The following is a 72089-nucleotide window of genomic DNA, read 5'->3' as shown; positions in this document are numbered from 1 at the left end:
GTACAGCAGACATCAACAAAACAGTGATAGACATTGAATCCCATCCAGAAATTGTTGTAAACAATGAAATATATTGCTGAATATCACATTTCACAACTGTCAGTGGCGACAAACTTTCCACAAACATTTACAACACTCATTGATTTCCACAGCTACTAGACAGCACCTCCTTCCACTCTGTCTCATGTAAGGACATCACCACCCTCTCACAGTTTCTTCAATTATGCCTCCTGTAACGGTGCAACACTATATTAAGCACTTGGTATTTTTCTCTCTTCATTACCCATTGAACGTGTGTATGACATGATTTGACCGGATATGGGGGGGACCTTATTGAAACTTACAGAATAGTGAAAGGCCTGGATAGAGTGAATGTGGAGAGGATGTTTCCACGTGGAAGTTTAGGACCAGACGGCACAGCCTCAGAATAAAAGGATGTACCTTTAGAAAGGAGTTAAGGAGGAATTTCATTAGCCAGATGGTGGTGAATCTGTGGTATTCAGATGGCTGTGGCAGCAGTCATTGGATATTTTTTAAAGGGAAGATTGACACGTTCATGAATAGTGAGGGTGTCAAAGGTTATGGGGAGAAGGTCAGAAAATGGGGTTGAGAGGGAAAGATAGATCAGCCATGATTGAATGGTGTAGTAGATCCGACGGGTCGAATGACGTAATTCTGCTCCTGTGACATGAACTTAGAACACACAATGTTTTTCACCGTATCTCAGTCCCAGCAATAATATACCAAACCAATCTGCTCTCAAGCCTCCCACTCGTGGATATCTGAAATGTCCTTTTACAGGAAATGTGGCTTTTCCTTCCAATGTGGTCGGTCGCCTCTTTTGTATTTCCTCTGTTTCCAGGTTACTTGAAGTTAGAGAAATCAATATTCATACCCATTTTTCTAACCAAGTAACCCTTGCATCCCCTCTCTCTCCATCCCTCCCCCACCCGTCATACCAGCTTCAAAGAGGGAGACGGTTGCCCTGCCAGCAGCGTGTTCATCATTTCTACTTTATTTTTATTTTTTTAGTGTGTCTAAATGTGTGTTTTAATCTCTCTTGGTGTGTCTTGTGTGGGGGGCGGTGAGGGGGGTAAGGGGAACCGCTTTTGGTCACCACCTCCACGGAGAGACGACTTTTTCCATGTCGCCTTCCTCGCGGCCTAACACCATGGATTGGTGCAGCCTTTCCCGCAGTCGGGCCCGGAGTTTCAGCAGCGGACGCAGCATGGACTTTTCATCGCGGAGCGGGCGAGCCCTTGCTGGGGTCGCCAGAAGGGAGTGCTCCGATCGCTGGCGCCCAGACTGTTACAGCCTGAAGCCGTGGTCTGCGGAGCTTCTAGCCATGGGCGCAGCGTCCGGAACCTGGGACCCCTCGCTAAGGATCGCTGGAGAAGAGCTCCGACCACCAGCCCGTGGCTGATAACAACCTGAAGCCACATTCTGCGGAGCTTCTAGCCACAGGCGTAGCGTGGACTTACCATCCGGAGCGGGATCACTCGCCGGGGATCCCCGGAGAAGAGCTCCGACCGCTGGCCTGCAGCCTACAACATCCTGAAGCCATGGTCTTTGGTAGGAAACGCTGATTTGGGACTTACCGTCCCGACGAGAGGGCCTGTACATCTGGCCGCCTGCAGCGGCGACTGCGGAGGTTTATGGCCCCGACCATGGGGGAACAATAGAGGAAGACTGACTGTACTTTGTGCCTCCACCACAGTGATGAATGCTATTATGGATGTTTGTGTTAAATTTTTTACTGAATAGTGTGTGTTCTTTTTTGATTGCACAGCTGCTGGCAAGTTCATTTCACTGCACTTTATTGTGTATGTGATGAATACATCTGATTGATTGCGTCTCATTGTCTGTACTTGTTTTCATCTAGCACACAGCTAACAATGGTTTGTTTTCTTTAACTTTATTACTTTTTTGCGAATCTTTCATTAATTTGTTCGATATCTCTCCAAATCATCTATATCTCACGTTTCCCTTTCCCCTGACTCTCAGTCTGAAGAAGGGTCTAAAGAATGATACAAAAGTGGGTGGATTTGCAGATAGTGAGGTTGGTTGTGAAAGATTGCAGCAGGATCTTGATCGATTGGCCAGGTGGGCTGAGGAAGGGTTCATGATATTTAATACAGAGAAATGTAAGGTGGTGCATTTTGGGATGTCTAACAAGGGCAGGACCTACATAGTGAATGGTAGGGCTCCAGGGAGTGTTGTAGAGCAGAGGGATCCAGGAGTGTAGGTGCATGGCTCCTTGAAGGTGGAGTCGCAGGTAGATAAGGTGGTCAAAATGGCTTTTGACACATTGGCCTTCATCTGTCAGAGTAATGAGTAAAGAAGTTAGGAGGTTATGTTGCAGTTGTATAAGACGTTGGTGAGACCGCATGTAAAGTATTGTATTCAGTTCTGGGCACCATGTTACATGAAAGATATTGTCAAGCATGAAAGAGTTAAGAGAAGATTTACGAGGATGTTGCCAGGGTTAGAGTGCCTGAGCTATCGGGAGAGGTTGAGTAGGCTAGGTCTCTATTTCTCGGAGTGCAGGAGGATGAGGGGTGATCTTATAGAGGTGTATAAGATCATGAGAGGAATAGCTCGGGTAGATGCATAGAATCTCTTGACCAGAGTAAGGGAATCGAGGACAAGAGGACATAGGTACGATGAATGGGAAAAGATTTAATAGGAATCTGAGGGGTAACTTTATCACACCGAGGTTGGTGGGTGTATGGAATAAGTTGCCAGAGGAGGTAGTTGAGACTGGGACTATCCCAACATTTAAGAAACAGTTAGACAGATACAAGACAAACAAGGTTAGGTTAGGTAAGGGGGAAGTGCAGTGAGACCTGGGCGTCCTTGTACACCGGTCACTGACAGTTGGCATGCAGGTGCAGCAGGCAGTGAAGAAAGCTAATGGAATGTTGGCCTTCATAACAAGGGGATTTCAGTATAGGAGTAGAGAGGTTCTTCTGCAGTTGTCTAGGGCTCTGGTGAGACCACATCTGGAGTATTGTGTACAGTTTTGAGGAATTTGAGGAAGGACATCCTTGTGATTGAGGCAATGCAGCGTAGGTTCACGAGATTGATCCCTGGGATGGCAGGACTGTGATATGAGGAAAGATTGAAAAGACTAGGCTTCTATTCACTGGAGTTTTGAAGGACGAGTTGGGATCTTATAGAAACATATAAGATCATAAAAGGACTGGACAGGCTAGTTGCAGGAAAAATGTTCCCAATGTTGGGCGAGTCCAGAACTAGGGGCCACAGCCTTAGAATAAAGGGGAAGCCATTTAAGACTGAGGTGGAAAAAAAACCTTTTCACCCAGAGAGTTGTGAATTTGTGGAATTCCCTGCCACAGAGGGCAGTGGAGGCCAAGACACTGGATGGATTTAAGAAAGAGTTAGATAGAGCTCTAGGGGCTCGTGGAATCAAGGGATATGGGGAGAAGACAGGCACGGGTTATTGATTGGGAACGATCAACCATTCCATTGTAGCTCTGGCTGTATGTTTAGGGTCGTTGTCCTGCTGGAAGGTGAACCTCTGCCCCTTTTACAGACTCGAACAGGTTTTCTTCCAAGATTGCCCTGTATTTGGCTCCATCCATCTTCCCATCAACTCTGACCAGCTTCCCTGTCCCTGCTGAAGAAAAGCATCCCCACAGCATGATGCTGTCACCACCATGTTTCACAGTGGGAATGTTGTGTTCAGGGTGATGTGCAGTGTTAGTTTTCCGCCATACATAGCGTTTTGCATTTAGGTCAAAAACTTCAATTTTGGTCTCATCTGACCAGAGCACCTTCCTCCACATGTTTGCTGTGTCCCCCACATGGCTTGTGGCAAACTGCAAACGGGACTCCTTATGGCTTTTTTTCAACAATGGCTTTCTTCTTGCCACTCTTCCATAAAGGCCCGATTTGTGGAGTGCACGACTAATAGTTGTCCTGTGGACAGATTCTCCCACCTGAGCTGTGGATCTCTGCAGCTCCTCTAGAGTTACCATGGGCCTCTTGGCTGCTTCTCTGATCAATGCTCTCCTTGCCCGGCCTGTCAGTTTAGGTAGACGGCCATGTCTTGGTAGGTTTGCAGTTGTGCCATACTCTTTCCATTTTCAGATGATGGATTGAACAGTGCTCCGTGAGATGTTCAAAGCTTGGGATATTTTTTTATAACCTAACCCTGCTTTAAACTTATCCACAACTTTATCCCTGACCTGTCTGGTGTGTTCCTTGGGCTTCATGATGCTGTTTGTTCACTAATGTTCTCTAACAAACCTCTGAGGCCTTCACAGAACAGCTTTATTTATACTGAGATTAGATTACACACAAGTGGACTCTATTTACTAATTAGGTGACTTCTGAAGGCAATTGGTTACACTGGATTTTATTTAGGGGTATCAGAGTAAAGGGGACTGAATACTTTTGCACGCCACACTTTTCAGTTGTTTATTTGTAAAAAAATTTGAAAACCATGTATCATTTTCCTTCCACTTCACAATTATGCGCCACTTTGTGTTGGTCTATCACATAAAATCCCAATAAAATACGTTTACGTTTGTGGTTGTAATGTGACAAAATGTGGAAAAGTTCAAGGGTTATGAATACTTTTGCAAGCCACTGTATACATACTCACACACACACACACACACACACACACACACACACACACACACACACACACACACACACACACACACACATATAGATATATATATATATACATACATGCACACAACAAATAAACAATAATAGTGCAATAATGACAATAATAGTCTATTGGAGTTCAGAACTTATTTGGAGATTGTAGTGTTTAATAGCCTGATGGCTGTAGGGAAGATGCTGTTCCTGAACCTGGATGTTACAGTTTTCAGGCTCCTAAACCTTCTTCCCGATAGCAGTAGTGAAATGGTATGGCAGCAGGGTTTATCGATCACAGACTCATAACTCCTTTCATTTTGTTTCTGTATTGTAACCACATTTGCTGTTCTTTTTCTATCAAACTGTTTATGATTCATTCCATATGATTTATGAAAGCTATTGTTGCCAGCTTTTGTTAAATATTCCTTTTTTAGATATTTTTCGAACTGAAACTTCTCCTCTCAGGAATATTCTTAAATCAAATCCTCTTCTCTTAGAAGATAATGCATTTTGATTAATTGGCCCATAACAGGAAATGCACAGGTCCTGTAGACTAGAGAGCATGGATCCCTGAAGGTGGTGTAAAAGAAGTATTGTTCAGGACGTCATATTACAGCCATGTTACAACTGGAAAACATTGGTGCGGATGCACTTGGAATATTGTGTGTATTTCTGGTCACAATGTTATAGGAAAGATGTGATTAAGTTAGAGAAGGTGTAGAAAAGTTCCACAAGGATGTTACTGGGGCTGTTGGGCTTGTGTTGAAAGAAGAAACGGATAGGCTGGGACTGTTTTCCCTGGTGCAATGGAAACTGAGAAGTGACCTTCTGGAGATTTATAACATTGTGAGGGGTTTAGATAAGGTGAATGGTCACAATGTGTAGGAAAGAACTGCAGATGCTGGTTTATACAGGCGAGACCACACGCAGGCTCGGCGATCGTTTCGCTGAATACCTCCGCTCAGTCCGCCTTAACCTACCTGATCACCCAGTTGCTAAGTACTTTAACTCCCCCTCCCATTCCCAATCTGACCATTCTGTCCTGGGCCTCCTCCATTGTCAGAGTGAGGCCCAGTGCAAATTGGAGGAACAGCTTGGGTAGCTTACACCCCAACGGTGTGAACATTGATTTATCTAACTTCAAATAAGCCTTGCTTTCCCTCTCTGTCTATCCCCTCCTCCTTCACAGTTCTCCCACCAGTCTTACTGTCTCCGCCTACATTTTATCTCTGTCCCACCCACTCCCCTGACATCAGTCTGAAGAAGGGTCTCCCATTCCTGAATTCCCGAAACGTCACCCATTCCTCTCTAGAGATGCTCCCTGTCCTGCTGAGTTACTCCAGCATTTTGTGTCTAGCTAGGTGAATGGTCCCAGGATAGGGAAGACTCAGATTAGAGGATGTAGGTTTAAGGTGAAAGGGGAAAGATTTAAAGGGATAAGTTTTCATACAAAGGGTGGTGGGTATATGAAAGTAGCTGCCAGGGGAAGTGGGAATGGTGGGTAAAATTACAATTTAAAAAAAAAAACATTTGGACAGATAAATGGTAGGGAAGGTTTGGTGGGATATGGACCAATGTAGGCAAATTGGACTAGCTCAGGAAGGCACCTTGGTTGACATCAAATGAGTTGGGTCAAAGGGCCTGATTCCATTCCATCAATCAATATACATAAAACTCTTATCTTGGATATGGTTGTATTTATTTATGTGTGGATTTGTGTGTTTTTCTGTGATTCAAATCTCCTCAAAAACACGACGCGCTAACGGTGAAATTTTTACATATTCCGATAGAGATTTACCTCATGATCTCGAAAATTGACTCATCTGAAAATTTGATTCATTATTTTATTAAAATTGTTCACTAATCTAAGATTTTTTTAAAGCTAACGAGCTGATGACGTCACAATGTCTCTGCTCCTCGCGTCCAGCTGCGCAGAGTTTTCAACGCGCAGCCTGCTGGGCACTGTTTTTCACGAGCTGCGAGTTACGTTAACCCCCCCCCCCAAAACCCGCAGTCGACTCGCACTCGGCCGTTTGTCACGCGGGTGGATGGGCTTCCCCTGGCGGAAGCCACGATCCCTGAGGCACACAGTTAGTTAGTCCTACTGTGTGAAACAACCTTCCACCATTACCCTCTGCTTCCTTCCATGAAGCCAATTCTCTATCCAGTCGGCTAGCTCTCCTTGGATCCCTAGAATCATAATGCATGGAAACAGGTCCTTCAGCCCAACTTGCCTATGACGACCAACATGCCCCATTTACACTAGTCCCTGCCTGCATTTGGCCCATATCTCTCTAGTTCTTTACTATCCATGCACTTGCCTAAATGTCCTTTAAATGTTGTTACAATAGCTGCCTTAACTATTTCCTCTGGCAGCTTATTCTATATACCCACCACTCTCAGTTTCACAAAGTTGCTTCTCAGGTTCCTAATAAATCTTTCCACTCTCACCTTAAATCTATGTCTTTAGGTTCTTCATTCACCTACTCCGGGTAAAAAACTCTATGCAAATACGCTATCCATTCCCCGTGATCTTATGCACCTTTGTACGATTACCCCTTATCCTCCTATGCTCCCAAGGATTACAGTCTTAGCCAGCCCAACCTTTCCCTATAGCTCAGGCTCTGAAGTCCTGGCAACAACCTCATAAATCATCTCTGCACTCTTTCTAACTTAACCACATCTTTCTTATACCAAGATGACAAAAACTGAGCACAATACTCCAAATGCAGCCTCACCAACGTCTTGTACAACAGCAACATAACATCCCAACTTCTATACTCAATATCTTGACTGATGAAGGTCAATGGCTCGATAGCCTTCTTGGCCACTCTTATCTATTCAAGGAACTGGGTACCTGCACTCCAAGATCCCATTATGACCACCAGGGGGGCGCCGGGGAGATGGCAGCCCTGCCGGCAGTCAGTTCTTTTGTACATCTTTTTGTTATTTTTTGCGTTTGTTAAAAGTTTGTTTTAATGTACTTCGGTTTGTTTTATGTGGGGGGAGGGGGGAGGGGATCGGGGGAAACTTTTTTTCAAGTTCCTACCTTGCCGGAGATGTGATCAATTTCGGTTCACATTCTCCGGGCTCTGCGGCCTACCATCCCTGGAGCTGGAGGCCTCCTCGGACTGTCGTGAGCCCCACTGCGGGGCGCGGACATAACATCGGAGCTGATCCCTTGCCTGGGATCGCTCTCACCGCGGCCTACGGACCTACCATCACGGGCTCGCAGTTTCGGGAGAGGCTAGTCGGGAGTTCCAACGCCGCAAAAGGTTCGACCAACCCCAACGCGACATTCGATCGCCCGGCGCGGGTGAGCTGACAACTCACCGATGCAGGAGCTGAACGCCTCGACACGGAGGACACGAACGCCACCAGCTACGGGAGTCAAGACCGTCCCGTCAACGGAGGGCTCGAGGCCCCCGACCGAGGAAGAACAAAAGAAAGGACTTGAACTTTATTTCGCCTTCCATCACAGTGAGGAATGTGTAGAAGTCACTGTGGTGGATGTTCATGTTAAAATGTGTTTTTGAATCTGTTGCTTTTAATTGTATGACTGACCTGGCCAGTGAAATTCCTCGTATGTTGCAAAACATACTTGGCGAATAAATTCTGATTCTGATTTGTTGTACAACACTCCATAGCACTACTCTGTGAAGGTCCATTCTCTGTGAAGCTCCTGCAATAGCTTGACTTCCCAAAATGCAACACCCTCCACTTACTTTCATTAAACTCAATTTCCCATTCATAGAAACATAGAAATTAGGTGCAGGAGTAGGCCATTCGGCCCTTCGAGCCTGCACCGCCATTCAATATGATCATGGCTGATCATCCAACTCAGTATCCCGTACCTGCCTTCTCTCCATACCCCCTGATCCCCTTAGCCACAAGGGCCACATGTGGGCATTCCTGAGGTACATTCCTCAGCCCACTTGCCCAACAGATTAAGATCCTGCTGTATTTTTTGATAACCTTCTTCACTGTCTATGCTACCCACTATAGTGTCATCTGCAAACTTAGTAATCATGTCTTCTACACTCTCAACCAAGTTGTTTGTATATCACTGGACAAACCATCGGTAATGTCATCTCGGACTACTGCCATGACATTTTCCTTAATCAATAAAGTAACACCCCCTCCTCTTATATCCTCACCTCACCTGTGCTTCTCCTGTAGAACCAGTACCCTGGAACATTAAACTGTCAGTCCTGTCCCTCACATAGCAAGGTTTCTGTTTTGGCTCCAACATTCCAGTCGCACGTACCCTGAGCTCATCTGCCTTACCTCAGGCCTGAATTCTTGCCCCTGCCACGTATTCATCTTTCATATCTTCTGTGTCTTCCCTCACTAGCACATTACCGGGAGTAATCCAGAGATCACTTCCCCGGAAAACCTGCTTTTTAAAACATCAGTCTGAAGAAGGGTTTTGACCCAAAACGTTGCCTATTTCCTTCGCTCCATAGTTGCTGCCTCACCCGCTGAGTTTCTCCAGCAGTTTTGTCTACCCTGCTTTTTAATATGTTGCCAACCTCCCTGTTTTCATTTTAAAGGACTTTATCCCTTTTCCTTCCCATGTCATTTGTCCGAACATACACAACGACTTTTGGCGGCTCACCCTCCCCCTTCAGAATGTCATGCAGCTGCTTTAAGACATACTGGACCCTATCACCAGAGAAGCAGCATACAATCCTGGAATTTCAATTGCTGCCACAGAATCTCCCGTCTTTCCCCCTTAATCCTCTTACCACTATGGCTCTGCCTGATATTATCCTTCCCCCTGTGCCTTCGAACCAGGCTCAGTGGCATAGCCCTGACTGCATTACTGCCCACTCCTGGTGGGTGGGTCATTCTCCCCAGCAGTATCCAAAAGCATGTCCCCCTTTTGAAGGGGAATGGCCACAGCGGTGCTCATTGATTTGTGTCAAATTTCAGCACGTAGTTTATGTGCCTCTATCATAAAATATGGACTTTGATCATTACAATGTTTGCGAGCTTGAGGTATTGCGTCTTATGTCAACGTGATCTGGTTGACACATACCTATTGCAAGTCCACACCTTGGCCAACTTGTATTAAAATGTTTCATTTAAAAATAGTAATTTGTGGTTTGCTAAAATTGTTCACTTTGTTTCTTTCTCGCAGACTCTTGAATATAATTGTCTTGCACTCTCTGCTGTGATGATATGGACTACTTTTACTATGGGCTTTATATACCTTTTTCTGAAACTTGTGGGCGTTTTAAAGCCAAAAATGACAAGGTAGGAATATGGTTATTTTTTAATTTCATACTCCTTATTGCAAGAATGCTCTAATGATACAAAGTGTGTGGGGCGGCTCTGTGGCTGCAAGTTCTAGATTATTCTTATTAGAATTTATTTTTCATTTGAGGGTAAAATCCATTTCATCTATTGTGTTTTGGATGCTGAAACTCGAAACAGGTAAGATGTTGCTGAACTCGAAAGAGTGCAGAGCAGATTTTCGAGGATGTTGCCAGGACTAGAGGGCCTGAGCTATCGGGTTAAGGTTGGGCAGGCTAGGACCTTATTTCTTGGAGTGCAGAATAAAAAGGGATGATTATTTACCTATGTATAAGGTCATGAGGAGAAAGTATAGGGTCAATGCACAGATTATTTTAGGGGAATCAAGAACCAGAGGACATAGGTTGACGGTGAGAGGGGAAAGATTTAAAAGGAACGTGAACAATGGTGGGTAGCTGGAACGAGATGCCAAAGGAGGTAAATGAGGTAGGTAGAACAACATTTAAAAGACATTTGGACAGGTACGTGGATAGGAAAGGTTTAGAGCGGTATGGGCTAATCGTGGGCAATTAGTACTTCTGTGGCTGGGGCATTTTTGTTGGCATGGGCAAGTTGGGCTGAAGTCCTGGCATTATCCTAGTAAATCATCTCTGCACTCTTTCCAGCTTAACAATATACTTCCTAAAGTAGATTAAGCAAAACTGAACACGATACTCCAAATCCGGACTCACCAACATCTTATGCAACTGTAACACAACATCCCAACTTCGATACTCAATACCGTGACTGATGATGGCCAACATGCCAGTGTGCCAAAAACCTTCTTTACCACCCTATCTACTTGTAATGTCACTTGAAAGGAACCATGTACGTATGTTCAAGAAACTAACTCTTTATGTTTCAAGGAACTGTGAAGGACCTGCCTAGTTTGATTTCCTTAAATGCAGCACCTCACACATATTTGCATTAAACTCCATTAACCATTCCTCAGCCCACTTGCCCAGCTGATCAAGATCCTACTTAATTTTTGACAACCATCTTCACTTTCTACGATACCATCTGCAGTGTCATCTGCAAACTTACTAATCATGCATTCTCCATTCTCATCCAAATATTTTAAACCATAAACAACAATAAGCCCAAAACCGTTCCCTGAGCCACACCACTAATCACAGTCCTACAGTGCGAAAAACAACCATCCACCATTAACCACTGCTTCCTTCCACGTATCTAATTCTCTATCCAGTCGTATAACTCTTCTTAGATCCCATGCAATCTAACTTTCCCGAGCAGACCACCCTGTGGACCCTTAAAGGCCTTACTGAAGCCTGGATACACAATGTCTATTCCTTTTTGGTTACATTAAAAAAAAAAACTCAGATATTTAAAAAATCAGATTCGTAAGACACGATCTCTCACGTACAACACCCTGCTGACTATCCCTAATCAGCTCTTGTCTATCCAAATGCAGAGATATCTTAACACTCAGAATCCTCTCCATTACTTACCAACCATAGATGGTAGGCTCACTTGTCTATAGTTCCCAGGCCTGTCCTTGCAGATCCTTTTTATGTATAGTTACAATATTAACCATTCAGTCTTCTGGCACCTCATCCGTGTCTAATGATGATTCATATATCTCAGCCAGGCTGTCTGCAATTTTTTCTCTAGTTTCCCAAAGTGCCCTCAGATATATCTGATCATGCCTGGGAGATTTATCCACCTTCATACATCAAATATATATTTCACCATTTCCCAGACATTTCAAAAATAATTTCACTGACCAAGGATTTGTGAGTTCATTGTGATTTATTGTTATTTGTGAGATAACTAAATGGAAAATGATTCTGAGCATCACACACTAACATCCTATAACAAATCCATTTTTACCCACACATTATTGAATTCCTGGCTGCAAACTGCAATAAGCAGCGAGTAGCAGATAAAAAATGTCACATTTTTTTCACGTGGGAAAAACTCACATCAAGACCACTGTGATAATCTGTGTATTTAAGCTACTTAGATATATCTATCCATTCAGCCAATTTCCTAAAGGGGCTCGGCAATTTGAATTTTAACCTTGATCTGCATCCTCCACTGAAAGAATACCATTTTCTTTGGCCAAAACATATTCTGGGGCACATTGTGATTCTTTGAAAGCATTATCTCCATAGTGTATTATAGATCCAGGGCTCATATAGAGCTGGACCAGCTCTCTGTCAATTCAGTTGCATATGAAATGCAGATATATTTTTGACTCTTAAAAGAGTTGGTCAAGACAAAAATAACCCAAAAATGAAGCCAAAACAAAATCAAGGAAGAAATGATCAGATTGTGCTTTTGGTAAAGGGAACAAATCTCCTGCAGATTGTTCGAAATTATTTTCTGGGGAAGTTAATTTTGTTATGATTTTCTTAATTTTTGATACCGCCTCGCTGTGCAGATTTGACACTGCAGGCAAGTTAACACAGTGAATAGTGGGAATTGTTTATTTCATTATTCCAGAAATGTAAATTCTGGATGGCCACATGTCATCTTTGTAGTTTTTGATGATTTTCACATGATTAGGGCCGAAGCAAAGGCAAAATATTAAAAATGTGAAAACCGAAAATGATTTAAAAATGGAGTAGCTGAGTGGGTCTGACAACAGCTCTGTGAACATGGACAGGTGACATTTCAGCTTGGGACCCTTCATCAGACGTTGACCATTCCTCAGCCCACTTGCCTAACTCATCAGATCCTGCTGTAAATGTTGATTATGAACTCCACTAACGAAATACCATCCACTTTAGTATCATCTGCAAACATACTATTGATGCCTTGTACATCCTCATGCAAATCGTTGATATAAATTATAAACAACAAGGGAGGCAACACCGATCCCCGAGGCACAGCATGAGTCACAGACATCCAGTCCGAAAAGCAATCTGCCATCAGCACCCTCTGCTTCCTTCCATGAATCCAGTTTTCTATCCAGTCGGATAGCTCTCCTGGGATCCTATGCGATCCAAATTTTTGGAATTAAAATAAATAATTTTCCTACCACTGACGTATGACTGGCTAGCCTATATTTTGAATTGAATTGAACGATACGGTGTGGAAAAATGCCCTTCGGCCCAATGAGCTTATAGCGACCATCGATCACACGTTCACATTAGTTCTATGTTATGTCATTTTTGCATCCAATCCCCACATACAAGGGGCAATTTACAGACCAACCAATCCGTACGTCTTTGGGTGTGGGAGGAACCGGGGCACCAAGAGGAAATCCACCGAATGCAGGAAAGACATGCAAACTCCACATAGACAGCACTGTTAGTCAGGATCAAACCCTAATCTCTGGCATTGTGAGACTTATCTCTACTGCCACTTTTGAAATAGAGCATTTCTTTATTCTGCTGCTCTGGATAAAATACTTTATTTACCCTGTCTATTCCTCTCATGATCTTAGACACCTCTATAATGTCACCTAATCTTCTTGCCCTGCAAGGAATAAAGTTCCAGCCTGCATCAACCTCTCCCTATATCCAAGGCCCTCACGTCCTCTGGTCTACAACACTTCCAGAGCCTGCCATTCACTGTGAAGGTCTTGCCCTGGTTTGACTTCACAAAATGCAACATCTCACACTTATCTCCATTAAACTCCATTAATCATTCCTCAGCCTACTTGCCCAACTGATCAAGATCCTGCTGTAATCTTTGTTAACCATCTTTGTTACCTTTGGTACCATCCACTTTGGTGTCATCTACAAACTCACACATCATGCATTCTACATTCTCATCCAAATCATTGATATAAACCACAAACAACAATGGGTCAAGCACCGATCCCTGAGGCACACCACCAATCCCCAAAACAACCTTCCTGCATCACCCTCTGCTTCCATCCATGAACCCATTCCCTATTCAGTTGCCTAGATCTCGTTGGATCCCATGTGATCTTACCTTCCAGAGCAGCCAAGCATGTGGAACTTAATCAAATGCCTTTCTGAAGTCCATATAGACAACGATTCTGTCGATTTGTAAATCATGATCTCCCATTTACAAAACTTTACTGACTATTCCTAATCAGCCCCAGTCTGTCCAAATGCATATACATCATATCCATCAGAATACTCTCAAATAACTTTCGTACCTGAGTTTTAGGTACACTGGTCTATATTTCGCAGGCTTTTCCTTGCAGCCCTTCTTAAATAAAGGAACAACATTAGCCACCCACCATAGATAGACTCAAAATGCTGGAGTAACTCAGCAGTACAGGCAGCATCTCTGGATAGAAGGAATGGGTGCTGTTTCGGGTCGAGACATAGCCTGCGGAACCTCGCCCTTGTCTAATGTTGATTCATTAATGTTGACAGCCAGGCCATCTGCAATTTCTTCTCTAGCTTTCCACAGTGTCCTCGGATATATCTGATCAGGCCCGGGAGATTTATCGACCTTCATACTTCTTTGGATATTCAACTGTAATATGAACTGTCCTCAAGACATTTCCATTAAGTGTCCCAAGATCACCAGTCTTCATGACTTTCTTCACGGTAAAAACAAAGGAGAAATAGTCATTCAGGATCTTGCCCATCTCCTGTGGTTCCCCACAGAAATTATCACTTTGATGTCTATGGGCCCCTATTCTCTCTCTAGTTACCTTTTTGCCCTTAATGTACATAAAATATCTTTGGATGTTCCTAATATTATCTGCCAGAGCTATCTCCTGACCCCTTTCTACCCACCTGACTACCTTCCTAAATATGCTCCTCAGTTGCAGAAACTCATCAAGGGGTACTCTTTAAAAGCATCCCATTTTCCAAATGTTCCTTTGCCAGCAAACAACCTACTCCATTCAACTTGAGCAAGTTCCAATCTAATACCATCAGAGTTGGCCTTGCCCGAGTTCAAAATCTTACCTTGAGGGCCTGCCATGTCTTTATCCATAACTGCTTTAAAGCTAATAGCAGAGTGGTTTGCAGGTCCCAAAGGCTCTCACAAGGACACTTCAGACACTTGCCCATCCCAATTTCCTAAGAGTAGATCAAGCTTTGCCATCTCTCTTGTAGGGCCCTCTACATATTGCCTAAGGGCACTTTTGTGAACACATTTGACAAATTCCACCCCATTTAAACCCTTGGCAGTATGACAGTCACAGTCCATAATGGGAAAGTTGAAATACCCCACAATAACAATCTCCGTAGTTTTGCAGCTGCCTACTATCTTCTGACATATTTGCTTTTCAAATTTTCATAGATTGTTTGGGGGCCTATAGTACATTCCCAACAAGGTGATCATCCCCTTTTTATTTCACAGTTCTACTCATGTAGCTTTATTGGACAAACCATTATCTCGGACTACTGCGTGACATTTTTCTTCATTAATAAAGCACCACCACTTCCTCCCGTAGCATCGTTACCCTGGAACATTAAGATGCCAGTCCTTTCCCTCTCTCAACCAGGTTTCTGTAATGTTTACAATGTCCCAGTTTCACATACCTACCCATTCACGCCTCTCAATAAGTGTAATTCAATCCAACACTTCTTCCTCTCTCTCTGCCATGCTCCTGTCCTTGAACCTTCTTTAACCACCTTCCATACTGACTTCCAGCCTCTCTCTTAGATCAATCTTGCATTGGATCCCGCCCAGCTGCCATTCTAGTTTAAACCTACCCATGTAGAACTAGCAAACCTGCCTGCCAGGATATTAGTTCCCCTCAATTCAGGTGCAACCCATCCTCTTGTACAGGTCACCTCTGACCCAGAGATCCCAGTGGTCCAAAAGTCTGAATCCTGCACCCCGCACCAACACTTCAGCTGCAAATTGACCTATCCTATCTTCTTGTTCCTCGCCACACTAGCACATGGCTCCAGGAGTAATCCAGAGATCCCTATCCTGGAGTCTGGATTTGCCAGACCATTTGTATAACTGCCTATTATCATTTTACAGGACTCCATCCCTTTTCCTACCTATCTAATTTCTGCCAACATGCACAGACTTAAGCCCCTGTCCCAATGTACGAGGTAATTCATGAGTTCTCCCGAGTTTTCCCCTGATTCAAACTCGGAGTATGTCCGTTGCGGGTCCGTAGGAGTTCGTGGATGTCTCAAAGCGGCTCGTAATGCTAACGGTAGGTGCTTGGGTCATCCGGTAAACTCGTGACGTTTTTTCATCCCTGCGAAAAATGTCCACGAGTAAAAAAATACTCGTGATGAAAAAAATTGTCACTTTTTATACCTACCGTTAGCATTACGAGCCGCTACGAGACATCCACGAACTCCTACGGACCCGCTACGGACATTCTCCGAGTTCGAATCGGGGAAAACTCGGGAGAACTCGTGAATTACGTCGTACAGTGGGACAGGGGCTTTACGGCTGCTCCCCCTCACCCTTGAGAATGTCATGCAGCTGCTCTGAGAAGTCCTTGACCCTCGGAGCCGGGCTCAGTGGCACAGCCCTGATTGCCTCTGCTGCTCACACCTGACAGGTCATTTCTCCCAACAGTATCTAAAAGGTTACAACTGTTTTGAAGGGGAATGGCCGCAGGGGCACTTGCACTCTCTGTCTATTCCCTTTCCTCATATCTCAGCCATCTACTGTCTTCCTGTACCTTAGAAGCAACCATCTCACTATAACTGCGAAGCTGTGTATCCCTGGAGGAGTTTCGGGAACTAAGGAGCAAAGTAAAAAAGGAAATCAGAAGGGCAAAAAGGGGTCAGGAGATACCTATGGCAGATAGCATTAAGGGCAATCGCAAGAGATTTTATGAATACATTAGGGGGACACGGGTAACTAGAAAGAGAGTGGGACCCCTCAGGAATCAAAGTGGTCAATTCCATGTGGAGTCACAGGAGATGAGCAAGGTCCTCAATGAGTATTTCCCCTTTGTAGTTACCGAGTAGAATGACAGAAGGACAGAGGAACTTGGGGCAGTCAATGGAAGTGTTTTGAGAGCAGTCAGTGTTACGGTCCAAGAGGTGCTGAAGGTACTACCGTGTATGAAGGTTCAAAATTTCCAGGGCCTGATCAGATATATCCGAGGACATCGTGGGAAACCAGAGAGGAAATTGCAGGAGCCCTGGGTGAAATTTACGAGTCGTCTTTAAATACAGGAGAGATGCCGAAAGACTGGAGGGTGACAAATGTTGTGCCTCTATTCACGAAGGGCTGCAGGAAAAATGCTGGGAACTATAGATACACAGATAATAAGTGCAGGAGTAGTCCATTCGGCCCTTCGAACCAGCACCGCCATTCAATGTGATCATGCCTGATCATCCACAATCAGTACCCCGTTCCTGCCTTCTCCCCATAACCCCTGATTCCGCTAGCCCTAAGAGCTCTATCTAACTCTCTTTTGAATGCATCCAGTGAATCGGCCTCCACTGCTTTCTGAGGCAGAGAATTCCACAAATTCACAACTTTCTGTGTGAAATTTTTTTCCTCATCTCAGTTCTAAATGGCCTACCCATTGTTAAATGGACTACCCCTTGTGAATATATAGACCAGTGAGCTTAACATCTGTAGTTGGAGAGTTACGAGAAAGTATTCTGAGGGATAGGTTATACAGTCATTTAAATAGACAAGGGTCAGCATGGGTTTGTACGTAGGAGATCGTGTCTCACAAATCTGATTGAGTTTTTTGAAGACGTGACCTAAAAAGTCAATGAGGGCGGAGCTGTAGATGTTGTGTACATGGACTTCAGCAAAGCATTTACAAGGTTACGCATGGTAGGCTGCTCTGGAAGGTTAAATCACATGGGACCCAGGGAGAGATAGCTGAATGGATAGAAAATTAGCTTAATGGTAGGAAGCAGAGGGTGATGGTGGAAATGATAGAAAAGGGGGTGGTTTTGCAGATGGTGAAGATGATTAATGAAAAATTGCAGCAGGATCTTAATCGACTGACCAGGTGGGCTGAGGAATGGTTGATGGAATACAGGGAAATGTGAAGTGTTGCATTTTGGGAAGTCTAACGTGGGCAGGGCCTACACTGTGAATGGTAGGGCCCTGGGGAGTGTTGTAGAGCAGAGGGATCTAGGAGCACAGATGCATGGTTCCTTGAAAGTTGAGTCACATTGGCCTTCATCAGTCAAAGTAATGAGTAAAGAAGTTGGGAGCATATTGCAGTTATATAAGACGTTGGTGAGGCCATATTTCGAATATTGTTTAAGAAGGAACTGCAGATGCTGGAAAATCGAAGGTAGACAAAAATGCTGGAGAAACTCAGTGGGTGAGGCAGCATCTATGGAGCGAAGGAAATAGGCAAAGTTTCGGGTCGAAACCCTTCTTCAGACTGATGTGAGGGTGGGGTGGGGGCGGTAGGAAGAAAGGAAGAGGTGAAGCCAGAGGGCTGAGGGAGAGCTGAGATGGGGAGGAGAAAGTAAGAGAAGTCAATGTTCATACCGCTGGGGTGCAAACTGCCCAAGCGAAATATGAGGTGCTGCTCCTCCAATTTACGGTGGTCCTCACTCTGGCCATGGAGGAGGCCCAGGACAGAAAGGTCGGATTCGGAATGGGAGGGGGTGGGGGAGTTGAAGTGCTGAGCCACCGGGAGATCAGGTTGGTTATTGCAAACTGAGCGGAGGTGTTCGGCGAAGTGATCGGCAAGTCTACGCTTGGTCTCACCGATGTAGAGCAACTAACATCTAGAGCAGCGGATGCAATAGATGAGATTGGAGGAGGTGCAGGTGAACCTCTGCCCCAAAGGTTGAGCCAAAGCATCACTTTATCCTCCACAACATCACTTGAGCCTCCTAAGCCAAAGCACCGTACTTTACTCTCCCCCATACTGTAGCTCTTCAACCACTACACAGCCTCTCTCCCAACACGTGCTCCACTACGCCTTGCCACTCTACCAAATGGGCCAATATGGGAATGCCTGGCATTTCTTTTTTTCTGCAGGGGATCTAGGAGTGCACAGATGCATGGTTCCTTGACTCCTGAGTCACATTGGCCTTCATCAGTGAAAGTAATGAGTAAAGAAGTTGGGAGCATATTGCAGTTATATAAGACGTTAGGTGAGGCCATATTTCGAATATTGTTTAAGAAGGAACTGCAGATGCTGGAAAATCGAAGGTAGACAAAAGCTGGAGAAACTCAGTGGGTGAGGCAGCATCTATCTATGGAGCGAAGGAAATAGGCAAAGTTTCGGGTCGAAACCCTTCTTCAGACTGATGTGAGGGTGGGGTGGGGGCGGTAGGAAGAAAGGAAGAGGTGAAGCCAGAGGGCTGAGGGAGAGCTGAGATGGGGAGGAGAAAGTAAGAGAAGTCAATGTTCATACCGCTGGGGTGCAAACTGCCCAAGCGAAATATGAGGTGCTGCTCCTCCAATTTACGGTGGTCCTCACTCTGGCCATGGAGGAGGCCCAGGACAGAAAGGTCGGATTCGGAATGGGAGGGGGTGGGGGAGTTGAAGTGCTGAGCCACCGGGAGATCAGGTTGGTTATTGCAAACTGAGCGGAGGTGTTCGGCGAAGTGATCGGCAAGTCTACGCTTGGTCTCACCGATGTAGAGCAACTAACATCTAGAGCAGCGGATGCAATAGATGAGATTGGAGGAGGTGCAGGTGAACCTCTGCCCCAAAGGTTGAGCCAAAGCCTCACATTTACCCTCAACACATCACTTGAGCCTCCTAAGCCAAAGCACCGTACTTACTCTCCACACACTGTAGCTCTTCACCACTACACAGCCTCTCTCCCAACACAGCGCTCCCGCTACGCCTTGCCAACTCTACCAAATGGGCCAATATCTTCACCAATTTCTTTTTTCTGTCACCGACATATTCCAGAATAACAGTGTACCTCACTCCTTCACATCCTCTCTAGTAAAATATTCATTTAAAAACTCCCTCATATCTCCTGACTACACACCTATAGGTGAAACGTGGCCTGGTGGGACAAGTGTAGATTGGTCGGCATGGTTAGGTTGGCCGAAGAGCCTGTTTTCACGCTGTTTGGCTCTTATGCTTTATACCCCTGATGTTCATGACCACGATTACAATACTTTTGTTGTAAAGGAAATAACAACGATTTATGTTAATATATCGCCTTTAGGCAAAGTATTGATAATAGAACTAGTTTTGACATAGACCCATAAATGGGGATATAAGTGATAGTTTGTACTGATGATCTTGAAAGAAGAGGAAGAGCTTTGAGAGGGAAACACAAGGGAATCTGAAAACCCAACCAATGGCCATAGCTGTGTAGGATTAATTTACTGGATTGGTATTCTAGAGATTTCTATTAATGATATAGGGACATGAGGCAAAGTCGCTCAATGGGAATTCAAGACATTAAACTCAGTGATTATGTTGAAAAATTAGTGTCTGTTATGGTGGTTTTGAATTTGCTTACTTCATCTGATTCACCTAAGCTTTTCAGAGAAATGAATCTGTTCCCCTTATCCCGTCTGGCAACCGTGTTGCATCTGGCCCATAACAATGTTCACATAGAAAAGGCCTGCAAATCAACCATGTGCAACAAAATACTGTATTTAAATACAATGCCCTATATTTAAATATGCCAACTCTAGCTGGCTGGGTCATCCTGCCCTGAATTGGTACGCACAATATTATCTCTGTACTTCTGCAGATTTTGCTGCCTTCCATGTCGGCAAACATAGAAAAATAGGTGCAGGAGTCCCGCCATCCCAGGAATTAACCTGGTGAACCTACGCTGCACTCCCTCATTAGCAATAATGCCCTTCCTCAAATTAGGAGAACAAAATTGCACACAATACTCCAGGTGCGGTCTCACCAGGGCACTGTACAACTGAAGTGGGACCTCCTTGCTCCTATATTCAAATCCTCTCGTAATGAAGGTCAACATGCCATTAGCTTTCTTCACTGCCTGCCGTGCCTGCATGCTTACTTTCAGTGCCTGATGTACAAGCACAGCCAGGTCTCGTTGCACCTCCCCTTTTCCTAATCTGACACCATTCAGGTAATAATCTCCCTTCCTGTTCTTGCCATCAAAATGGATAACCTCACATTTATCCACATTATACTGCATCTGCCCACTCACCCAACCTATCCAAGTCATCCTGCAGCCTCATAGCATCTGCCTGCGACTCGACCTTCAAAGAACCATGCACATGTACTCCTAGATCCCTCTGCTTTACAACACTACCCAGAGGCCTACCATTTACTGTGTAGGCCCTGCCCTTGTTCGACATCCCAAAATGCCAACACCTCACACTTCTCTGTATTAAATTTCATCAACCATTCCTCCGCATTTAGAATATTGCTTAAGTAAACACTCCTGAACACTTTTGAGGAATTGCCCCCCATCTAAACCCTTCACACTATGATTTTCTCAGTCTATATTGGGAAAGTTAAAATTCCCTACTACAATAACCTTATTTGGCCTGCAGCTGTCTGCAATCTCCTGGCATATTTGTTCTTCTAATTCCCGTTGACTATTCGGGGGTCTGTAGAACCCCCGACAAGGTGACCATTTTTTGTTCCACCCATATAGTCTCACTTGATGAACCGTCCGTAATGTTACCTCTGATCACTGCCTTTAAATAAATCCTCTTTAACCAACAATGCAACCTCCCCTCCTCTTTCTCCCTCACCCCTGCCTCTCCCGAAACTCCTGTACCCCGGAACGTTGAGCCCACTCTTAACCAGGTTTCAGTCATGGCTACAACGTCCCAGTCGCTCGTACCAATCCATGCCCTAAGCTCATCTGCTTTACCCATCAGGCCATTAGCATTAAAATACGTGCAGTTTAAACCAACCCTCCTTCCTCACTGTGCTTTTCACATGCCTATTCTGTCCACTAACCTTTTCCACCCCACCCTCCATACCAACTTCTAGCCTCTCACCTGCCTCTGTCCTGCACGAGATTCCACCCCCTGTTAAAGGTAACTTTGGGGAACTTAAAGATGAAAGGCTATGGCGTCACTGATCAATGGTAAATTGTTTCAAAGGTGTAAAATCCACATGTAACCCTTGTGTCATGGAAATATAAAAATGTTTGGGGTGTTGCGATTCATTGACACACTTTGGGTTCTCTCAGAGTGTTTTTTCTGTGCATACCGATAAGGCCTTGAATAAGCCAACATGTTTCAGAAACTCACCACTGCTCTACTAGATGTTCTTTATGTCTTTTCCGATCGGAGTTGTAAATTAAGAGGGCAACTAGGCCACACGTGAAAGCCGGTTTCAGGATACAGGTTGAACACAAAATTCCCTCCAACATCCTCCATACTAATCAAGATGCTGTCTAAACTAATGCCATTTGCTTGTGTTTGTTCCCCTCAACCTTCCCTATCTATGCACCTGTCCAAATGTTTTTGAATGTTGTAATTGTACTGCCTCTTGTCACCTCCTATGTCAGGTCTTTCCACATATCCACTACCCTCTGTGTGAAAAACTGGCCCGTTCGATCCCCTCTCCTCTCACACCTTAAACTTATGCCGTTTGGTTTTAGATTGCCCTACCCTGGGAAAAGACCGTGAATATATACCCTCTTACCCTCAATTAATAACCTCTAAAAGATCACCCCTCGGCTTCCTTCACATCAAGGTAAACGGTCCCAGACTCTACCATCTCTCCTTATAACTTGGGTCTTACAGTCCAGGCAAGATCCTTCTGATTTTTTCTGCATTCTCCAACTTGATGACATCCTCCCTATAGCGTTGCAACCAAAACTGTACACAGTCAAATTTATAAGACATGATTCTTCCTAGAATGCACACTTATCTACTACTTTAATCAATAACGCTTTTAGTTCAGTATCAGTTTATTTCTAAGTTTGCTTCACCATTGTTAAAACTTGTACAAATGTTTCTATAATTAACAAAGGCTTGGAAGGCCAGCTGTTTGAATTACTAGTGAGCATTCTTTACAATCTATTCTACATCTCTTTATACCTACTTACTGTCAGCTTCATTACTTTGAGAGGATGTAATTATTGAGTTCGAGGAAGAGCATCTGGTGAGAGACATACATGCCAAATGACAACAAAGGCAAAACCTGAACCATGGGTCTCTGTCCTCTGGTGACTTCATCAATGGGGAATGATTTGACACCTGTGGACTGATTTTACTTGTGATAAATGGTGTACTGGCACTTCTAAAAAGTTAAACATCATTACTTTGTTTCCCAGCAATGTGACACTTATGTTTATCTACTGGCACCTTTTTGTCTACAAAAAACGACTGCCTGTGGAACATTTGAAAAATATTAAAGCATTTTCATATGAAGTTGTAAAGAACTGAGACACGTCAGTGGGAAAATGTATACACATTTACATCTGTATTGTATTTTGCAGGGTTTGACAAATACAAGCATGAAACTTCTTCCTCTGGAAATGTCTGAAGCATCAACAAACAAGATGAAAAAGAAATAACTTTGATGAAAGAGAATATTTAGTCCATGACTTTTTATACTTGTAAATCTGCAATTTTATGCTCTGATTTCTAACTAGTCGCAGCGCCCTTTAAGTGGGTGAATTTTCATGATATTGCAGTAAGAGGGCTGATTTTCTCTAAATTTTTGTTGTTTTTCAATATAATGACCAAAAAAACATTTGAATTGCCACATTTCTTATCATTAAAAAGGCATGACGCGATGTTATGATTTCTGTAGTTATTCTTTGAACAATTTGCAGGAGGCTTCAGAACGACACCTGTAATAATTTATTCTAATACGTATATGATTATTATTCAGTGCATTTTGACAGATCCAAGGATATCACCGAATATTACCATTCTCTAACAAACATTTTAAACTTTTCTAAAAGCCATAATTGTAGAATGTGTGTACATTGAAAGTGATCCTAGATCATTTTAGTTGGAATCTCATTGTTTGTTTTATGACTATTTTCCTACCTGTTGTGGTTTTGTTTTAAAAAATTGTAAAAGTGCAGTCCTACATAGCTGTCAAAGTGTACAGAGCAGGGAAAGAGTAATACTTAGTCATTATATGAGCTGCCAATCCAACTAGCTAGCAACTAGCAAGAAGCATGTGTTGGTGTAGCACTCATCCAGGCAATGGAGAATAGTCTATCACACGTATCTTGCAATAGTGGAAGAGCTTTAGGAAGTTAGAACATAGAACAGTAATGCATAGAAAAGGTTGCTGGCCCACAATGTCTGTGCCAATTGAAAACGAATCTCCTCCACCTGCATGCGATCCATATCCTTCTGTTCTCTGCATATCATGCACCCATCTAGAAGCCTCTTCAATGCCGCCATTCTATCTGTCTCCACCACGTTCCCTGGCAATGGGTTGCAGTCACCCAGTAATCCCTGTCTATAAAACTTGCCCTGCACATATCTTTTAAAGTTTACTCCTCTCCGTATAAAGCTGCGTCCTTTAGTCTTTGACATTTACACCCTGTGAAAAAAGTTCTGACAGTCTACCCTATACAGTATATGGTGGCTATACAACTATCAGGACCTCTACAACTATCAACCTCTGACATTCCAGTGAAAACAATCCAAGTTTGTCCAACCTCTCCTTATAGCTAGTACCCTCAAATCCAGGCAGCTTTCTGGTAACTTCAACTACCCCACCTTCAAAGCCATGACATCCTTCCTATAATGGAGGAATTGCACACATACTTCAAATGCAACCTAATCAAACGCCTATAAAGCTGGACGATGACTTCCTGACTTTTTCTTAATGCCCCAATTGATAAAGGTAAGCATACACTTTCTTTACCACTCTTATCTACTTGTGTTGCCACTTTCAGGGGACTATGGACTTGGACCCCAATTCTGTTTAGGGCCTTGCCATTAACTGTATAATTTCCCCTTACCTTTGACCTTTCAAATTAGCTAATCATACATTGACATTCATGGAATGCCTGATTCCTGACACATTTGTGGCGTGTCTAACCTATCGTTTAGTCAATGGATATGGATGGAATGTCACATATTAGTTAGATTATCTCTTGTTGGAAATGGTTGTTGCCTAGTTGCAAGATTATTGTCACTTATTGTGGAAATGTCCAGGTTTGTTCTGTTGCATTATTGGAGATGTTGTGCCTGGTCATTAACTTAGTGCAATCTTTGACAAACATTTAGACCCCTGGATGTATGTGCAAGGGGGAAGAGGGAATTATATTTAAGAGCAAAATGTAATAGATAATTATGCACATTCGCTCAATGCATAAAGGACATATGACAAGTTGTTACAAAAAACTGCTAATTTAAATTTGTGTGGGCAAACCTGGCTACTTCTGTTATTATGATGGAGGAAAGGCAAAAGGTCACCCAAGCTAAAATATTAACTCTGTTTCTTTCCCCACAGATGCTGGCTGATGTGCTAAGTATTTCTATCATTTTCTATTTTCATTTCAGATTCATAATATCAACATGTTAAACTTTAGTAGCACGGAAACAGGCCCTTCGGCCCACTGAGTCTGTGACGACCAGCGATCACCCCGTACACTAGCACTATCCTACACACTAGGGACAATTTATAATTTTACCTAAGCCAACTAACCTACAAACCAACACATCTTTGGAGTAAGGTGGAAAACCGGAGCAGTCGGTAAAAACCCAAGTGGTCACAGGGAAAACGTACAAACTCCATACAGGCAGCACCCGATGTCAGGATCTAACCCAGGTCTCTGGCACTGTAAGGCAGCAGCTCTACCACTGTGCCGCCCCACGGTTTTCAATTATATTTGGAAGTTTCAATACGGTGCTTTAACTCCTTTAACTCTTTAATTATCTATAAATCCGTGGATGTGCCAAACATAAGGAACCTTGATCTAATCCATTGTTTGTGGGTTTGCTATTTTCATAATTTAGCAAACATTCAGTCCACTGCTGTAGCTTTATCAATTGACACTTCAATGTCATAGAATCACATAGCGTGGAAATAGGCCCATCGCCCCAACTTGCCTACGCCAACAAACATGCCCAATCCACACTAGTGCCACCTTGCCTGTTTCGGCTCATATCCCTCTAAACCAGGGGTTGACAACCTATGGCCCCCGGGTCGAATGCCTCCGTAACCCAAAATCATCCGGCCTGCAGGCATATTTTTTTTCCCATAATTATCTGGCCCGCAGACTTCCGTCATTTCTGGTACCTCCCGAGGCCGCGGCGCCCTGGTGCGGTTTCGCAAGGAGCCGCTGAGCAGTGCATGATGGGGCGAGATCCATGTATACACGTGATACATGTGGCCCGCCATCCACTCACAGACATGCGTCCTGGCCCCTATGCAGAACAAGGTTACCGACCGCTGCTCTAAACCTACTCTACCCATGTAACATTCTAAATGTTTTTTAAAACAATGAGATAGTACCTGCCTCAACTACCTCCTCTGGCAGCTTGTTCCATACACCCACCACCCTTTGTGTAGAAACGATACCCCTCAGGTAGCCATTTAATCTTTCCCCCCTCACCATAAACCTACGTTCTCTGGTTCTCGATTCCCCTACTCTGGGCAAAAGACTCTGCATTTACCCAATCTATTTCTCTCATGCTTTTGTACACCTCGATAAGATCACACCTCGTCCTCCTGCACTCCAAGGAATAAAGTCCAAGCCTACTCAACCTCTCCCTATAGCTCAGTCCTTCGAGTCCTGGTAACATCCTGGTAAATCTTCTCTCAACCCTTTCAAGCTTGGCAACATCTTTCCTAAAACATGATCAAAACTGAACAAAATAGGAGGTAGATGAAGCAGGTCAAGTCAAGTGTTTAAGAAGGAACTGCAGATGCTGGAAAATCGAGGGTAGACAACCTGAAGAAGGGTTTCGGCCCGAAACGCCTATTTCCTTCGCTCCATAGATGCTGCTGCACCCGCTGAGTTTCTCCAGCACTTTTGTCTAAGTCAAGTCAAGTCACTTTATTTCTATAGCACATTTAAAAAACAACTATCATTGACCAAAGTGCTTTACATTGGTGGAGGTACTAACGTCATACAACAGTGGTTCATAGATTAAGTACATACATACATATAGCCTTCATCAGAGGATGTCAAGAAAGGCTTGAGAACAAAGATGAGTTTTAAGTCTAGACTTAAAAGAGTCGATGGAGGGGGCAGTTCTGATGGGAAGGGGGATGCTGTTCCCCAGTCTAGGAGCTGCAACCGCAAAGGCGCGGTCACCCCTGAGCTTATGCCTAGACTGCGGGATGTTCAGACCCCAAGTCGGCCGATCTGAGGGACCTGGAGGTGGTATGGTGGGTAAGCAGACTTTTGATGTAGGTGGGGGCAAGCCCATTAAGGGCTTTGTAGACATAAAGAAGGATCTTGAAATTTATTTGGAACCGCACAGGGAGCCCGTGGAGAGTACTATCACAACGTTTAAGCAACATTTAGACTGGTACATGGATAGGGTAGGTTAGTGCTAGTGTATGGGATTGCTGGTTGTGCAGACTCGGTGGGTCAAACAGCCTGTTATCATGTTGTATCACTAAACTAAATAATACTATAAATGTGGCCTCGCCTATCTATCTATCTATCTATCTATCTATCTATCTATCTATCTATCTATCTATTAATATATAAAACTCTCGTGCCATCCGACCACCTGCCGTCCGGCGCCCTTCCTGCCTTTCGATTCGTTCCCGCCGTGCGATGTCACAATGCCCGATGCTCGCAGACGTCCAATTGCGATGCCCGACGCTCGCAGACGTCCAATCGGAATGGAATCATTTACATATGCTTTTGCAGGAGCCCCAGCCCATGGTGAACGTTCCATTGTGTGATGTCACAATGCCCAATGCTCAAAGACATTCGTGCCATAGAGGGAGTACAGAGAAGGTTCACCAGACTGATTCCTGGGATGTCAGGACTTTCATCTGAAGAAAGACTAGATAGACTCGGCTTGTACTCGCAAGAATTTAGAAGATTGAGGGCGGATCTTATAGAAACGTACAAAAGTACAAATTCCCCCTCCCTTCCCCTGTCCTCCCCACCCCTTCCCCTTCCCCCCACCACCCCCCTGTTCCTCTTCCACCACTCCTGCTACCCCTCCCCCCCCTCCCTCCCTCCCTCCATTCTTCCATTCTTCCACTTCTCTCCCCCCCACACTCTTTTTCCCCTCTCTCCCTCCACTCCTCTCTCCCCCGTCCCATCCCACTCTCCCCCTCCCCCCACAATCTTACCCCTCCCCCTCCTCATTCCCTTACCGTGCACAGTCTCTGTCTTTAAGAAGGAACTACAGATGCTGGAAAATCAAAGGTAGACATAAAATAAAGCTGGATAAACTCAGCGGGTGCGGCAGCATCTATGGAGCGAATTGAATGGTCAACGTTTTTGGCCGAAAACCCGGAAGAAGGATTTCGGCCAAAAACGTTGCCCTTTTCCTTCGGTCCATAGATGCTGCTGCACCCGCTGAGTTTATCCAGCTTTTTTCTTGTTGTACCAGCCTCTCTCTCTCTCTCTGCCCTTCTCTCTTCTCTCGACTCATGCACGCCCGCTCCAACCCCGCCCCACTCTTCCACCTCTCTCCCCCATCCTCTCCTCCCCCTCTTCTCCCCCCCCCCCCCCCCCCCCTCCCTCTCCACCCTCGTCCTCCCCTTCCTCACACAATATCTTTTGTGGGGGCAGGTCCTTAGTGTGTGTGACTGTTTGTGGAGGCGGCCACGTGCTCTCCATTCAAGAAGACGCTCATCTGTTTGTGGAGGCGCGTGCTTAGTATGTGACCAAAGATCTTATAGCGGAGCTCTCCGCTACAAGATCTTTGTGTGTGACGACACACGCTCCCCCCCCCCCCCCCCCCCCCCCTTGGTGCAGGGGGCGCGCGCAGCACCTTGAACGCTCAGCGATTATTCAAATTCTTCACTAACCGTCATTCCGACTTTACTTGTGAAGAGAAAAGTCCTGAATTGCATTTGTCTGATGCAGGAAGATTGTTCCCGATGTTGGGGAAGTCCAGGACAAGCGGGACACAGTTTAAGGATAAAGGGGAAATCCTTTAGTACTGAGATGAGGAAAACATTTTTCACACAGATATTGGTGAGTCTCTGGAATTCTCTGCCACAGAAGGTAGCTGAGGCCAGTTCATTGGCTATATTTAAGAGGGAGTTAGATGTGGCCCTTGTGGCTAAAGGGATCAGGGGGTATGGAGAGAAGGCAATTTCCCTCTCCTCACCCCTCTCCCTCTGCCACCCATCTCTCTCTCCCCCACCCCCCTTCCCTCTCTACCACCACCCCCTTCCCTCTCTACCACCACCCCCTTCCCTCTACCCCTCTGTCCCTCTTTCACCACTCCCCGTCCCTCTCCTACCATTCCCGCTACCCCTCTACCTCTCCCTCCCTCCCCACTCTTCCACTTCTCTCCCACTCTCTCCTCCCCTCTCCCTCACCCCTCTCCCATCCCTCTCTCTCCCCCACCCCCTTCCCTCTCTACCCCACCCCCCCCCTTCCCCTATCCCTCTGTCCCTCTTCCATCACTCCCACACTACCCCTCTCCTCCTCCCTCCCCACTCATCCACTTCTCTCCACCTTCCCCTCCACTCTCCCTCCCCACTCTTTCCCCTCTTTCCCCCCCACCCTTCTCCCCATCCCTCCCTCCTCCCCTCCCTCCCCATCCCCCCTCCCCAAAGCTCTCTCCCATCTCTCACCCCCTACCACCTTTCCCTCCCAAATCTATCCTGTTTCCTCCTCCTCCCTCCCCTCTTCTCACCCCCCCGCAAACGCCGTTGGGGAAACAGACCCAACGGGTCTGCACTTGGTCTAGTTAATATATAAAACTCTCGTGCCATCCGACCGACTGCCGTCCGGCGCCCTTCCTGCCTTTCGATTCGTTCCCGCCGTGCGATGTCACAATGCCCGATGCTCGCAGACGTCCAATCGCGATGCCCGACGCTCGCAGACGTCCAATCGGAATGGATCCATTTACATGTACGGCTTCCGGCCGCATTTCTTCCTTTGATTCCCTGCAACTCCGAAACCAGACGCAGAATCGCCGACATCTTTTCCATTTCGGTAGAGATTTCACTTTTCTTTCTAAGTATCCGCTCCTCATTACATTTCGTCGTGTTTAAGTACACGTTTTTAATCAAATCCTTCACCTCCCCCCCCCCCCAATATTTCAAAAATAAACTGGCTTCTCACCCATAGAAGCAGCACCAGCCCCAGCCCCTGGTGAACGTTCCATCGTGTGATGTCACAATGCCTGATGCTCACAGATGTCCAATCGGAATGGATTCATTTACATATGCCTTTGCAGGAGCCCCAGCCCATGGTGAACGTTCCATCGTGTGATGTCACAATGTCCAATGCTCAAAGACATTCGTGCCATAGAGGGAGTACAGAGAAGGTTCACCAGACTGATTCCTGGGATGTCAGGACTTTCATATGAAGAAAGACTGGATAGTCTCGGCTTGTACTCGCTTGATTTTAGAAGATTGAGGGAGGATCTTATAGAAACTCCTGATTACATTTTGTCGTGTTTATGTACACATTTTTAATCAAATCCTTCTCCACCCCCCTCCCAATATTTAAAAAAAAACTGGCATCTCACCCATAGAATCAGCCCCAGCCCCAGCCCCTGGTGAACGTTCCATCGTGTGATGCCACAATGCCCAATGTTCACATATGTCCAATCGGAATGGAATCATTTACATATGCCTTTGCAGGAGCACAAGCACTTGGTGAACGTTCCATCGTGTGATGTCACAATGTCCAATGCTCAAAGACATTCTTGCCATAGAGGGAGTACAGAGAAGGTTCACCAGACTAATTCCTGGGATGTCAGGACTTTCATATGAAGAAAGACTAGATAGACTCGGCTTGTACTCGCTAGAATTTAGAAGATTGAAGGCAGAACTTATAGAAACGTACAAAATTCTTAAGGGGTTGGACAGCCTAGATGCAGGAAGATTGTTCCAGATGTTGGGGAAGTCCAGAACAAGGGGTCACAGTTTAAAGATAAGGGGGAAATCCTTTAGGACAGAGATGAGAAAAACATTTTTCACACAGAGAGTGGTGAATCTCTGGAATTCTCTGCCACAGAAGGTAGTTGTGGCCAGTTCATTGGCTATATTTAAAGAGGGAGTTAAATGTGGCCCTTGTGGCTAAAGGGATCAGGGGGTATGGCGAGAAGGCAGGTACAGGATACTGAGTTGGATGATCAGCCATGATCATATTGAATGGTGGTGCAGGCTCGAAGGGCCACATTTGGGGAAACAGACCCAACGGGTCTGCACTTGGTCTAGAGTCTTATATAACTATAACATGACCTTCCAACTTTTATACTCAATACTCTGACTGATGAAGACCAATTTATTGTCCACTTTCCACCTTTCTTGACCACCCTATCCACCTGTGATGTCACTTTCAAGTTACTCTGCACATGCACTCCAGGAAACCTCTGTTCCCCAGAGCCCTACCATTCACTGTGTAGGTCCTGCCCATGTTAATCTTCCCAAAATACAACACCTCACATTTCTCTGTATTAAATTCCATTAACCATTCCTCAGCCCACCTGTCCAACTGATCAAGATCCTGCTGTAATTTTAGCCAACCATCTTCACTATCTATAATACCACCCCTTTAGTGTCATCTCCAAACTTGTTCATCATGCCATGAATATACTCATCCCAAATCATTGATATAGATGACAGACAGCAATGGATGCAGCACGGAGCGTTGGACCATGCCTCTTGTCACAGTCCAGTCCGAAAAACATCCTTCCTCCACCATCCTCCGCTTCCTTCCATGAAGCCAAATCTCTATCCATTTAGCTATCTCTCCTTGGATCCATTGCGATACCTCCAGAGCAGCCTACCATGTAAAGCCTTGTCAAATACCTTGTTGAAATCCATATGTACATGTGTATATACATGGACAGCTTTGCCCACATCAAGCTTTTTGGTCACATCTTCAAAAAGCTCAATAAGGTTTGTGAGACATAACTTCCCATGTACAAATCCATGCTGAATATCCCATTTGTGAAATTCCCTGCCACAGAGGGCAGTGGAGGCCAAATTACTGGATGAATTTAAGAGAGAGTTAGATAGAGCTCTAGGGGTTGGTGGAATCAAGGGATATGGGGAGAAGGCAGACACGGGTTATTGATTGGGGACGATCAGCCCTGATCACAATGAGTGGCGGTGCTGGCTCGAAGGGCCGAATGGCCTCCTCCTGCACCTATTTTCTATGTTTCTAATCAGCCCTTGTCCATCTAAATGCATGTATATCTTATCCTTTAGAATTCTCTCTAGTAACTTTCCAATCACAGATGTTAGGCTCACTGGCTGTAGTACCTTGGCTTTTCTCTGCAGCCCTTCTTGAATAGAGGCACAATATTTTCCACTCTTCAGTCTTCTGGCACCTCACCTGTATTTAATGATGACTATTTAATCTCAGCCAGGGCACGTGCAATCTCCTCTCTAGCTTCCCAGTTTAGGGTCAAGACCCTTCCTAGTGTCCTCGGATATATCTGATAAGACTCGGGAGGTTTGCTCATCTTCTTACAAGTCAGGACCTTCAGCACCCTCTCGACCACAATACTGACTGCTCCCAAGACCCTTTCATTGACTGACCCAAGTTCCCCAGTCCTCGTGTCTTTCTCCAAGGTAAAGATTGACGACGTTTCCCATTCCCATGAGTTGGATGATCAGCCATGATCATATTGAATGACGGTGTAGGCTCGAAGGGGCGAATGGCCTACTCCTGCACCTATTTTCTATGTTTCTATCTCCTGTGGCTCTATGCAGAGTTGACTGCTTTGATCCTTGTGGGTCCTATTCTCTCACTGCTTATTCTATTTTCCTTTGTGTACTTATACATTTTTCTCTCAGAATTATCGGTAATGGTGATGTTATCTGCCAGAGTCTGGTAGATAATCTGGTAACAGCCTGGTACTGCTCATGGGCCTGCCTACTACACACATTGAATCAGGATTGGTATTCGAGCATAATGATAATGGTAGCTACTAATGATATCCCACATCCATGTTCAGTGCTGTGCTGCTGATTTTGACGTGAATCTATCCCATTTATCATATGAGCAGTGCCACAACATTACTGAGTGAGGTCCTCTATGAAGATGGAATTATTTATTTACCAGGATCATGTAATGGTAACCAGCTAATATCATTATGGACAAATGGTTCTGCAATGTAGATTGTTGAGTAAGAGGTCATGTTGATTATTCCCTCGTGTTGGTTCTATCCTTAATACAATACAATACAATACTGTTTATTGGCATTTGAACCTCAAATGAAATTTAAACAAAATTTGGTTTCTGCCGTCATACCACAAGAAAAAAAACCAAGACACCCAATTAACACAATTTATACAAACATCCATCACAGTGAATCTCCTCCTCACTGTGATGGAAGGAAAAGTCATTGTCTCTCCCCTGTTTTCCATTCTTCTCTACATCACTGCCTATATCTCTCGTTTCCCTTTCCCCTGACTCTCAGTCTGCAGAAGGGTCTCGACCCAAAACTCCAGAGATGTTGTCTGACCGTAAAGCCACAGGAGATGGGGAAGGTCATCAATGAGATGCTGTAAGATGGGCCATCCTGTTCTGGCAACTCTTGTACAACTTGGTTGGTGATGATGTGACTGAACTATTCTCAAACTTGGACTTTGAACTCCTCACTCAGAGAGCCTTCCACCTTGTTGCTATTGTGTGTGCTTCTTCCAAGTCCTGCTTCCTCCTGGTAGCGAAGGCTGCAAGAAAAGAGGAGAAGATGGGTAGAAAAGACAAATGTTCTGAATACAATCATAGGGGCATTTCATAACCCTGTTGACAGGACCTGGTAAAAGGAAAGGTCCCTGGATAGAAACAAAACAAAAAATGGTGGAAATACACTCCAGCATCTTTTTTTAAGTTGATAGACACAAAAAAGCTGGTGTAGCTCAATGAGTCAGGCAGCATCGCAGGAGTTTTGGGTCGAGACCCTTCTTCAGACTGAGAGTCAGGGGAAAGGGAAACGAGAGATATAGACGATGATGTCGAGATAGATGGAACAAATAAATGAAAGATATGCGAAACAGTAACGATAATAAAGGAAACTGGCCATTGTTAACTGTGTGCTGATGAAATTTAGTACCGACAATGACACTCAACAAAACGACTTTGAAGCTGATATGACTTGGGTGGGGAAGGAATGGAGAGAGAGGGGATGCAAGGGTCATTTGAAGATAGAGAAATCAATATTCATACAACTGGGTTGTAAAACATCTGTGGCTGTGGTAGCGAGTCTGGGTTAAAACTTCAGAGAGCAGGAGGAATCACAGAGGGGGAGTAGTGAGAGAGGATGTTGCGGAACTTTCATAGAAAATAGGTGCAGGAGGAGGCCATTCGGCCCTTCGAGCCAACACCGTCGTCGGAGACAGGAGGAGAACTTCAAAGTAGGCACATCTTGTGGAGATTTTGTAGAGGAGCAGACAAGATGTGTTGGAAGGAGCCGCAGATGCTGGTTTAAACCGAAGATAGGCACAAAATGCTGGAGTAACTCAGCGGGTCAGAACCAGAGACCTTTTTTTAGTTTAGTTTGGAGATACAGGGTGGAAATAAGCCCTTTGGCCCACCGAGTCTATGCCGACCACCGATACCTGCATACTAGCACTATCCTGCACACTAGGGTCTATTTACAAACCTATACGTCTTTGGAATGTGGGAGGAAACCCGAGCACCCAGACAAAACCCACGCAGTCACGGGCAGAACGTACAAACTTTTTACAGATAGGATCGAACCAGGGTTCTTGGTGCTGTAAGGCAGCAACTTTCCCACTGCACCACTGTAGAAACAAGGGCATGTAGAAACAACATGGAATGAGCTGCCAGAAGAAGCAGTTGAGGCAGGAACTGTAACAAGATTAAAAATACATTTAAACTGGTACATGCATAGGAAAGGTTTAGAGGGATATGGGCCAAACGCAAGCAAGTAGGACTAGTGTAGATGGGGCACCTTGGCTCGGCAGGCTGGGCTGAAGGACTTATTTCTGTGCTGTATGACTCGATGACTCTCTGTGACTCAGGTTCTTATTAAATCTTTCCCCTCTCACATTAACGTATACCCTAAATGCAGGCAGGTAGGACTAGTGTAGATGGGGCATTTTGATCAGCATTTAGAGGGCTTGTTTCCATGCTGTGTGACGATTCCGTCTCTATATTATAAAATTGCAAACTTGGTTTTCCTCTCTTTGTTATGAACTGCTAAGGCATGCCAAGAGCTGCTCATGTTTAACTTGACTGAGTTATAGTGGTGACCACATTGCCACGCCCTCTGTTAAATATTTATAAGGACTTGACTTCCTATTTCCTGTCTAGTGCTGTGGCTCTGTCAGTGTGATCGTTTTCTGAAGAACACAATCCAAACTGCGAGGACATGTCTGAAATGTGAAACAGCTGTTTGTTCTCTGAACATAAAACTAAACGTAATTGGAGCAGTTTACGCCGATCACACCCTAATGGAACCTATGACAGAAAGGCATTGCCTTGAGCACAAGAGACCCATACTGTTCTACTGTCAAAATCATGCCGTGTGTGTGTGTGACTCCTGCATAACAGAGAAACATCAATCCCATACACTACTGAGTCTGGATCAGGCACAAGCTACAATTAAGGTACGTGGCAGAATACACTGTGGGAGCATTTTACAGTTGAATATCACCATTAATTAGAGTTTAGTTTAGAGATACCGGAACCCAGGTCTCTGTGAGTCCGCACCGACCAGCGATCCACATACGGGGGACAATTTACATTAACCTGGAGCCAATTCAATTGCTCGGAGAAAACCCAAGCGGTCACGGGGAGAACATACAAACTCCGTTCAGACAGCGCCCGCAGTCAGGATCGAACCCGGAACCCAGGTCTCTGGCGCTGTGAGACAGCAACTCTGCTGCTGCGCCGGGTTGTCGCCCTGATACAGTGCCCAGTCAAAGCAGATAGTGGAGATTTTACTTCGGAGTCACGTGAGTGACTACGTGAAGAACCCACCCAGCGCGCAGGCGCGGCATTACGTCAGCAGTGCAACAGCGGCAGCAGCTGGAGCCAGGCTCTCCAGCTGCAGCATAAAGACGAGACCTCAGGTAAGTGCCTTTTTTGTTACAGAGTCGCTCTAGAGAGAATAATGGCCTCTCGCAAGCGACCAGCCAGGAGGACTGCCTGCCCAACTCCACCCGAGGAGGGGTCCATAGCTGGGCGGCAGCCTCTCGCAGCGGAGGAGCCTTTTCAACGCTCCCGCTCACCCGACACCGAGCCGCCCCCAGTGCTGCAGATTTCAACGCCCCGCACAGGGAGGAAGGCGACACATAAAACCGACCGGCCGGTGTCCTCCGATGAATCGGAGGAACGGGAACACTCTCCCCCACCGAAAAGGGGAGACGCTCGGATCAGCTGCATGAGGCAGCTCCTCGAGCGCATGATAAACGAGGAGATGCGGCATCTCCCAGGAGGACGGGCTTTGGCCTCCTCCTCTCCACACCCTTCTGTACCCTCTATGTTCGAGGGCAGTAAGGGAGGCCAGGACTGGGCTGGCCTATCCCAAGGGCAGGCGGAGGATACCGTCAGCATGCCGGGCGTGCCGGAAGAAGAGCTACTGGGTGTAGTGGGCCGATATGCGGCGCCCCCAACAACTGGGATGGTGTTGCCACCCAGAATGGCGGCCACTATAAACAGGCTGTCCAACAACCCGCTGCAAGACAAGGCTGTCCAGCAGGCCCTTGACAATTACATCGCGCCAGAAAATTGCGAGGCGCTGAGGGTCAAGACGGTCAATGGGCAGATCTGGAACCAGCTGGGGCAGCAAATCAGGGCTCAGGAAGTCAAAATGCAGCGAGTCCTGAAGCTCCACTCAGCAGCCGTCACCGCCTTTGCTCGGTCCGTTGGGGATGAAGACACCCAGTTGGCCGCACGCCTCGGCAGCCACCAGCAGATACCGAGCTGGTGAAAGCCTGGTGACCGCCTCCCACTACCCCCAGAGCTCTTTTTTAGAGCGGGGCCCAGGGCGGAGCCGTGGGAAGATGCGCCGCCCCACCGCAGCACCAACACGGACAACCTTGGGCCAGACCCACCGAAAACGACCCCACAAGTGAACATGGAGGTAGGTGGGTCTGGTTCCTGTCAACATACACAGACAAAGGGTGTAGTATTAACAGGGGGACGTTTGAGGTTCTTCAAGCATGTTTGGTGCTCCCTTACTAACAATAAGTTTATACTCAACAGTATTAGTGGATACAAAATTGAGTTCAAACCAGGCGTAGAACCGCCAGTTCAGCACATGCCCCAAAGGGTGTTCCTTCCCTCGGCAGTTGAGAAGGTAGAAGGACAAGCTGAACTTGATCGGCTCGTGGCTAAAGGCATCATAGAAATGACCACACACGAGCCGCAAGAATTTGTATCAAATATTTTTCTCAAAACCAAAAAAGATGGTGGATGTCGCATTATTATTGATCTGACGTCACTTAATCAGTCTGTTGAGTATCAACATTTCAAAATGGAGACATTTGTCACTGCCAGACAAACTGATCTCCAAGGGATACTACATGGCAAGCATAGATATCAAAGATGCTTACTATTTGGTACCCATTCATAAAGATTACTTTAAATATCTGAAATTTATCTGGAGGGGCCAGCTATGGCAGTACCGAGCTTTGCCCAATGGTTTAACGACAGCTCCCAGACTATTTACGAAAATTCTTAAAGTGGCCATGAAGAAATTGAGAGAACTAAAACATTTAGTTGTGGCCTATCTGGACGATGTTCTCATATTAGGAAGAACACGGGAACAAGCTGTCGCAGGAGTGTTAGCCACTAAACAACTCCTTGAAACTTTGGGTTTTATCCTTCACCCAGATAAATCAATATTGGAGCCTACTACTAACATGGATTACCTAGGCTTCACTATTGACACGATTCACATGACTGTCACTCTGCCCAGAGACAAAACAGTTTCACTTATTGAAGCTTGTAGCTATTTAATTGCTACACCACAACCTAGAATACGGCATGTAGCCAGAGTTATTGGCTCTATAGTAGCAGCATTTCCGGCTGCCCAACATGGGCCCTTGCATTATCAAAATCTACAAAGAGCAAGGACTCATGCATTACGCCTTCATAGGGGGCATTATGATCGCAAAATGGATTTACCCGCTGAAGCCAAATCAGAACTTCAGTGGTGGGTTGATAATATTTGGCACAGTCACAGTCCTATCGCCGTAACCAATCCTAACATAACCATTGCAACGGATGCCAGTGCTTTAGGCTGGGGAGCTACTAACTCCATAGACAGCACAGGTGGCAGATGGACTAACTCAGAGGCATCGCTACTACAATCACTGGGCATTAACTTTTTGGAAATGCTCGCCGCCTTTTATGGGCTAAAAGCATATACATCTGATATGCGGCACGTGCATGTTAGGATTATGATCGACAACACTACGGCAGTATCTTATATCCAGCACATGGGTGGCATTAAATCAGTATCATGCGACAAATTAACTGCTATAATCTGGCAATGGTGTGTCGAGAGACATATTTGGCTATCAGCTGCCTATTTACCAGGCAAGCTAAATTTAGTGGCGGACACCAGGTCACGAAAATTCAACGACAACATCGAATGGATGTTGGACCCAAAATTATTTGCTAAAATTGTCAAGCAATATGGTACGCCAGATATAGATTTGTTTGCGTCTAGGTTAAATCACCAACTACCCATGTATGTGGCTTGGGAACCAGACCCAGAGGCAGCAGCGGTAGATGCCTTCACGCTGGATTGGGGAAATTTCTTTTTCTATGCTTTCCCTCCCTTCTGCCTCATCAGTCGGGTACTCCAGAAAATTCAGGCAGACTCAGCCTCTGGCATTCTGGTCGTGCCCGACTGGCCTACCCAACCATGGTTCCCAATGTTCCACGACATGGTGGTAGAGACACCAATGGTCCTTCAACACCACCCCCAATTATTGACTCACCCGGTAACTGGCATTAGCCATCCATGCCACCAAAAATTGAAACTCCTGGTTTCCAGATTTTGAACAGGCCTTACCGGGGATTGGGGTTATCAGACAGAACAATCACCACCATGTCGGCATCCCTGCGAGTTTCCACCAAGAAACAGTACCTGACCTTCATCAGGAAATGGGAACAGTACTGTCTGGACGCAGGGACATCCTACAAGACGGCTTCGATCTCGGATGTGCTGGAGTTCCTGGCCCACCTGCACCATGATCTCAAGATGAGCTACAGTGCCATCAATACGGCTCGGAGCGCACTGTCCGCATACCTCATGCCGATAGAACAGCATAGTGTGGGATCCCACCCTCTGGTCATCAGACTCCTTAAGGGGATCTTTAATACCAAACCCCCTACACCTAGATACACTCACATGTGGGATGTGAGTGTAGTTCTAACACACCTTCGAGGTTGGCCTCCGGTGGGATCCCTGAGCCTGGAACAGTCCACTTATAAGACCCTCATGCTCATGGCGCTTGTCTCAGCTCAAAGGGTTCAGTCGCTCCATCAGCTAAATCTGAACTACATGGTGACCACCCCAGATACCATTACTTTCACCATGCCGGGGTTGGTAAAACAAAGTAGACCAGGTACATCAAACTCCCCGTTGATCTTCCGGGCTTACCCTCCAGAACCTAGGCTGTGTGTGGTGACCCACCTTCATCATTATCTAGACACAACCCAAACGCTTAGAGGGAGAGAGAAAGCCTTATGGGTTAGCCACAGAAAGCCTTTTGGACGGGTTACCAGCCAAACATTATCCAGATGGTTGAAACAGGTCCTCAGCATGGCAGGGATTAACACAAATGTTTTTAAATCCCATTCAACCAGGGCAGCGTCCACCTCAGCGGCGGATAGGATGCAGGTTCCCCTAGACCACATCCTCAGAGCAGCGGGATGGTCAAGGGAATCGACATTCCAACGATTTTACAGGAAACCGCTGATGGAACAGGACGTCTTTGCGGATACCATTTTAGAAACCGCAAAGTTATGATTTAAAGCCCATGGGAGCTATTTTTTGTTATAGTTAATAAACATTTCTTTTATAACTAAACAAATTTGTTGGTCTTTAGCTACCACTTCCTCCCTCGATGATCTTTCGGCAGTGAGTGATATAACTGTTACACGGTTTGAAATCACAGACCTTTGAAGTCTTCACGTAGTCACTCACGTGACTCTGAAGTAAAATAGTAAGATTAAACGAGTACTTACCAGTACGAAGTTTGATCTGTATTTTATGAGGAGTTACGATGAGGGATTACGTGCCCTCCGCTCCCACCCTCATTATATAGATCAAATTCGGACTAATGTCTCGTTGGTCTTTACTATCTTTACTTCAACTAGTGTCTATCTGTGATTCCACACCGCTGCTTGGAAGTATGCCGCGCCTGCGCGCTGGGTGGGTTCTTCACGTAATCCCTCATCGTAACTCCTCATAAAATACAGATCAAACTTCGTACTGGTAAGTACTCGTTTAATCTTACTATTACACTTTGTTGCTTGCCCTGTTCTGTGTTTGTGGCTATGTGCTTTGCGTTATTTAGATTTGTTCACTATTAGACTCAGACGGTCACATGGAAATAAGCCTTTTGGCCCAACTTGATCATGCTGACCAAGTTAACATTCTGGATTAGTCAAATGTACCTGCACTTAGCCCACATCTCTCTATGAAACCTTGCTGTCCATGCATCTGTCCACAAATCTTTAGAAATCCAGATGTTTCCTGACGTTGAGCAGAGTTGCCAACACATGCATGGTGTATAATATTTTTGACACTGTCATAGGCCTTTCTTACATATGCTGTCACAAGGCACTGTAGTCTCTAAACAACCCTTCAGTCATTTTTCTTGCCCCCCATTTCAGAATAATAGTGTTTTAAGCCGATAACTCGACACGAGCACTGGCAATAAATAAATAAATAGTGCATCTTTCCAGCCCCTTATATCATTGGTCACGCTCAGCTGCAAATCGTTGTCAATCTGGTGGACCATCTTCATCTAGTCGTGGGGGTTGGGGATTAGGGGGGAGCGCTCACAAATGGAACAGCCTAGGGCCTCTCTTCATCTAAATCCGGCCCTGGCCGCGGCTGAGTTTGCCCAGGTGACCGGCATGGACCAGGCTGTGGCCCGGTGAATCCTGGAGGATAACCAGTGGCTGCTGGAAGTAAGTACCAAGCACTGGATAGCAACGGTGGAAGATAATGGCCTTCGAATGGGGGTGGTTGGAGAAAGCACCCTGCTTGCCTGCTAGATTTTCACTTATTGTAACTGCAGAAAAAATGTTCCCGATGTTGGGGGAGTCCAGAACCAGGCGTCACACATAGAAACATAGAAACATAGAAAATAGGTGCAGGAGCAGGCCATTCAGCCTTTCAAGCCTGCTCCTGCACCTCATTCAATATGATCATGGCTGATCATCCAACTCAGTATCCTGTACCTGCCTTCTCTCCATACCCCCTGATACCTTTAGCCACAAGGGCCACATCTAACTCCCTCTTAAATACAGCCAATGAACTGGCCTCAACTACCATCTGTGGCAGAAAATTCCAGAGATTCACCACTCTAGAATCACTTCATCGACCAGTGGCACTAACGCCAGTGGTGATGAAGTGCTTTGAGAGGTTGATCATGGAGCAAATCAACTCCTACCTCGACAAAAACCTAGACCCACTGCAGTTCGCTTACCGCCACAACAGATCAACGGTGGATGCGATCTCGCTGGCCCTCCACTCCGCTCTGGGCCACTTGGACAACAAAAACTCATATGTCAGGCTGTTATTCATTGATTACAACTCGGCATTTAACACAATCATCCCCTCCAAACTGGTTACCAAACTCGCAGAACTGGGTCTCTGCGCATCCCTCTGCAACTGGATCCTCGACTTCCTCATTCACAGACCACAAGTCTGTTTGTATTGGTGGAAATGTGTCAGCCTCGATAACAATCAGCATGGGAGCACCTCAAGGATGCGTGCTCAGCCCCCTGCTGTACTCACTCTATACTCATGACTGCGTAGCCAATCACGGAGTGAACTCCATCATCAAGTTCGCTGACGACACCACTGTTATGGGGCGTATCACTGATGGGGATGAGTCGGAGTATAGAAGAGAGATCGAGCAACTGTCCATATGGTGCCAGCGCAATAACCTGGCCCTCAACACCAGCAAAACCAAGGAACTGATTGTGGACTTTGGAAGGAGTAGGAGGGGAACCCACAGCCCCATTTATATCAACGGGTCGATGGTTGAAAGGGTCAAGAGCTTCAAATTCCTGGGCGTGCACATCTCTGAAGATCTTTCCTGGTCCGAGAACTCTAATGCAATTATCAAGAAAGCTCATCAGTGCCTCTACTTCCTGAGAAGATTACGGAGAATCGGTTTGTCAAGGAAGACCCTCTCTAACTTCTACAGGTGCACAATAGAGAGCATGCTGACCAGTTGCATCGTGGCTTGGTTCGGCAATTTGAGCGTCCTGGAGAGGAAAAGTAGTAAACACTGCCCAGTCCATCATCGGCTCTGACCTTCCTTCCATCGAGGGGATTTATCGCAGTCGCTGCCTCAAAAAGGCTGGCAGTATCATCAAAGACCCACACCATCCTGGTCACATACTCATCTCCTTGCTACCTTCAGGTAGAAGGTACAGGAGCCTGAAGACTGCAACAACCAGGTTCAGGAATAGCTACTTCCCCACAGTCATCAGGCTATTAAACCTGGCTCGGACAAAACTCTAACCCATTTTCTGTTATTTGCACTTTATCAGTTTATTTATTTATGTGTGTATATATTTATATCATGGTATATGGACACACTTATCTGTTTTGTAGTAAATGCCTACTATGTTCTGTGTGCTGAAGCAAAGCAAGAATTTCATTGTCCTATACAGGGACACATGACAATAAACTCACTTGAACTTGAACTTGAAAAACACAGTTTAAGAATAAGGGGGAGGCCATTTAAGACTGAGATGAGGACAAACTTTCTTCACCCAGAAAGTTTTCAATCTGTGGAATTCTCTGCCACAGAAGGCAGTGGAGGCCAATTCACTGGATGTTTTCAAGAGAGAGTTACATTTAGTTCTTGGGGCTAGCGAAATCAAGGGATATGGGGAAAAAAACAGGAAAGAGTGATTTTAGATGAACAGCCATGATCATATTGAATGGCAGTGCTGGCTCGAAGGGCCGAATGGCCTATTCCTGCACCTATTTTCTATGTTTCTATGCTTGAGTAAATGGCAATAAAACTCGGCCACTTGATTTTGAAGCATTCATGCATGGTGGAAGCATAATGTAGTCATAGAGTGATACAGTGTGAAAACAGGCCCTTCAGCACAACTTGCCCACACCCGCCAACATGTCCCAGCTACAATACCTGCTTTTGGTCCATATCCCTCCAAACCTGTCCTATCCGTGTGTAAGAGTCTAACTGCTTCTTAAATGTTGGGATAGAGCTGCCTCCTCTGGCAGCTTGTTCCATACACCCACCACCCCTTGTGTGGAAAAGGTTATTCCTTAAAAAGTTACCTCTTAAAAATACTTCAAACATAAAACATTGAAATCATACTTCTACAATGCACTAAAACACGATCATACATCAAATTTGAAAATGTCCCTACCATGGGAGGGGGGACACCCCTCCTCCCACACCCTCCCCCCACTCAGTTGCTCCACTCCCTCGCCGGTTACCCCCAAAGCCAGTGATCACGAAAAATCTCAATCGAGCGTCTGGAACAAATTGGTTTAATCAGGGCTTGTACAATCTGGGAAGCACTTCAAGAGAGGCCTCAAAGATACTCCTCTGATCCAAAATTCTTCCAGCATCTTAGAATATTTGTGTTACAATAGTTGTAGATGACTTGAGAATTAAGGGACAGAAGTTTAGGGGTAACATGAGGGGGAACTTTTTTACTCAGAGAGTGTTGGCTGTGTGGAATGAGCTTCCAGTGAAGGTGGTGGAGGCAGGTTCGTTTTTATCATTTAAAAATAAATTGGATAGTTATATGGATGGGAAAGGAATGGAGGGTTATGGTCTGAATGCAGGTATATGGGACTAGGGGAGAATACGTGTTCGGCACGGACAAGAAGGGTCGAGATGGCCTGTTTCCGTGCTGTAATTGTTACATGGTATATGGTTATATGGTTAGATGGATTCTACATTTTCACAATGATTCATAACAAACCACTTTTCTTTGTAATCTTTGATCCTTGTTTATCTCTATGGGAGTTACCTGTATGTGCTTGACAAATTCCCTCTGTAAACGTTTCCACTCCCCTTAATTACTCTAACCTCACCCCGTCTGAACGTACAGCCCTCCCTCCGCTCATTCTGCAGCAACCCTGTCAAGTGTGAGGTGTATTTTTGTATGTCAAATCAGGACAGGACTAACACAGTAAATGGTAGACCCCTGAGGAGTGTTGCAGAACAGGGAGATCTGAAAGTACAGGTGTATTATTCCCCAAAAAAGTAATGAACCATTTAACAAGGCGATGAAGTTGGGGTTTGGCACCCCACATGACACGAAGGAAAAGTATTAGTCTCCCCACCCACTCCCCATAGCTCAGATCCTCGATTCCCTGCAACATTCTCAGAAATCATCATAGTTTAGTTGAGAGATACAGTGTGCAAATAGGAGCTTTAGCCAACTGAGTCCGCGCCAAGCAGTGATCACCCATACACTTGTTCTATCCTATATACAGGTGCACAACCTTTTATCCGACGATCCAAATAACGAAAACCTCCGAATAGCGAAAAAAAATTCGGTCCTTGAAGAAAGGTCCTTGAAAATGTTCACCGAGGGCGGCCCGCAGAGGTGACAGCGGAACCTCCAGTTGGTCCCGGTCCTCGAAGAAAGGGGAACTAAATCCCCATTCATAAAAGAAAAGATGAGGGTATATTGCGCGGGAGGGTTAATAATTGACAATATGCTGCTGCCTGTCCGAGATCCCAGAGACCCACAGCCAGCAGCAGCCCAGCCCCGTTCCAACTACAGAGGAAAACTGCAAACTGGCCGGAGACGTCAGGACCACCAGAAGCCGCTCCCCGAGCTGCGCCCCCTCATCGGGACACCGACCCCCGGGCCCACTGCAAGCACGGAGATCCCAGATCAGCAACTCCAGCCCAGCCCCGCTCCAACTCCAGAGGAACACGCTCCCCGTATGGACAGAAGCTGATGGTGTGCAAGGGCCGTCGTGTTTTTGGGGTCGCGCAGCTCGGGCTGTGGGCGAACTGCCACTTGTCGCCGTAGCGGCCCATCGGGGAGCGGATTCCTCTGGAGTTGGAGGGGGAGTGGGGTATTGTGCTGTTTGATGGCCCCCTGCTATCCCAGGGACAGGGAGACAGGACGTTCACCGAGGGCGGCCCGCAGAGGTGACAGCGGAACCTCCGGTCGGTCCTCGAAGAAAGGGGAACTAAATCCCCTTCATAAAAGAGAAGTGGAGGGTATATTGCCCGGGAGGGTATATCGCCTACCTGGAAGAAACCGGACATTTTTTCCAGGATGTCGTCTGCACACCAAAGCTCACCAGTTTATGTTTAAAGTTTTACTTAACGTTTATCTCGTCTTTATTATTTATTCGGGGGATTCAAGAATCCCCGAGCTAGGCCGCCTATGTATCGTGAGTCTACCGTGGGAACTCTTTAACTCAGGGAGGCAGCAGCAGATTGTCGCTCCCTTCAGTTTCCCAGCGACAGTCACCTGCCACGGGAGAGAGATCATGCACTGTTGTAGGTCTCCTTTGCACGTCGGTGTTTCTGTCTTTCTCCACTCATTGTTGGCCCCATCTGTCACCACCCCCATCTACACCCCTCTGCTTCCCGGCCATGTGTGTGACCCCTTCCCTCCCCTCTCCAGCTCCCCGCTCATTGCACCGGCGCGGGGGCTTTGTACTGTCTTCACGTCGGCGATGGCAGCAGGCTAGTGCAGTCACTGGAGACGTCAGGACCAATTGGACGTCGACCACCAGGCCCACCGCAAGCACGGAGAACCCAGAGACCCACAGCCAACAGCAGCCCAGCCCAGCCCCGCTCCAACTACAGAGGAACCTGGGTTGCGGATGATGGGGCGCAGCTCGGGGCGTCGTAGGGGCCCATCGGGGAGCGGGTTCCTGTTGGTCCTGACGTCTCCGGCCACCTGCTATCCTCCGGGAACTGTACCGCCCTTGCAGGAGAGTGGGGTTGTTTGCAGTTGCAGAGGGAGGGGGCAAGGGCGGTACAGTTCCCAGTCTCAGCTCCTGTCCATGGGGGTGGCCGGTGACGTCAGGACCAACAGGAACCCCCAGGCCCACTGCAAGCACGGAGATCCCAGAGACCCACAGCCAGCAGCAACTCCAGCCCAGCCCCGCTCCAACTCCAGAGGAACACGTAGAGGCAGAACCTGATGGTGTGCAAGGTAAGTCTTGGGGTGGCGGATGAGGAGGCGCAGCTCGGGCTGTGGGTAAACTGCCACTTGTCGCCGTAGCGGCCCATCGGGGAGCGGATTCCTCTGGAGTTGGAGGGGGAGGGGGGGTATTGTGCTGTTTGATCGCCCCCTGCTATCCCAGGGACAGGGAGACACAGCGGCTTTTTAGACTGGTGGGCAATCACTTCCAAAGTTCTGCCCACACAGTCAGTACACCTCTCCTACACTGCATTTCATACAAACATTTATTCTGCAAGAAAAAACTACATTGAAGATTCAAACTCGCGACCGAGTAACTGCCGGGATCAAGGCGCAAACTCGCGACCTTAGATCGCCTAAGGGCATGTAGCCCCGCTAGGGTGACATGAGTGCGGGAGGTGATTCAATGCTGCGGGCACATTTACAAATTGAGGAATTCATTCAACACACTGCATTTCATGAAAACATTTATTCTGCAAAAAAAACCCTACATTGAAGACTCAAACTCGCGACCGAGTAACTGCCGGGATCAAGGCGCAAACTCGCGACCTTGCGGATATGAGCCGAGCACTCTACCACTGAGCCAGCCATTAAAATCTACGCTAAAAAATTTCCATTCCGAAGACCGACAAATTCTGAATTACGAAAAGTGTCTGGTCCCAAGGCTGTCGGATGAAAGGTTGTGCACCTGTACCAGTTCTATCCTGCACACTAGGGACAATTTTCTGAAGCAAATTAGCCTACAAACCTGCACATCTTTGGAATGTGGGAGGAAACTGGAGAAGCCAGATAAACCCCACATGGTCACAGGGAGAACATTCAGTCAGCACCTGTAGTCGGGATCGAACTCGGGTCTCTGGCGATCTAAGCCAACAACCAAAACAGAATATAGTTCACCGTACGGCCTCAGTAATGTCTTGTACAACTGTAGCATAATGGCCCAACTTCTATACCCACCCCCTTCCAAAAACCATCCTCGCCATCCACTTTCAGGGAACTATGTGGAACAGACCCTTTGGCCCATAATGTCTGTGCTCAATATGACAGAGTGGAAAGTCTCATCTTGGGAACAGATGCAGCAGTCACGTGAAATGCAGAATAGGGGATGGTTTATATAAGAGGCTGAGTTTGAGGAGGTGTAGCCCAGATCACTGCAAGAGTAAATAGGAGATTCAGTCGATTGCTCGCCCCCTGTGATAAAAACAGGGAGATGAAGAAAGGGGAGAGAGGTGTCAGAGACAGTCCAAGTGAATCTGTGGTGGTTAATGGTAAACTTCATGAAAACAATGAGTTCTGCATGGGTGCAGGAGGCTGGCCGGATGTAGTCGATAATGTAGTGGAGGAAGAGTTGGTGCCAGTGAATGTTTGTGACAAGGACAGTTCGACGTAACCAACAAAAAGGCAGATATGGCTGGGATCCATGCAAATGCCCTTGATTAGGCCTTGAACTTGAAGAAAGTGAACGGAGCCATCTTTAAAAGGTTTAGGAAGTTCGGCACGTCCCCTACAACTCTCACCAACTTCTACAGATGCGCCATGGAAAGCATTTGAACAGGATGCATCACAGCTTGGTTTGGGAACAGCTCCATCCAGGACCACGTTGACTCCAATTATACCTTTTCCTACCTCGGCAAGGCCAGCAGCATAATCAAAGACGAGTTGCACCCTGGCCACTCCCTCTTCTCCACTCTCCCATCAGGCAAAATGTATAGAAATGTGAAATCGCTTACCTCCAGATCCAGGGACAGTTTCTCCCCAGCTGTTATTAGGCAACTGAATCGTCCTACCACAACCAGAGAGCAGTCCTATACTACTATCTACTTAATTGATGATCCTTGATCGGTCTTAACTGGCTTTACCTTGCACTGAACATTATCCCCTTATCATGTATCTACATACTGTAAATGAATTTATTGTAATCATGTATTGTCTTTCCGCTGACTGGTTAGCATCCAACAAAAGCTTTTCACTGTACCTCGGTACACGTGACAATAAACTAAACTGAACTGAGTTTAAAGACAAGTTGTTGAGAGACATGTTGTCTCCACCTGTGATTAGGTGTTATCTTCTAAATCAATCTGACCAAATACACAGCTACATAGTCCTGTGACTTTACTTGATGTTAAGCATCCTATGCAGATACATGCAGCTATTTTAAATGCTTCCTCTTTACTTTTGTAGGAAGATTTGAAGACAGATATTGAAAGACTTCAGGAAGAGATCTGCTCCATCAAACAGGATGATTTGAAGAGATCAGAAGCTGATTTAAAGGTAGAGAAAAATATAATTGTATTTAGACAGGGTTTCTCTCCCTGCTGAATGAGACCTTCAACTACATGATGTGTAGTGTGATCTGAATCACACCAGCGGTTCCCATGTGACCGATGGAACAGCTTAGATCTAATTATACCCACCGTTTGAAACACTCGCAACCAGAGACAATGGACCTACTTACATGCCTGGATCATGTGGACATAGGAAGGAAAAGGAGGAACTTTAGTCCCACAGAACATAGAAGGGTGCAGCTCTAGAACAGGCTCTTCAGCCCACAATGCCTGTGCTGAACTTGACAGCAAGACCATCTCTTATCTACCTGTATATAATCCATATCCCTCCATTCCCTGCATATCCATATGCCTATCCAAAAGCCTCTTAAATGCCACTATTGTGTCTACCTCATTTACCACCCCCAGCAGCGCATCCCAGGCATTCACCACCCTCTGTGTAAAATGGTCGCCCAACATCTCTTAACTTTGCCCCTTTCACTTTAAAGCTATGCCCTCTACAATTTGATGTATCCATTCTGGGATAAAGGTTCTGACTGTCTATCCTATCTATTCTTCTCAACATTTTATATACCTGTCAGGACTCCCGCAAATTCCAGCATTTCAGTGAAAACAATCCAGGTGCATCCAACCTCACACTGTAACTAATATCCTGTAATTCCAGCCATTATTCTGGTAAACCTCCACTGCACCCTTTCCAAAGCCTCCACATCCTTCCTGTAATGGGGTGACCAGAGCTGCATTCAATACTCCACATGCGGCTGAACCAAAGTCCTATAAAACGACATCATGACTTCCTAATCCTTATGCCGACCTAGGAAAGTAAGCGGAATGTATGCCTTCTTCGAAACATTATAATGATAATAATAACAATAACAATAATAATAATAATAATAATAATAATAATAATAATAATAATACATTTTATTGTCATTGTAAATACATACAATGAAATTTCAGGCACACTGCCCGAGCGGAGCTCCAACGTATCAGATAAATAATAATAATGTATATTACTTCTGTTAAGGTTCAAGACATTGTATATTTTCCTCTTACATTTGACCTCCCAAGGTGTAACACATCACACTTGCTCGAATTAAACTCCATTGGCCATATTGCCACCTATTTCTGATCAATATCCCACTGCATAACTTGACAGCCTGCAACCCCAGCAATCTTGATGTCACCAACCTGTCTACGTTTACGTCCAAATTTTTTATATATATTGCAAATAGCAGAGGTCCCCGCACAGATCCCTGCGGAACCCCACTGGCCACAGACCTCCAGCCTGAATATTGTCCTTCCACCACAATCCACTTCCCTATCCTCATCAATCACCTTCCTCAACTCAAAAAACTCGATCAAGTTAGTAAGACATGACCTGCCATGTACAAAGCTATGCTGATTATCCCTAATCAACCCATTCTCTTCCAAATAGAAGTAAATCCTATCCTGTAGAATCCTCTCCAAGACCTCCTACCACTGACTCGGGCTTCACGGGTCTATAATGCACTGGATTCACTCTACTTGCCTTCTTAAATAATGGAACATTAGCATATGTGTATGAAGGTTGACAAATCTCTCGGGCCTGATCAATATTCAAGAGCCCCAGAAGCTAGAGAGGTGCCCTGGCTGAGATTTATGAGATCATTAAATATGGGTGAGTTGCCGGAAGACTGAAGGATGGCAAATGTGGTGCCTTTTCAGAACGGCTGCAGGGTAAAGCCTAGGAACTACAAGCCAGTGAGCCTAACATCTGTGGTCAGAAAGTTACCAGAGAATATTCCGAGGGAAAAGATATACATGCATTTGGATGGACAAGCGTTGATAAGGGTATAACCAGCACGGTTTTGTACATGGGAGATCATGTCTCACAAATCTAATTTTTGCATTTGTGACCAAAAACATCAATGAGGGCAGTGCTGTAGATGTATACATGGATTTCAGTAAAGCATTTGACAAGGTTCCTCATGGTAGGTTGCACTAGAAGATTAGATCACATGGGATCCAAGGAGAGACAGCTGAATGGATAGAAAATTGGCTTCATGGAACGAAGTAATGGGTGATGGTGGAAGGTTGTTTTTCAGACTGGAGGTCTGTGACTAGTGGTGTGCCTCAGGGTTCGTTGTTGGGTCCATTGCTGTTCATCATCTATATCAATGATTTGGATTAGAACGTACAGGGCATGATTAGTAAGTTAAAGATAGACCCAAAATGCTGGAGTAACTCAGCGCGACAGGCAATATCTCTGGACAGAAGGGATGGGTGATGTTTCAGGTTAAGACCCTTCTTCAGACTCGAGGGTCTCGACCAGAAACATCACCCAATCCTTCTATCCAGAGATGCTGCCTGTCCTGGTGAGTTATTCCAGCATGTTGTATCTATCTCTGGTTTAAAGCAGCATTTGCAGTTCCTTCCTACAACAATGATTAGTAAGTTTGGAGATGACTCAAAAGTGGGTGCTATTGTAGTTAGTGGAGATGGTTGTCAAAAATTGCAGCAGGATCTTGATCGATTGGGCAGGTGGACTGAGGAATGGTTGATGGATACAGAGAAGTGTGAGGTGTTGCATTCAGGTGAAGTCTAACATGGACAGGACCTACACAGTGAATGGTAGACCTCTGGGGGTGTTGTAGAGCAGAGGGGTCTCAGAGTGCAGGTACATAGTACATTGAAAGTGGCATCACAGATAGATAGGGTGTTCAAGAAGCCTTTCGGCACATTAGCCTTCATCTGTCAGAGTACTGAGTATTGAAGTTAGGAGGTCATGTCGTAGTTGTGACACCACATTTAGAGTATTGTGTTCAGTTGGCCAGAAGTCGAGTGCCCGAGCCATAGGAAGAGGTTGAGTAGGCTAGGATTTTATTTATTGGAGCGCAGGAGGATGAGGGGTGATCCTATAGAGATGTATAAGATAATCAGAGTAAATATTTTACCCAGAGAAGGGTAATCAAGAACCAGGGGACATGGGTTTAAGGTGAGGTGGGGGGAGGGGTGGGCAGGGGCCTATTGTACAATCCCATGATAGTCCGTGCACCTTTCCTGGTGTCCTCTCTGAGTGCCGCCATTACAGTCTCCCTGATTAGCAGCACAACTCCTCCACCTCTTTTGCCACCCTCTTAATCACGCCTGAAACATCAAAAACACTGAGCTGCCAATCCTCTCCCTCTTGCCACAACATCATCGTCCCAAGCATTGATCCAGGCTCTAGGTTATTGTGCTTTCCCCACAATACTCCTTGCATTGAAATGGTCACACTTCAGCCGACCAGCGACACCATATTCCTTCACTTGCCTGTCCATCTTTGAGACTTACTGGTCCTAACCTCTACCCTTCCATCACTCCTTCCAATTTCTGACTCACTACTCTGGTTCCTCTCTAGTTTAAACTCTCCTGAGTACCACTGGAAAACCTCCCTGCAAGCTTGAATAATAATAATAATAATAATAATAATTTTATTTATAGAGCACTTTAAAAACAAACATAGCTGCAACAAAGTGCTGTACATCACTAATCATTGACAAAAAATTAATACACACCAAAAATAACAATCAAAAGAAATAGTAGGAAAAGACATTTAAAATAAAGAAACATCAAAAACACCACAAACAGAAGCAAAGCCTCAGGCATGGTCAAAAGCCAGGGAGTACAAATGCGTTTTAACACTGGATTTGAAGATGGACAGTGAGGGGGCCTGTCTGATGTGCAGCGGCAGGGTGTTCCAGAGTGCCGGAGCAGCAACAGAGAAGGCTCTATCCCCTCTGAGCCTCCGACTAGACCTCGGTACCTCCAGGAGCAGCTGACCAGCTGACCTGAGGGACCGGGCAGGAGTGTATGGGTGGAGCAGCTCAGAGAGGTAAGGCGGTGCGAGCCCATTCAGAGATTTAAAAACAAATAACAGTAACTTAAAATGAACCCGAAAGTGCACCGGGAGCCAGTGTAGGGAGGCCAGAATTGGCGATATGTGCTCCCTCTTTCGAGTCCCTGTTAAAAGGTGAGCAGCAGCATTCTGAACCAACTGGAGACGAGCCAGTGAAGAACGAGCAACTCCAAAATAGAGCGCGTTACAGTAATCCAGCCTAGATGTAATAAAGGCATGGATTACTGTCTCAAAATGCTGCCGCTCGAGAATGGGCTTCACCTTCGCCAGCTTCCTTAGGTGAAAGAAGCTGGACTTAACCACCGCGCATATTTGGCGATCTAATTTAAAGTCACTGTCCATCCTAAAACCCAGGTTCACAACTGTTGGCTTCACGTACCTTGACAATGGACCTAAATCAACAAATGGAGTGAATGTGTTTTGCAAGGTGATTTACCAGAATGTTGCCAGGATTCAAGTGACTGTGCAGGCTAGGGCTTTATTCCTTGGAGTGCAGATGGATGAGGGGTGATCTTATAGTGGTAGGTGTATAGAACAAGCTGCCGGAGGAGGTAGTTGGGGCAGGAACTATCACAATGTTTTAGACACATTTAGACAGGTATATGGATAGGATAGGTTTAAAGTGATATGGGCCAGATGCAGGCTGGTGGAACTAGATGGGCCATGTTGGTCGGTGTTTCCACGCTGTATCAGTCTGTGATTATGCATGGATTTTGATACCCTCCAGTTCAGATGCCATCTACCCTTCTTGTACAGGGAGCCTCTGTCCCAGGAGACATCCCAGTGATCTAAAAATCTGAATCCCTTCTCCCTGTACTCTCCTGAGCCATGCATTCATCTATCCTATCTCCCTATCCCTCTGCTCACTAGCACGTGGCACTGGGAGTAATCTGGAAATACCTATCCTCGACATCCTGCTTTTTAATCTGCCTACTCCCTATAATCACTTTGCAGGACCTCGTCCCTTTTCCTACCAATGTCATTTGTGCCACTTTGCACAATATCCCGGCTGCTTGTCCCTCCTCCCCCCCACCCTCCTTCTCCTCTTGACAATGTGCCTGCAACCACTCTGTGACATCGTGGACCCTGGCACCAGGGAGGCAACACATCATCTGATGTATTGTTTGCCACTACCGTGGCCCTACCTAACGGGTCTCCTATCACTATTGTCACAGTCTGCCCTCTCCTCATTCTCATCCACTTCACCTCCCAGTACTTTTCCACCGGCCCCTCCTTCTCCTCACCTGCCTGCCTGTCACTCCCCTCTCATCAGCCCAACTCTCCTCACCTGTTGCATTCAGTTGCCTCTGATGCACCAATTAACCCGGTATATAGACTCTCCTCACCATTCACACAGTGCCAGATTGTTCTCAGCATTCATGCAAGACTCTCCAGCGATTTCCCGACTGCCTACACGGATTCAAACCTGCCTGCCCCTGACCTTTCCATCCTTTCGTCTGTCCCTCGTTGGTTTGTTTGCATCGTGTGTTGGATCTCCGGGTTACCGGACCTTCTGCTACCCCGACGACGTCTCCTGCCTGCCCCTCTTCGGAACCCTCACTCAATCCTGAGCCTCTGTGTGAGTACGGTGTACCCATTCCTGTGTTACTACTCTGTGCTGCTATTGGGTCCAAGCTATACCCGTTACAACTATAGCTATGTCTGGTCTTTCCCTTCCTGGCTGTGACTCAGAGCCAGGCCTAACACCCAGTGGCCAAGCCGAGAGAATTCAATCACCCGTATCACTGATCCTAATCAAAATTATTTACTCTTCTGGGAAAGGCAAATGTAAGTGAAAATGAACACCTGCAGTGAATCTAGGAAGCATGATGAAAAAATCCTTCCCAGATGGTTGGAGCTCCAAACATCATATATTTAGGAGCTCCATGGGATTCCTGGATCATAATTATACTTTTTTTTATATATGGGACTTCTTGTGCTGTAATCTCAGTTGATCACACCTGAGAGTCCAATAATCTCTCAGATATTTCAATGATGCCACAGTTGGCCAGCTTTCCGCTAAATCACTCTACCTGGAGCCAGAGCTTAAAAGCAAAATCCATCAAAAACTTGTCATTCTGATCAATGTCCCAGTTGGACTGCAAATAGGATCACAGACGAGAAAGTGGTTCTAAAAAGTCAAAATCAAAGGCTCTTTATTTGAATCCATGAGGTTTTGTGGGTGAATTGGAATAAATGATTTTGTGGCACAAACAGAGATAAATGTGTGTTATCTAACGGCCACTGTATTGTCGGAGAGATATATTGTATGGACTCGGGTTCTTCAGCCCACCGAGTCTGCCCTGATCATCCACCCATTTACACTGATCCTATGTTAATCCTGTTATTACTTCTCTTCTCATCCTCTTCAACTCCCCCCAAATTCTCACCCTCATCTCCACGCTGGGGGCAAATTTCAGCAGCCAACTAATCCACTAATCTGCATGTCCTTGGGATGTGGGAGGAAACGTGAGCACGTGAGGAAAACTCCACACAGACAGCACCCAAGGTTACGATTGTGAGGCAGCAGCTTTACCAGCAGTGTCCCTGTTCCATCTATCACCAAGGGTTCAGGATTTGGCTTCAAGATGACAATCACATGCACACTCCACCCAGGGCTGCAACAGAGCCGTGTGAAATCCCATCTAAGCTGCTGGTGAACCAGCATCCACACCATGATGTGCAGCTGTCTCAGGGCAGCAGCTAGAAGGATCTCTTCCTTCTGACTGCGTGAGTAACCCAGCACCTTAAATCGGAATCGGAAACTACATCAAAAGGCCCGACAGTAAACTAACAATGGCTAACTTTTAAAGAAATAATACACCGTCAAAGAGTCATACAGCTTGGAAACAGACCACTCAGCCCAACTTTGATGACCCTCGGACTATCCTTGATCGGACTTTGCTGGCTTTAAAAGTGCAGATATTCATTTCCCCTTATCTACTAACTCAAACAATTCCAACAGATTTGTCAAATATGATTTTCCTTTCATTTATCCATTCACTAAACGTTATTACATTATCATATATCTATACACTGTAAATGGATCGATTGTAATAATGTATTGTCTTTCTACTGACTGGTTAGCATGCATCAAAAGCTTTTCACTGTACCTCGGTACACGTGACAATAAACTAAACTGAATTGAACTTGCCCAACATGTCCCAGCTATACGAGTCCCACCTGCCTGCTTTTTGGCCCATATCCCTCTAAACCTATCCTACCCGTGTACCTTGTTTCTTAAACATTGCGATAGTCTCTGCCTCAACTACCTCCTCTTGCAGCTCTTCCCATACACCCACCAAAGTTACCCCTCAAATTAGTTTAGTTCAGAGATACAGCACAGAAACAGGCCCTTCGGCCCACCGAGTGCGTGCCGACCAGCGATCCCCACACATTTACACCTTCCTACACACACTAGGGACAATTTACACATACACAAAGCCAATTAACCTACAAACCTGTACATCTCTGGAGTGTGGGAGAAAACCGAAGATCTCAGAGAAAACCCACACAGGTCACACGGAGAACGTACAAACTCCGTACAGACAGCACCCGTAGTCAGGATCGAACCCGGATCTCTGGCGCTGTAATGCCCCTGTCCCACTTAGGAAACCTGAACGGAAACCTCTGGAGACTTTGCGCCCCACCCAAGGTTTCCGTGAGGTTCTCAGAGATTTTTGTCAGTCTCCCTACCTGCTTCCACTACCTGCAACCTCCGGCAACCACCTGCAACCTCCGGGAACCTCACAGAAACCTTGTGTGGGGCGCAAAGTCTCCAGAGGTTTCCATTCAGGTTTCCTAAGTGGGACAGGGCATAAGGCAGCAACTCTACCACTGCGCCATCATGCGCCTTTTAAATCCTATAAAATCTTTTCCCCTTCACCATAAATCTATGTCCTCTGGTCCACGATTTCCCCTACTCCTGGCAAGAGACTCTGTGAGTCTACCCAATCTAGTCTTCTTGGTTTTCAAAATAATGTTTTCATTTAAAACAAATTATAAGCTGGAAATTGATGCGGCACTTGGTCTCAAGGGAATTAATATCAGTATCAGATCAAAGTTAAAAATAAAAGTGAGGCAAGAAGCGAGATAATTTCAGAATTTAGTAGAGGAAGGCCAAGGTAATGATAGGAATGAGAAACTAGAATATGAAGACAGGCTACTGAGAAAAGTAAAATTAGTTGATCTTTCATAGCCACATGGAAAGGAAGAGATTAATAAAAGGTTCCTAGCAAACTAAGAAATGAGAACATGGATTGGATAATAAGGATATGACAGAGATATTAAACAAATATTTGTCACTGTCTTTTGTAAAATATCCCAGAAATAGCGGAGAGGTGCAGGGTGAGAGTAAATTCAAAGCTGGAAGATGAGAGCAATAATGAAAAACTAGTTCAGACAAAACTAATGCAAGAGAAAAAGATAAATTCCTTGTAGCTGGGGATTGATATTCTGCTGGTTATGGAGATAGTGGATACATTGGTGGTCATTTTTCAAACTTCCTAAGATTGTAAAATTATTCCCACAGCCCGGATAGACATAATTCCCTTCTTCCAAAGAGAGAGAGAGAAAGCAAGGAACTACAGGCCAGTTAGCCTGACATTGGTAGCTGAACTGTAAATATGTAGGAAATTTCATCAGGGCACTGGAAAAATATTGTTAGGATGTGGGAGACAAGGCATGGATAAATGAAAGGGAAATCATATTTGACAAATCTGTTGGAATTGTTTGATAGATAAGGGCAAACCAATATCTGCACTTTTAAAATACCTCTCATTTGGTGACACACAGGTGATTATTAAATAAAATTATAGCTTATAAGTCCATAAAATGCTGGTGTGGATTGTAGATGAGTTAATGGACAGCAAACAAGGACTACTAATGTGACATTTGGACAGACCCAGGTCGCAGCGGCCTCTGCAGTACGCCTGGCTTTTTTTATTTTCTTGTCTTGGTGGCTCGCTGCTGCGGCCCGATCCCGGAGATTCGGAGGCTCCAGCCGCAGGTCTGGTGGACGGTGACACCGTGAGCCCGCGGGTCCCTGGAGGGAGACTGCTATTCGGAGCTTCCGCATGGCAACTTCTCCCGCCCAAGTTGCGGGGTTGAAAATGACCTGGAGTGGGGCCTTACATCGCCCCTCGCGGCTTTAATGGCCGCGGGACTTGCTAGCGCCCGCCGGGGGCTCTAACATCAAGACCCAGAGCTCGGCCTTGCATCGCCCAGCGGGCCTTAATGGCCGCGGGACTTATCTACCATCGCCTGTCGAGGGCTTTGACTTTGACATCGGGAGGCGAATGGGGAGTGCAGGGGAGAGATAAGACTTTGCCTTCCATCACAGTGAGGAGGAGATTCACTGTGATGGATGTTTGTGTAAATTGTGTTGTGTCTTGGTTCTTCTACTTGTGTGTATGACTGCAGAAACCACATTTCGTTTGAACCTCAATGAGGTTCAAATGACAACAAATAAATTGTATAATTGTATCATTGTATTGTATCCTTGTATCATAGATAGGAAAGGTTTGGAAGAATATTTTTACACAGAGAGTGGTGAATCTGTGGAATTCTCTGCCACAGAAGGTAGTTGAGGCCAGTTCATTGGCTATATTTATGAGGGAGTTAGATGTGGCCCTTGTGGCTAAACGGATCAGGGGGTATGGAGAGAAGGGATGGATGGGATACTGAGTTGGATGATCAGCCATGATCATATCGAATGGCGGTGCAGGCTCGAAGGGCCGAATGGCCTACTCCTGCACCTATTTTCTATGTTTCTATGTTTCTAATATGGGCCAAAAGTTGACAAATGGAACTAGCTTTGATGGGTCATCTTGATGTGGAAAAATGAGTATGACTGAAGGGCTTGTTTCTGTGCTGTATGACGTGATGACAAAGTGAATAACTTTAGGGGTGGTGGGCTCTGTTGCAAAGGTGCTGGAGGAATGCAGGCAGGGCCCCAGTTGTTCACAATCTACATCAATAATTCGACGAGGGGATCAAATGTAACTGAGCAGAGGTGTTTCAGCAAAACCTGCACTTGGTCTCGCCGATATTTAGCAAGACAATCACCGAGCCTGTTAACCTCCGCTCAGTCCGCCAAAACCAACCTGATCTCTCAGTTGCTAAACACTTTAACTCCCCCTCCCATTCCCACACTGACCTTTCTGTCCTGGGCCTCCTCCATTGTTAAAGTGAGGCCCAGCGCAAATTGGAGGAACAGCACATATTTCGCTTGGGTAGCTTACACCCCGGAGATATGAACATTAACTTCAAGTAGCCCTTGCTTTCTCTCTCTCTCTCTCCATCCCCTCCCCCTTACCAGTTCTCTGACCAGTCTTACTGTCTCCGACTACACTTTATCTGTTTGATTTGTTCCCTTCTCCCAACTAACAATGATCTATTCTCCATTCCCTTTGTTCTGTTTTCATACCTTGCTTTCCTTATCTATACACTTCCTTATCTATGTACCTCCCACTCCCCTGACATCAGTCTGAAGAAGGGTCTTGACCCTAAACGTCACCCATTCCTTCTCTCCAGAGATGCTGCCTGTCCCGCTGAGTTACTCCAGCATTTTGTGTCTATCTTTGATTCAAACCAGCATCTGTAGTTCCTTCCTTCACCTTAAACCTATATCCTCTGGTTCTCGATTTTCCTACCCTGAGTAAAAGACTATGTAGAAACATAGAAACATAGAAACATAGAAATTAGGTGCAGGAGTAGGCCATTCGGCCCTTCGAGCCTGCACCGCCATTCAATATGATTATGGCTGATCATCCAACTCAGTATCCCGTACCTGCCTTCTCTCCATACCCCCTGATCCCCTTAGCCACAAGGGCCACATCTAACTCCCTCTTAAATATAGCCAATGAACTGGCCTCAACTACCCTCTGTGGCAGAGAGTTCCAGAGATTCACCACTCTCTGTGTGAAAAAAGTTCTTCTCATCTCGGTTTTAAAGGATTTCCCCCTTATCCTTAAGCTGTGACCCCTTGTCCTGGACTTCCCTCCCTAACATCGGGAACAATCTTCCTGCATCTAGCCTGTCCAACCCCTTAAGAATTTTGTAAGTTTCTATAAGATCCCCTCTCAATCTCCTAAATTCTAGAGAGTATAAACCAAGTCTATCCAGTCTTTCTTCATAAGACAGGCCTGACATCCCAGGAATCCAGTCTGGTGAACCGTCTCTGCACTCCCTCTATGGCAATAATGTCCTTCCTCAGATTTGGAGACCAAAACTGTACGCAATACTCCAGGTGTGGTCTCACCAAGACCCTGTACAACTGCAGTAGAACCTCCCTGCTCCTATACTCAAATCCTTTTGCAATGAAAGCTAACATACCATTCGCTTTCTTTACTGCCTGCTGCACCTGCATGCCTACCTTCAATGACTGGTGTACCATGACACCCAGGTCTCGCTGCATCTCCCCCTTTCCCAATCGGCCACCATTTAGATAATAGTCTGCTTTCATTCATGTATTCACCCTGTCAATGCCCCTCATGATTTAATACACTTCTATAAGATCACCCCTTAGCCACATGTGTTCCAAGGAATAAAGTCTAAGCTTGCCAAATCTCTCCCATTCGCTCAGGCCCTCAGGTCCTGGCAACATCCTCGGTATATCTTCTCTGCTCTCATTCCAGATTCATGACATCCTTACTATAGCAGGATGACCAAACTGAACACATTACTCTAAATGCAGCCTCACCATCATCTTATATAACTGGAACATCCCAACTTCAGTAGTTAATACCCTGAATGATATTCAAGATACCAAAAGCCTCTTTTACTTCCCTGTTACCTGTGATGCCATTTTTGGAGAACAATGCACCTGTTCTCCTACATGTCTCCTGTACAATATTCCCAAGAGCCATACCATTCCCGGTGAAGATCCTCCCCTAGTTTGACGTTCCAAAATGCAACACCTCACAAGTATCTGCATTGAATTCCATTAAGCCATTCTTTTGCCCACTTGCCCAGCTGATCAAGACCTCCTGTAATTTTTGATAACCATCTTCACCATCTCTGCTATCACCTACTTTAATGTCTTCTGCAAACTTACTAATCCTGCCTTGTATATTCTCATCCAAATCGTTGACAAACAGCAACAGGCCCAGCATTGATCACAGAGGCACACCACTGGCCACAGGCCTCCAGACTGAAAAACAACCTTCCACCATCACCCTCTGCTTCTTCCTTCCATAAAGCCAATTTTCTATCCAAAATCTGCTATCAAACCAGGGTAGGACTTTCACAGTGAATGGTAGGGCCATGGAGAATGTTCTAGAGCAGAGGCACCTCAGAATCCATCTACATTGTCCCTGAAAGGGTAAACAAGAAGGCTTTCAGTACACTGGCCTTCATCAGTCAGGGTATTGAGTATAGAAGTTTGTATGTTATGTTACTGTTGTACTGTTGTACAAGATGCTACAAGCGCTGTAAGGCAGCAACTCTACCGCTGCGCCACCTTGCATTCTCGTCATGATCGTATACACCTCTATAAGATCACCTCACAGCCTCCTGTGCTACAAGGAGTAAAGGCCCTATTTCCAACTACTGCTTGTTCATTTAAATAGAAACCATTTGAAGTTATTTTTTCAAGTGATCATTCGTACTTGGGTTAAGAGCTGCATGAAAGGGCAGTTTGTAATGAGAACTGGTTTTGGTTTCAGGCACAGGTCATTGAACTGAAAAGAAGACTATCCAAAAGATACTACGACAGAAAAAAGCAGCTGGAAGAAGATGAAGAATACATCCTGAGATTAATTGATGATGAAGGTCTTCGAACTCTGTCGCGGATTAAGAGCTATTCTGAAACATTAACCAGGGAACAGGAACGGATTATACTAATAGATCACGATGCGCAGAGTCTGGAACAGGGAGACTCCCTCTCCTTTATTCAGGTACATCTTCCATATAAATAGTAACATGGCTCTGGAATTGGAAGGTGTACGTAATGTAATGGGTGTTCACTGGTGCTAGTGTTTCTCTCTTCCCTTACTAAGTTTGTTTTACACTTTTTTTAATTACAATGCAAATGGAGACTAGTTGAAGCATTGAGTCACTCCAGATTCTTCAAGTTCTTCAATCTATTTGGGTTCTCTCATCCCATTTTATTTTTACTTTGCCCTATCAAACCCTCTCCTTTTGCCACTGGCGATGAGTCGAATCAGTAGTAAAGAAGGCAAATGCTTTGCTAACATTTATTTTAAGAGGGCTAGAATACAAAACAGGGATGTAATGCTGAGACTCATTTTCAGTATTCTGAGCAATTTTGGGCACCATATTTGAGGAAGGAAGTGCTGGCTCTGGGGTCCTGAGGAGGTTTACAAGAATGATAGACACAAAATGCTGGAGTAACTCAGCGGGACAGACAGCATCTCTGGAGAGAAGGAACGGGTGACATTTTGGATCGAGACCCTTCTTCAGATTGACGTCAGGGGCAGAGGGAGATAGATAGATAAGGAAGTGAAGGTGTGAAAATAGGGCAAAGGGAATGGAGATCAAGGAAAATGTAGAATAGACCATTGATCGCTGGGAAAAGGTAACAACAAAGCAAACAGAGATAAAATGCAGCGGAGACAGTAAGACTGGTCGGAGAACTGGGAAGGGGGAGGGATGGAGAGAAAGGGAAAGCAAGCGCTACTTGAAGTTAGAGAAGTCAATGTTCATACCTCTGGGGTGTAATCTGCCCAAGTGGGATATGAGGTGCTGTTCCTCCATTTTGTATTGGGCATCACTCTGACAATGGAGGAGGCCCAGGACAGAAAGGTCAGATTGGGAATGGGAGGGGGAGTTAAAGTATTCAGCAACTGGGAGATCAGGTAGGTTCAGGCAGACTGAGCGGAGTTGTTCAGAGAAACGATCTCCAAGCCTGCACTTGGTCTCGCCGATATACAGGAGTCCACACCTGGAACAGTAGATACTGTAGATGAGGTTGGAGGAGGTGTAAGTGAACCTCTGCCTTACCTGAAAAGACTGTTGGGGTCCTTGGACAGATTTGAGGGAGGAGGTATAGGGACAGGTGGTTTGGGTGGGAAGAGACGAGCTGACCAGGGAGTTGCGGAGGGAACGGTCTATGCGGAAAGTGGAAAGGGGTGGTGTTGGGAAGATGTGGCTGGTGGTGGAATCCCGTTGGAGGTGGCGAACATGTTGGAGAATTATATGCTGTATGCAACGGTTGATGGAGTGGAAGGTGAGGACTAGGGCAAATCTGTCCCTGTTATGACTGGGGGGAGGGGAGCAAGAGAGGAGCTTTGGCGGGGTACCGAGGAGACCCTAGTGTGGACCTCGTCTATGAAACCTCATAGGAGGAATTTCTTTAGTCAGAGGACGGTGAATCAGTGGAATTCTTTGCCACAGAAGGCTGTGGAGGCCGTCAATGGATATTTTTAAGGCACAGATAGAGATTCTTGATTGGTGCAGGTCAGGGGCTATGGGGAGAAAGCAGGAGAATGGGGTTGGGAGGGAGAGATAAATCAGCCATGATTGAGTGGCGGAGTAGACTTGATGGGCTGAATGGCCAAATTCTGCTCCTATCACTTATGACCTTACGACGTGCCACCACATTTGTCCATTCTGTGGACATTTAGTTTGTGAGATGACCACTTCCTGAAATCCCTTCAACTCTTTCATATCACCAGCAACCTAACCAGTCTCTCATCATGGATGAGGCGATCAAGAAAATGCCTCTGCGTATTTACTTATTTAGGCACCTGAGAAGATTCGTCATGTCCGTGAAGATTCTCTGCAATTTATACTGATGCGCTCTAGAAAGTATTCTGAGCAGGATGCATCTTACCCTGGTATGGCAATTCCTGAATCTTGATCTCCTGAACCTGTGGTGAACACAACCCAGTCCATCACAGGCTCATCACTTCCTTCCATCCAGTCCATCTTCACAATGTGTTGCATCTTCACTTCTTTCACACCCCATTCTCAGAAGTGTGTTATGTACTCATACCAACTTTTTCACTTATGATTGGGCTGTTTTTAATATTCATTTGCGGTCATCAGATAGTCACAGAACTGTACGACACAGACACAGGCCCTTTGGCCCATCTTGTCCATGCCGACCAAGTTGACATACGGTGCTATTCCTATTTGTTTGCCTTTGGATCATAGCCCTCTAAAATCTTGCTATCCACATATCAGTCCAAAGGATTTTTTAAGTTGTCATTGTATCACCTTCTATAGCTTTCTCTGGCAGTTTATTCCAGATAAGGACTACCGTCTGAGTGAAAAACTTTCCCCTGATGCCCCTCTTAAATCTCTCCTCTTTCACCATTATACCCACTAGTTTTAGAATCCACTATCCTGGGAAAAAGATAGTGTACATTCACTTTATCCATGCCCCCTCCAGATCTTGTACACCTCAGGAAGGTCATTCCTCACTGGGATTTTGACCTAATCTTGCACCATTCTGCTGAATTTGTGCTGACAGTGCATTCAGAAAGTATTCAGACCCCTTCACTTTTTCCACATTTTGTTATGTTACAGCCTTATTCTAAAATGGATTAAATTCATTTTTTTTAATCTTCAATCTACAAACAATATCCCATAATAAAAAAAGCAAAATCAGGTGTTTAGAAATTTTTGCAAAGTAATTAAAAATAAATAACTGAAGTATCCCATTTACATAAATATTCAGACCCTTTACTCAGTACTTTGTTGAGGCACCTTTGGCAGCGATTACAGCCTCAAGTCTTCTTGGGTATGACGCTACAAGCTTGGCACACCTGTAATTAGGTAATTTCTCCCATTCTTCTCTGCAGATCCTCTCAAGCTCTGTCAGGTTGGATGGGGAGCGTCGATGCACAGCTATTTTCAGGTCCCTCCAGAGATGTTCAATTGGGTTCAAGTCCGGGCTCTGGCTGGGCCACTCAAGGACATTCACAGACTTGTCACAAAGCCACTCCTGCATTGTCTTGGCTGTGTGTTTAGGGTCGTTGTCCTGTTGGAAGGTGAACCTCCGCCCTAGTCTGAGGTCCAGAACGCTCTGGAGCAGGTTTTCATCAAGGATCTCTCTGTACTTTGCTTCGTTCATCTTTCCCTCGATCCTGACTAGACTCCTAGTTCCTGCCGCTGAAAAACATCCCCACAGCATGATGCTGCCACCACCATGCTTCACCGTAGGTATGGTATTGGCCAGGGGATGAGCAGTGCCTGGTTTCCTCCAGATGTGATGCTTGGAATTCGGGCCAAAGAGTTCAATCTTGGTTTCATCAGACCAGAGAATCTTGTTTAGGTGCCTTTTGGCAAACTCCAAGTGGGCTGTCATGTGCCTCTTACAAAGGAGTGGCTTCTGTCTGGCCACTCTACCATAAGGCCTGATTGGTGGAGTGCTGCAGATTATAGTTGTCCTTCTGGAAGGTTCTCCCATCTCCACAGAGGAATTCTAGAGCTCTTTCAAAGTGACCAGCGGGCTCTTGGTCACCTCCCTGACCAAGGCCCTTCTCCCCCGATTGCTCAGTTTGGCCGGGCGGCCAATTCTATGAAGAGTCATGGTGGTTCCAAAGTTCTTCCATTTGAGAATGACGGAGGCCACTGTGCTCTTCGGGACCTGCAAAGCTGCAGAAATTGTTTTATACCCTTCCCCAGATCTATGTCTCGACACAATCCTGTCTCGGTTTACAGACAATTTTTAATGTCATAGCAAAGGGTCTGAATACTTATGTAAATGTGATATTTCAGTTATTTCTTTTTAATTACTTTGCAAATATTTCTAAACACCTGTTTTTGCTTCTTCATTCGGGGTTTTGTGTGTAGATTGATGATAAAAAAAAAAAAGAATCAATTTTAAAATAAGGCTGTAATGTAACAAAATGTAGAAAAAGTGAAGGGGTCTGAATACTTTCTGAATGCACCGTACATTAATTGTTGTATTTATCAATACTGTGTGTGTACAGATTACTCTGAGCTTCATATCAACAGGGAATTTCATTGCACCATGCCGTATATGATAATAAACCTGTATGATTTGACATTTCCTCCAAATCTGCTCGTCCTGAACACAAAGGCATTTAGATTTCCATCCAGACAGAGGATGCAGTACATTCAACAGGATTTAGACAAACTCCTAAACATCTTTCAACAACAGGGATAAAAACCCTGCAAAATTAATCTCTAGGATTGTTGGTGCTTCCTCAGCTTCACCCGTGCCGGGTTCATGTAGCCTCAGCCCAATTCTGGGAATGATGCATCATCTGCCCAAGTCTGAGGTTGTTGGGACACTTTTAGCATAGATTCAAAGGTATCCCCATAGTCCTAGCGTGAGAACAATGAGTGATGAGGACCTATCAGCTCAATGGTGAATGCAACCCTTAGCCCAATAGTGGCATTGTTTAAGTTCCAGTGGAAGAAGCAATAGTGACCAACAGTGGTGCCCACACAGCCCAGCATTGCAAGTGCCAAAGCCCCAGTCTCTGGGAGTACTATTGGTCTGTTAGCACCAGCCTGGGAATAATGGAATCTTGGGATCAATGAAGCGAGTGTTGGAGTCTCCTTGGCCTATCAGTGAGAGTGGAAATACCTGCTCAGATCAACACTGAGATCAATGAAGTCGCTAAAACTCTAAAATGGGTGTGTTGAGTCTCTCCGCTCAACAGCTGAATTGATGAAGCCTCCTTAACCCAATCCCCACACAAACCAATCCAGTGGTGTTAATGTCCCACCAGTCTGTAAATGCCCATCGCACAATAACAGGCCCCGTCAGCCTGAGTTTTTAAGGCATGTTTCCCCTCCTAGCCCAATAGTTCTGAAGATTCTCAGTCCAGTGAGTATTAGAGCCAAGCTCCCCAAAACTAATGGTATTTGTCGTCATGCCAACAATGAGCATTGGTAACCCTTCAGCCGAACAACAGGAAAAAGAAGATCCCACAGCTCAAACATCCGAAAACAATGGAGATTTCGCATACCTTGTTTCTCCACCATTTTTGTGTACATCCAAAAATAATGGATCTGTTAACCCCTCAAACCAACAATTGAACTATTCCAAGTACCTTCTCAACCCAACTGTTGTTTTGTTGGTTCCCTTCAACCTAAAAATGTGAGACTTGGTGCCCCTTGGCCCTTTTTAATGGTGCATCCTTAGACCAACAATAGGCATGCAGCGACATTCTCACACCAGGGATAAGGTCCCTCGGTCCTGCAGTGTGTGTTGCTCCCATTCCCTCACTGAGAAAGTTGGTGGCCCTCATTACTGACCGGTTGCATTGATGCCTCCTCAACCAAGCTCAGCAGGTGTCCGTGGCTGCCCCTTCAATTCTGTCCCACTAATATTGGTGCTGCAAAACCCTTCTAAAGAGGGTTTTCATGCTCTATTCTGGGAATGGGTGGTGCCCGTGCCCTCCTCTGAGAATGTTTGTGTCCATTGCATTTTAGTACCTCCTGCCTGTGGAGTACCGCTGCTTTTTCAGTATAATTGTCAGTAGAATGTGGGATTCCTATGATGAGCACCACCAGGTTTACACTCTGACCCTCTGCACTCTCCCGCCTGTGATTGGTGTCTGTTGACATGGGGTATGAGATGTTTACTGATTGATCCTATTTCTCTTTTTATTTGCAGAACTCTAAGCCGATCGTTTCCAGGTGAGAACATTTCATTCATCTGGCGTCTGCTGCTGGCTGTGAGCATTCCTGTGACTGGGAGAGTGAGAGTGGGATGTTGTGTGAAAGGTTCTCAAAGTGGAGCCGGTGAATGGTTGATCCTTGAGTAATAATGACCATGGCTTGCAGTGTTACTGGTGGTGACTTGGATATGGGAGAGGCATGGGCTATTTCATTTAGAGATACAGGTGCACAACCTTTTATCCAAAAGCCTTGGGACCAGACACTTTTCGTAATTCGGAATTTTTCGGCTTTCGGAATGGAAGATTTTTAGCGTAGATTTTAACGGCTGACTCAGTGGTAGAGTGCTCGGCTCATATCCGCAAGGTTGCGCCTCGATCCCAGCAGTTACTCGATCGTGAGTTTGAGTCTTCAATGTAGTTTTTTCTTGCAGAATAGGAGAGAAATGGGAGGGTTAGGCTGGGATCATTCTCTGCGAGATGATCTTAGTGCGGGAGACAAGTGTAGGAGAGGTATACTGACTGTGTGGGCAGAACTTTGGAAGTGATTGCCCACCATTCTCAAAAGCCGCTGTGTCTCCCTGTCCCTGGGATAGCAGGGGGCGATCAAACAGCACAATACCCCCCTCCCCCTCCAAAGTAACCCGCTCCCCGATGGGCCGCTACGGCGACAAGTGGCAGTTCGCCCACAGCCCGAGCTGCGCCCCCTCATCCGCCACCCCAAGAACAAGACGTACCTTGCACACCATCAGCTTCTGCTGGAGTTGGAGCGGGGCTGGGCTGGAGTTGCTGATCTGGGATCTCCGTGCTTGCAGTGGGCCTGGGGGTCGGTGTCCCGATGAGGGGGCGTAGCTCGGGCTGTGGGCGAACTGCCACTTGTCGCCGTAGCGGCCCATCGGGGAGCGGCTTCTGGTGGTCCTGACGTCTCCGGCCACCCCCCTGTACAGGAGCTGAGACTGGGAACTGTACCGCCCTTGCAGGTGAGCAGGAGAGTGGGGTTGTTTGCAGTTGCAGAGGGAGAGGGCAAGGGCGGTACAGTTCCCTGTCTCAGCTCCTGTCCAGGGGGGTGGCCGGAGACGTCAGGACCAACAGGAACCCGCTCCCCGAACGGCCGTTACGGCGACAAGTGGCAGTTCGCTCACAGCCCGAGCTGCGCCCGCTCATCCCCAACCCGGGTTCCTCTGGAGTTGGAACGGGGCTGGGCTAGAGTTGCTGCTGGCTGTGGGTCTCTGGGATCTCCGTGCTTGCAGTGGGCCTGGGGGTCGGTGTCCCATAGATCCTGACGTCTCCGGTGACTGGCACTGACCTGCTGGCATCGCCGACGTGAAGACAGTGCAAAGCCCCCGCGCCGGTGCAATGGGCGGGGAGCTGGAGAGGGGAGGGAAGGAGTCACACACATGGCCGGGAAGCAGAGGGGTGTAGGTGGGGTGAAACTGAAGGGAGCGACAATCTGCTGCTGCCTGCACGCTGAGTTAAAAACGTTCCCACGGTAGACTCACGATACACTGTGTATCGTGAGTCTACCGTGGGAACTTTTTAACTCAACGGGCAGGCAGCAGCAGATTGTCAATTATTAACCCTCCCGCGCAATATACCCTCACCTTCTCTTTTATGAATGGGGATTTAGTTCCCCTTTCTTCGAGGACCGACCGGAGGTTCCGCTGTCACCTCTGCGGGCCGCCCTCGGTGAACGTCTTCAAGGACCTTTCTTCAAGGACCGAAAAAATGTCCGGTGTTCGGAGCTTTTCGTTATTTTGAATTTCGGATAAAAGGTTGTGCACCTGTACTCGGATATCTGTTAGACAGGAAGAATGAAATGAAGAGGAAACCATGAACGCATCTACATTCGGCTGAGAAATGAACTTTAAAGCAGCAGACGATGCATGTACAAAATGCATTGATCAACATGCGCAATGTGAAAAGTATTGCATGGTGTCCCAGCTTGGAATGCTTTGCCAAGGTGATGACGTGTGTGGTGTTTTGCTGGAACGTAGCCTTCTGATTCACGACATTTTTCTTGTAGTTGACGCATTGTGAAGATCATGTCGGCTGTTCCACGTGATGGTTTAAAACCGGCTTGCGTCTACGGGGAAGGATCTTCTCGGCTAAAGGCTTGAGTCGGTTGTTCATGATGCGAGCGAGGACCTTGCCTGCTGTTACCAATAGGGAAATTCTACGATAGTTCCCGCAGTCAGATCGATCGCCTTTCCTTTTGTAGATGGTAACGATTGCTGAGTCTCTAAAGTCTCCTGGTACGTCTTCATTTATCCAGATCTTGATGAAAAACAACAAGGCAGATGGAATCGACGCAATACCAGCAGAGGTCTACAATATTGGAGCTAACCTGCTCCATTACCAACTGCATCAACTTCTCATCAAGATCACTGGTATCACATTTTGGCCCGAAACGTCGCCTATTTCCTTCGCTCCATAGATGCTGCTGCACCCGCTGAGTTTCTCCAGCAATTTTGTGTACCTTCACTGGTATCACTGATGCTGTTGACTCGTCATGGCTATCCCTCGAGTCGAGGTTGATGGTCTACGTTATGTTGTTTTTATGGACTCCCAGGTGGCTTATGTCCAATCCTGGCTTTGAAAGTTCTTCGGCATTCAGGACAGGTAATTCCAGATGGCAGATCGGGCTTTGGTTGTTGCTGCTTCTCTTTTCTTCTAATTCTGCGCATCTCTTGGCTTCAAAGGTCGCTGTTCCTTCTTGGATGGTTCGCCAGAGTTTCCTGTCCTTGGCATTGGTTTCCCAGTTGTCGGTCGATTTCACATTTCTTCATGCTGGTTTTTAAGGCGTCTTTGAATCTCTTCTTTTGCCCGCCTCTTTCACGTTTACCTTCTTTAAGCTGGGAGTAGAAGGTTTGCTTTGGTAGACGCTCGTCTTCCATCCGAACAACATGACTGACCCATCTTAGTTGGTCCTTGATGACAAAGGCTTCGATGCTAGATGTTTTTGCTTCATTTAGCACGGTGACGTTGGTTCTTCTGTCTTCCCAGTTGATATTTAAGCTGTTTTGATGGAACTTTTCAAGTGTATTCAGATGGAGTCGGTATGTTGTCCAGGTTTCTGATGCATACAGGAGCGTTGGAATCACCACTGCCTTGTACACTAACATTTTGGTGTCTGTTCGGATGTCACGATTTTGAAATACTCTCGTTCGAAGACGTCCAAAAGCTGTTCCAGCATACTTAAGACAATGTTGGATCTCGTCATTAAAGTCAAGAGAGGTGACTTCCAAGGTATGGAAAGTGATCCACATTTTCCAGGGTTGTTTCACCAAGTTGAATTGACGGTTCGTTGCGATTTGTCTCAGTTGGTGATGATTTGTAGATAACCTGAGTCTACTTGGAGTTGATGGTAAGTCCAAATTTCATGTATGCTCTGTTGAAGGCAGTCAGGATTTGTTGTAGATGATTTTCTGAGAGAGCTGCAACACAGTTGTTGTTTGCGTATTGGAACTCGATGAGGGAGCTCATAGAAGACTTAGTTTTGGACTTGAGATGGGCCATCTGTTCTGTAGACGATTCCGATTCCGATTCCTGGGGGTAGGTCGTCCTGGATGATGTGGGTGGTTGTCGCAATGAAGATGGTGAACAGTGTTGGGGCAATCACGCATTCCTGTTTCACTCCTGCTCTGGCTTGAAACGGCTCACAGTTGCTGTTGCTGGCCATAACTGTGGCAAGCATGTCATCGTGGAGGAGTCTTAGGATTGGAATGTACTTTTCAGGATATCCATAGGTGGATAGGATTTCCCATAAGAGTTCCCTTGATACCAAGTCGAAGGCCTTAGTGAGGTCGATGAATGCCATGTACAAAGGTTGAAGATGTTCACAACATTTTTCTTGTAATTGACACATTGTGAAGATTATGTCGGATGTTCTTCATTTATCCAGATCTTGATGACAAACAATAAGGCAGCTGGACTCGACGGAATACCAGCCGAGGTCTACAACATTGGAGGTAACCTGTTCCATTACCAACTGCATCAACTTCTCATCAAGATCATTGGTATCACTGTTGCTGTTGACTTGTGGTGGCTATCCCTCGAGGTCGAAGATGATGGTCTACGTTCAGTTGTTTTTATGGACTCTCAGGTGGCTGATGTCCAATCCAGGCTTTGAAAGTTCTTCGGTATTCAGTAGCAATGTTACAAAATTTTGAGATTTTAAAAATCAAGTCTGCAATTTATCCCATCAGATAAAGCATAAAAGGAAGTTTAATTTGACACCTAATTCACTTTCATATCTTCAGTATTAAAAAAGGTTATGGCCATTTGCATACTCGGAAATTAGCATCTTCTTCCCTATTGCTTTTCCATTGACTTCAAGGACAGTCAAATGGCCATACCTTTATTAAAAATTAAGAGAACTGAAAGAAATTTTCAGTTATTATAGATTGAAGCATTCTGAAACATTCTGAAACAAATATGAAACTTGGATGACCTGAAATTAAAGCATATAATTAGTTAGTTACCCAATTGTAGCTAATTCCAAAATTTAATTACTAGATCTAAACATCTATCCATTTCTTAAGAAAATATTTACAGTTTTAAATAGCCTAAGTGTCCAAAGAACATTCACACAAGAATTCACAATAAAACATGATTTTTAAATCTCATTGTCATTAATTTATAGGCCAAATGGAAGTGTTTAATTGCTGTAAATTAATGGCCATTTAAATCAGCTTGCGAGTGGGATTTTGTGGAACGCGCTGGTTTGGAACGTTGCGATTGCAGTGATTTTGAAGCCCATGTCGGCATGAAAAACACTGCCGGTTCGGATGGGCCCCCAAGTCACCTTCTCGCAACTTAAAATTTTGAATAAGGGGATCTTAAGAAACACTTTTTAATGTAAAAATAAACAGCCTACCTTGCCTTGTCTCCTACGTGAGATCCGTCCCGTTGTCGGCGTTCGCGGCTTTAGAGGATGATTTTTATTCTACTATAGTAATTAAATAATCCAATTTAGTTTAAAAATAACTGCAGCGAACGAATTTTGCAGCGATTTTTCATCAGCAACTAAGCAGGCTGAACAACCTCGATTTCAATAGCCTAGAGAAAACGGCGTTTTAAACCCGCCCCCCTCTCAAAGGCGCCAAAGTCGCGCACACGGGCAGCGGCAGAACTGCAGCACCACTGAAGGTAGGTTTTGCAACATACCTACATTCAGGACAGGTAATTCCAGATGGCAGATCGGGCTATGGTTGTTGCTGCTTCTCTTTCCGTTT

The 72089-nt window shown here is 45.7% G+C and overlaps 1 protein-coding gene and 1 long non-coding RNA gene across 3 annotated transcripts in view; both read left to right on the top strand.

The window, feature by feature from the left end:
• The window catches only part of LOC129694324 (uncharacterized), a 27716-nt gene extending 4270 nt beyond the window's left edge, over window positions 1-23446 (top strand). The window contains exons 2-3 of the long non-coding RNA XR_008722996.1: window positions 9779-9894; window positions 23153-23446. This is a non-coding gene — a long non-coding RNA (uncharacterized LOC129694324). The remainder of the gene's footprint in view (window positions 1-9778; window positions 9895-23152) is intronic.
• An 11120-nt stretch (window positions 23447-34566) lies between these two features.
• LOC129694325 (tripartite motif-containing protein 29-like) lies at window positions 34567-71324 on the top strand. 2 transcript variants are annotated; one of them, XM_055631027.1, is made up of 5 exons: window positions 34687-35373; window positions 48311-48400; window positions 60961-61191; window positions 66855-66877; window positions 70757-71324. In XM_055631027.1, exons 1-5 carry the CDS (start codon window positions 35218-35220, stop codon window positions 70761-70763), a joined length of 507 nt encoding a protein of 168 aa, XP_055487002.1. In that variant the 5' UTR covers window positions 34687-35217; the 3' UTR covers window positions 70764-71324. The 2 variants fall into 2 exon arrangements, with proteins under 2 accessions (XP_055487001.1, XP_055487002.1); XM_055631026.1 differs by lacking the exons at window positions 66855-66877; window positions 70757-71324 and adding an exon at window positions 64063-65514 and having other exon boundaries at window positions 34567-35373.
• The last annotated feature ends 765 nt before the right edge of the window (window positions 71325-72089 follow it).

The sequence above is a fragment of the Leucoraja erinacea genome, unplaced genomic scaffold (assembly GCF_028641065.1).
Source record: "Leucoraja erinacea ecotype New England unplaced genomic scaffold, Leri_hhj_1 Leri_622S, whole genome shotgun sequence".
In the NCBI taxonomy this organism is placed as follows: domain Eukaryota; kingdom Metazoa; phylum Chordata; class Chondrichthyes; order Rajiformes; family Rajidae; genus Leucoraja; species Leucoraja erinaceus.
Note: the sequence above shows the minus strand (reverse complement) of the source record. Positions and strands in the feature narration are given on the sequence as shown.

Bases quoted from the DNA above. Each gene is read 5' to 3' on its own strand.
- LOC129694325 (XM_055631026.1), top strand. From the start codon at position 35,218: ATGGAACCTATGACAGAAAGGCATTGCCTTGAGCACAAGAGACCCATA. The intron at 35,374-48,310 runs GTACGTGGCAGA...TTACTTTTGTAG, and splicing joins AGGCACAAGCTACAATTAAG to GAAGATTTGAAGACAGATAT. The intron at 61,192-64,062 runs GTACATCTTCCA...TCTTCTCTGCAG, and splicing joins ACTCCCTCTCCTTTATTCAG to ATCCTCTCAAGCTCTGTCAG.